This window comes from Phodopus roborovskii, unplaced genomic scaffold, assembly GCF_943737965.1.
Source record: "Phodopus roborovskii unplaced genomic scaffold, PHOROB, whole genome shotgun sequence".
NCBI lineage: Eukaryota > Metazoa > Chordata > Mammalia > Rodentia > Cricetidae > Phodopus > Phodopus roborovskii.
In genome coordinates, this window is record NW_026126578.1 from 5,927,963 (window position 1) to 5,995,770 (window position 67,808).

Here is a 67,808-nt window from a genome sequence, read left to right on the forward strand (position 1 = left end):
GGAGGTAATGGTGGTGCACGCCTATCATTCCAGCTTGGGGGGGGGAGGGGCAGGAGAATCAGAGTTTGAGACCAGACTGGGCTCCATGAGACTCTGCCTTAAAAGAAGACAAACATGGATGGAGAGATGGCTCAGCAGTTAAGAGCACTTGCTGTTCTTCCAGAGAACATGAGTTCAGTTCCCAGGATCCATGTCAGGCCACCCTTGACTGGTGACTTTAGCTCCATAGCATCTGATGCCTTCTTCCAGCCTCTGAGGCCACAGATTCATGGGCACAAACACATATTGACAAATAATTAAAAAAATTAAATATTAAAAACATAACAAAAGAACTGTACGCAGGTGGTACTTCCTGGAAACAGTAACTAACTGCCTGTACTGAGGGCTAAGACACTACATGCTGTCACATCTCTGTGAGCCTCAGTGTCCTCTGTAGCCCAACATAGTACTACTTACCTTAGAGTAGGCAGTATGCAAGGAACAGTGTCTTATGGTAGCTGCTCCAGCCCCCTACCTGGCCTCTTCGATAGAGAATAATAAACTCTCACAGCTGCTCCTTCAAAGTGAAGGAGCCAGGTCCTGTCAGTCTTCAGACATGCTGCCTTCTATGCAGTGTCTACCATTTTCCTCGCATGCTTTGGAGACCTTGGATCTCACCTCCTCCACAGAACTCTGTCTGTTCCTGGAACTCTCTACCCATGCCTCCCACCATACTTATGGACAGGCCTAACGAACATGGAATGAGTGGTTTGTAAGCAAGGCTGCCATGTTTGCACAAAAGGGAAGGAAACACTATTCACACAGACTGTACTGGGAATGGGGGTGCGGGTGGCAAAACCCGTGTCCCATTGAATTATGTAACCAAGAAGCATTGCTTCCAAGTCATGTGGCCAAGTTTGTGTCCTAGCTCAACCACTTGGACCAAGCAAGCTGGGTAACATTCTTCGCCTCAGTTTTCTCATCTGTGAAGAATGGGATATTGTTGATACCCTACCGTATGCTCAAAAACGGTGAAAACAGCAGCTGGTACCTGGCTGATATTTACCAAGTGCTTAATGTCATTATCATTGTTAGAGTTACTGTCTTTGTTTCATGTGTGGGTGTTTGTTTGTTTGCTTTTCTCTCTGAGAAGATATGAGCAGCCTGGGGAAAATGAGTCATTACTTGTCCCTGTATCTAGCAGCGGAGAGCCTGACATCATTCCCTCAGGCCTTCCTCCATCTTTCTATTTGTCCAAAACTACTCTTACAGACCTTTTTTTTTTTTTTTTTTTTAATGACAGAACTTCAGAACAACCTAGCTTAAGGTAACTGAAGCCTTTATAGGCTGACTGTTAACTCTAGCCTTTGTAGGGGAGGACATGTGGCCCCAGGTGTGGCTGGAGGTGGGACTGTCTGCTTTGCCATCTCCCACACTGCTGCTGAGCCGGCCTCATTCTCAGGGGATTGGTCCAGACGGCAGGGAAGCAGGCCACTGGCTGCCTTTGTTCCCTCTGTTGCTCTTCCTCCTTCCCTTCTTTCCTTTCTTCTCTACACTCTCTTCCTTCTTCTTTCCTTTCTGTTGTGTCAGACAGGGCCTCATGTAGCTGATGCTATCCTCAGATTTGGTACCCAGCCAAGGATGACCCTGATTTTGCTGCCTCCACCCCCAGCACCATCGATCTCAACTCCAGTTGTTTTGTTTTTATAACAAGGTCTCAAGTAAATCAGGCTGTCCTTGAACTCCTGACCTGACCTTATTGCCTCTACTTCCCAAGGGCTGGGAATGTGGGCTCATACGACAATGCCAGACCCCATAGAGCAATTTTAAGGAAGGCCTGAATGACCCAGGTTAAGAGTCACATGGTCATTTTTTTGAACCAATCTTTTTTTGTTTTTGTTTTTGTTTTTTTTTTTTTGTTTTGTTTTGTTGTTGTTGTTGTTGTTTTCTGAGGCAGGGTTTCTCTGTGTAACAGTTATGGCTGTCCTGAAACTCACTTGGTAGACCCAGCTGGCCTTTGAACTTACTGAGATCCACCTGCCTCTGCCTCCCAAGTATGCTTGGCCCAATCATTATAATTGGCCAAGCTGGGATAATGTGTCCACCCTAGTTTGACAGTGGCATTCCCACAACAAAAACAGAGGTGCTATCCTTCTACCTTTGTTTTTTTGTTTGTTTTGTTTTGTTTTTGTTTTTCGAGACAGGGTTTCTCTGTATAGCTTTGTAGACCAGGCGGGCCTTGAACTCACAAAGATCCTCCTCCTCCTCCTGCCTCTGCCTCCCAAGTGCTAGGATTAAAGGTGTGTGCCACTATATAGCTCAGGCAAGCCTTGAACCTGCAGCCCTCCTTCCTACCTCAGCCTTCTGAGTGCTGAGGTTACAGGTTCTTGCCACTATGAACAGTTCACCTCTCTTTGTGGCTCAGTGGGGGAGGAAACTGTCTCCTCCCCTCTCCCATAGCTCTAACCCTAGCTCAGGGAGAATGCACAAGGAGGAGAGCACAGCCTGCATTTCTCAGGCAGGCTCCAACCCAGGCTGTGGCAGTGTTGGTAGCGCACCCTGCGTTTGCTTTGTCATCTGCCCAGAGCCTGATGGGCTGTCTCATTGTGGATAGAACTTTGTGGGGCTGCATGGTTGGAACTCTGAGTAGGCCAGGCATCACTGGGCATCACCATGGTTCAGGCCTGTGATCCCAGTAGATGAGGCAGAAGCAAGAGGCAGAAGCAAGTTTAGAGCAAGCCAGGATGTCTGTCTCCAGACAAAACAAGATTCCAGTAGGGTGAGCTTCTCACCCTTCCTAACACTGCCACCCTTTCAGTAGAACAGTGTTTCTCAGCCTTCCTAATGCTGTGACTCTTTAATACAGTTCATGTTGTTGTGACCCCCAATCATAAAGTTATTCTCATTGCTGCTTCATAACTGGAATTTTGCTGCTATTATCAATCACAATGTAAATATCAGTGTTTTCCAACGGTCTTAGGTGACCTCTGTGAAAGGGGTTGTTCGACCCTCAAAGGGGTCACAACCCACAGGTTGAGAACCACCTCAGTAGTTACCTTAATCCTAGAGGATGTATTGGAAATGGATATGAGAACTCAGTTTGGGCTTAGATAAGACCCAGGGACATCTGGAACAAGGCTTGCTACTTCTCTTCAGTAATAGACACAAATGAACCATCTGGCTGCTTCTACCTGACACCCACACCTGAGAAGACACCTCAGTGATAGCTGGCACTGTGGAAAGACCCAAAGGTCCTTGGTGGCCCTGTGTAGTAGCTCTGAAGGTAGTCCTGCCCTAGGAATCCCAGCACCCACCCTCCCGCCACCAGCACCACAAAAAAAGTGCTCAAAAATAAATGTCATGGGTGGGTAGCCCCAAGCCCATGGCAAGTTCCCCCGAATGTCCCACAACAATTGCCACCAAGCATGCCTTCCTGAATGCTTTCCACCTTTGCAAGCCTTTCCAACACCACAAATAACAGTTACTCAAAAATTATAGGTGTTTTTGTAATTTTTTAAAAAAGACAGCAGTTACTTTATTCTTAAGTTTGTACTTTACAAAACCACAAGGAAGAAATCCTTGAGGGAAAGGTGTTGAGGAGATGGTAGGAAGGAAAGGGGACAGCCAGGAATACACCTGCTCATCTGGGGCACCAGGCAGATGCTAGGTCCAGTCAGCACAGGAAGGCCTTGCCTGCTGGCTGCACAAAGCTCAGCTGGGTGGCCTGAGATTGTTGTCATTTGATGGGCAGCCCCCAGCCAAAGCTTCAAAGGAAGTGGGCTTCTGACAGGCCAGGGAGGTGGCCAGCAGCAGGTGAAGCTACCCGTCCAGGAGTTTCAGGATGCTCTCCCGCTCTTTCAGGGTCTTCCAGGCCTGGTCCTTTTCCTTTTTTGTAGGGGTGCGCTTCTTCTGCCGGGCAGCCATGATCTTGCGAAAGGCATCCATAACCTCATTGTCTGCCATGCGGACCCGCTGCCTCAGCTCCTGCCGGCTCACCTCCTCCTTTGCCAACCTATGGGGGCCAAGTATCACAGTTATCCAAACTCCAGAGTTTGTTCCCTCCCTCTTCCAGACTGAGCCTCCTCACAATCTCAGCTCTCACTCCCTTCTGCTGGTTAGAATTACAGATGCACACTGCCACACTGAGCTTCAACCCTGTGTGGACCTGACACTAGTAAGTGCAGGGGGACTAGCCAGTCAAAAGCACAGGCAAAACCAAGAGAACATTAACAACTCGTGTGTATGTTATATGTGTACATGTTCATGTTGTACGTGTGTGTGCATGCACGTGGAGGCCAGAGGTTGATACTGGATATCTCTCTTTATCATGCTTTGCCTTATTTATTTTTACTGTAATTTACGTATTTATGTATTCATTGGAGGGTTATATGCCATGGAGGTCAGAGAACAACTTGCAGGAGTTGGTTTTCTTTCTCTATCATCTGGGTTTTAGGAATTAAAATCAAGTGGCCAGGCTTGGTGGCAAGTGCCTTTACCCACTGAGCCATCTTGCTGGCCCTTGGCCTTCTTTTTTTGAGACTGGATCACTTAGTGGGATCTTAGACAGGCCTATTCAGCTAGGCTTGCCTCTGCCCATCCAAGCCCTGGGGTTACAGATGTGTTCTGCTGTGGCCACCTTTCACGTGGGTGCTGAAGACTGAACACAAGAGGTCAGGCTTGGTGGCAAGCATTTTCCCCATGAATATCTTCCCAGTGCTTCTGTGGTATTTTGATTAAATAATACCAGAAATTAAATACCAGAAAGAAAAAGAAAACACAGCCAGGTGGTGGTGGCACATGCCATTAATCCCAGCACTTGGGAGGCAAAGGTAGGTAGGTGAGTTTGAGGCCACCCTGGTCTACAGAGTAAACTCCTGGACAGCCATGGCTACACAGAGAAACCCTGTCTTGAAAAAGAAAGAAAGAAAACACACATTAAAAAAACAAAAGCAACACTAAATATTACCAAACTATACTTATCAATGGAGCCAGGGCTGGAGAGATGGCCAGTGGTTAAAAGTGTGTTCTACTCTTGCACCTACACACTGGGCATCTAGCAAACACCAGCAACTCCAGCTGCAGGGCAGCTGACACCTGCACTCATATTCACAAACTCACATACACATAATTAAAATGAAAAAAAAAAATCTAAAAACAGAATCAAACCCACCCATATGTCAGCCGCAGGAGCCCTGCCCCTGAGCTTCGCATCTAACTGAGACCCAACTTGGGGGAGCAGGGCTTGTCCCGGGCACAGTGCTCACTCACCTCAGCAGGTCATGCTTCTTGGTGCGGTTGTGTGCACTGAGTGCCTTCAGCTCAGCCTGCCGTTTGCGCAGCTCAGCGAGGACTTCATCCTCTGAGTCCTCAGCAGGCCGATCCTCGGACTCCAGGAGGCCCTGGGCAATCAGCTCCTCCTTGATGCGGCTCTCCAGGGACTTGGTGTGGGGCACACTGTAGGCACGGCCAGCACCTGAGCTCTGAGGGCCTGCTGGAGGGTCCCCTCAGAGAGCCTGGCACCTCCTTTCACCTTGTGAACCCACTATAGCCACACATATGTGTTACATGTTTCAGGCCTTGTTATGTGTGAGTTGCAATCTTTTATGATATACATTTCTAAGACTTTTTTTTTTTTTTAACTACATGTAACTCTTAAATATATTTTAAGTACAAATAGAATCACTCTTTTCCCTCCATTGGGTACTCTGTTTTAATTCTTTCATGTCAAATATATTTCTGTTATGATTAGCAGTTCCAAGTTATTTCTTATGTAGTTTTGGCACTCAGCTAGCCATTCCCTTCAGCTGGGCACCTGGGTCATCTCTAGAAAAAGTGAAGTATAGTGATCAAGTCTGTCCAGAAACAAGGCCAGCATTTCCATGTGAGATGTCTGTGCATGGTTAAATGGCCTCGGCCTGTTTAACAAAGCATGTCCCCCTAAGAAGACAGAGAGAAGCTGACAGGCAGGCCCAGAGTGCAAATGGGATGTCACTCACCTGAAGGGCTTGTTCTGATTTCGGGGAGAGGTGCTTGCTCCATCGGCCCCTGATTCTTTTCCAGACATGTCAGGAATAGGAGAGTCCTCCATAGGGGAAATAATATTCTCCTGAAGACCAGAGATAGGTTAGAAGGAGGAAGCCATTGAATCCCGTTTTTGTGCTCCTCTCGGACATATACAGTCTTCACAAGCTGGATAGAAATAGTCTGTCGTCTTTTTCATGTTAAAAAGTTTCCTCCAGTCCCAACACTCAGGAGGCAGAGACAGGCGTATCTCTTGAGTTCAAGGCCAGTCTGTCTCTAGAGCGAGTTCCAAGACAGGCTCCATAAATACAGAGAAACCCTGTCTCAAAAAACAAAAAACGAAAACAAAGCTTCCTCCAAAGCTTTGATCATTCTAGAATTTCTTTTCTTGAGGGGAGGGGAATATGGATAGCAAAAGAAGGGGTACAAGAGTAGCCGTGGCAGGGGAGTATCTAACACTGACTGTTCTTTCCTCCACTCATTTCCCAGGCTCCCCTGCAGTCAGATGGACTCAAGGGACAAATCCTCCAGTGGAAAGTGATCTAAAAAGGTAAGAATCCCAGTCACACCCAGAGTGTTTCCTTCACACACATCTCCTTACTCAATTTCTGAGGGCCGGGTGTGGTAACCACACCCAGAGTGACCAACCAAGGTCAGGATGAAAAGCCACAATAAACTGGAGTCCCTGCTGGGCTAAGCCACACTCCCACTTCCCGCTGTCTCAGTCTACCTGGAATGCAAGCCTCAGACCATCCCTGAGAGGAGAACTATCGTGTTAGAGCCAAAAGAGGAAACTGAGGCTCAAGGACACGAAAGGGCGTTTTCATGGCCAGACAGGGACATAAAGATGGAAACTTCAAGTGAGGGCTTAAATCTTACCTTTACTTATTAGCTGACAGTCTTAAGGAAAGTTCCCTTTTCTAAACCTGTTTCCTCACCTGCAACATGGAGTTAGCACAGCACATGCCTCCACTGAGAGGGTGCATGGAACCCCCCTTAACCAATGCTCCACAAAGGCCTACATCTGTTATCCCAGCCCTTGGGAGGCTGAGGCAGGAGAATGACTGTAAGTTCTAGCCCTTAGTTTGACTCTATCTCAAAAAGCAAAACAAAACAGGGTATGGGTGTGGGTGTGTACACCTACATGTGTTGTTTTTCTGAGATGGTTGCATGTAGCACTTGAGCTCAAGAGGCCCCTGCCTCTGTCTCCCGAGTGCTGCAGGGATCACAAGCATACGCCGCCACACCTAGCTTGTAATTCCCAGTCTGAGTGCTCACCTCCACCAGGGCCTGCAGCAAGCGCTGTGTCAGGGCACCAAAGGGACACCCGTCTTCTGGCTGCTCATGCTGGGCCTCAGACTTCTTCAGCAGGGCATCCACATCTACAGTGGACAGGGAGAGAGAGGACAGCAGGAGGCTGAAGCTCTGGAAACTCAGATCCCAGTCTGAGGTGGACAGGAAGCTGGGGACTTACCTTTTGTGTCCAGTTCAGTCAGTGGTCCCATGAGGCCTTTCTTCTTGTCAGCCACAGCTGCTGCCCGAGCCCCATCCTTCTGCTCCTCTAGCAGATCCTCCTGGGCCCAGCGCTGGGAGTAGTGTTTTCCCAGTGGGGGAATCTGCAGCAAAGAGGCCATTCACTTCTAAGAGGTAAACCCCATTGGACACCTGAGCCTAGAGTGTGGGAGACTCTCCTGATACGGGACACTGTCAGTGAGCTCTCCATTCATTTCTTTCTTCCTTCACATATTTGTTGCCCAAGCCTCAAGCCCAAGGCCAAGGGTAGTACCACAAAAGGCAAAGAAGATAAACTCTACACTCACACTCTAGTAGGAGAAAAAGGTATATAAAGAATGAAAGCAGCTGGGCATGGTGGCACACACCTGTTGTCCCAGCACTCAGGAGGCTGAAGTAGGATGGTCGTGAGTCTGAGCCCAGTCTGAGACCCTATCTTGTCTCCAACAAACAAAACAAAAATAAAAATACATCTAGAAGCTGATATGAAGTATTGAAGATAAAAATATAAGCCCAGTGTGGTGGTGCACGCCCTTCATCCCAGCACTCAGGAGGCAGAGGCAGGCAGATCTCTTGAGTCCAAAGACCAGCTGTTACACAGAGAAACCCTGTCTTGAAAGAAGAAAAAAACAAAAACAAAAAAACCCCCCAAAAAGTATAAAATGCTGTGTCTATGGATCCTCTTTGTCACAAGTAATTCTCCTAAAAAGAACTAGGAGTTGGGTGTTGGTGGCGCCCGCCTTTAGTCCCAGCACTTGGGAGGCAGAGACAGGCACAGGCCAGCCTGGTCTACAGAGATAGTTCCAGGACAGGCTCCAAAGCAATACAGAGAAACCCTGTCTTGAAAAACAAACAAACAAAAAGCAAAACAAACACACACACACACACACACACACACACACACAGAACTAGAGCCCAAGGCAGCAAGAAGGGATTATTTTTTTTGTATTGCTTAAACTTACTACTGCTGAAATGGATTGCCTTTCCCCTGCTTTTCTTTCTTTGAGACAAGAAGAAACTCACAGTGAGATTACAGGTTGCTATAGTTCTTTAGGTCATGATGCTAAACAGTTCCTCTACCACTGACTTCTATCATTTACTGCATCTCTGGCCTCAGGTAAATGTTTTGTTTGTTTGTTTTTTAAACTCAGGTAAGTGTAATTAAAGCAGACAAGGGACCATGGAGCCACCAAGTGAGACCACTTCCTTTAATCTTCTTGGAGAAAGGGCCTCACACTTGTTAAGTCCAGGCTAGCCTCTAACTTGCCTCAGCCTCCCCAGTGCAACAGGTGTGAGCCACTGGGCCCAGCGTCTTCTTTCTGCTAAGGAGTCTAGAAAGGCACCTTTGGAGGCAGTAGCATGAGCTCAGGCCTTTAAGAGTGAGGCAGTATGTCAAGCTGAGAAGAGCTTGGACACAGATCCTGGTGAGCCCAGTGGGAGGGAGACATGTCTGGTAGAGCTGATAAATACAGCAGGAAAGAGGGGTGTAGCCAAGGAAAACTGGAGGGGAGCTAGGGTGTCACCAAGCACTGAGACACTCTCCATCCTGCGGCTAACAGGCTTAGGGAAGGTCTAGACATAGTACATCTGAGATGGCAGTTGTCCTGTGGTAGAGTCCCCTCCTCAAGAGTTTGTCCACTTTCTTTTATGGAACATGTTTTATTTTCATGAGAAAGAAAACTAACTTGCTGGGAATGTATCTCGGCTGGTAGAGAGCTTGCCTGGAATGCATGCATAAAGCCCTGGGTTCTGTCTCAGGACTGCAAAACCAGGCATGGTGGTACATACCTGTAATCCCAGCATGAGGGAGTCAAGAGAAAGGAAGATCAGAAGTTCGGGGTCATCATTAGCTACACAAAGTTCAAGGCTAGACTGGGATAAGTAAAATTCAGTTTCAAAAAACCAAAAACCTTTAAGCCAGGTGTAGTGATTTTATGTTTGTGGTCATAGACACCTGGGGACCTAAGAGAGGGAGATGGTGAGTCCAAGAGTTTAAGCTCTGTCTGGGCACCATAGCAAGTTCTAGTGTCTTAGAAAACAGGAACTTAGCTTTTATATTAAATAAAGAAAGAAAGTGTTTGCTGAAGTCTAAAAGCAGGGAGTATGTGCAGAGGCTCTTAGGATAAAGGAAGCGGACAGAATGGACTTTACTGATAGATGCACCACTTGGCTGAGGTGGGGTAGCAAGGGAAAGCTGAGCCTCAGTGTCTGCAAGGGTAATGCAGCAGGCAGGTGGCTGGGAAGGAAGGAAGTAGATGATGCAGACTTTGCTGCCTGGGATTCTGAGTCACCTCCGAGCCCTCCTGTCCTCTGACTGTAAGGCTCAGGGTTTCTACCTTATAATGCTCTGCTTCATCTTCAGGAGGCTTCAGGAGCTCCTCTAGTGTTCGTACCTCCTCACTGGTTATATCGGCACAGTAGGGCTCCACTGAGGCCCAGAACCTGCAGGGAGAAGTAGACCCTGAGTGGGCACCTCTGGGCTCCTTTAGCCTTAGCCCTAGGCCTTCTAAGACCACACTGCCAGTCATTAGGCCCCCTCTAGCTCTGTTCTATGTGCTCAGGCTCAGAAACCTGTTGGGAGCGTCATTCTTGGGGATCCGAGGCACATCGATTGGGTCATCTGTGAATTCATATTCCTGGATCTTGGGCTGAACGTTTTTGGATTTGGGTCGTCCTGGGCCAGGGCCTGGTCCATGCCCTGCCTTCCCTTCCAGCTTCTGCTTCTTGGGCTTCCCATGTTTTGGGGGAGCACCAAGCTCATGGTCTCGACCCAGCTTCAGGAATCGTCGGTCACCTTTCTTATCCTGCCAGTCAGTAAGGATCTGAAACACACAAAGACAGTCACTGAGGAGAGAAGAGACAGCTCTTCTTTTCCACTTGAGATCTCCAATTTGAGACTATTAAGTAAACTACTTATCCTTCAAAGCCCAGTTCTTTCTCACATGAATTTAACCTGAGGTCAACATTTTCATTCCCCTCTATCATCCAAGCTAGCCACAGACTGTTTGGTAGAAAGGTTAAAAAATAAATTAAAGCTGGGTAGTGGTGGTGCACACCTTTAAACCTTTAATCTCAGCACTCAGGAGGCAGAAGCAAGTGAATCTTTATGAGTTCAAGGCCAGCCTGGTCTACAGAGAAGTTCCAGAACAGGCTCCAAAGCTACACAGAGAAACCCTGTCTTGAAAAACAAAACAAATATTAAAAAAGGTTATGCCCCAGAGCATAGCAGTCCTAGGGATGTATGCTGGTGGTGGGGTTTTTTGGTGATGGAATAAAAAAGACTTCATTTCAATCATCAACCCTCCTGGGAGCCCTGTCTACACAAACTGTGACTGTGTCACAGAGTGTCTCACAAAGCTCCTAAGGAATTCCAGGGACCACAAGGAGTCTATCTTCTGAGGTCCAGCTGGATGGCATCCCTTGCCTTGGGCCCTAACTCTGCTGTCACAATTTCCATTTGGGCCTCTCTTCCCATCCATTCCTTAGCCTCAACAGATAACCTCAACATTAGGTCATTAACCTAATGACCCATCCCATAACTTGACACAATCTGTCTCTAGTGATGTCCCCTTCTGATGGAGAATCACCTGGGTTTCAGCTTCCAGTACACGCAGCCGTCGGCTTGCAGAGGACAACAAGGTCTCAAGCTCCAGCTGCAGAGTGTCTAGCTCCTCAATACCAATGCCATCGTCCTCGGAGCGAGCCAGCACTGCCGTGTACCGGGGACAGACCTTCAGGTGATCCACAGACTTGAAATCATGGAATTGCAATGGGCAGTCCTTCAGCTCACTCATGGCCCAGAAGATGGGATCCTGTAAAACTAGAGAGAAGGCCATTGGGTGGGAGACAGAGTAGCTCGGAGAGGCCCAACAAAGAAACCAGGCTTCAATACCCTTATAGATAAGGACGGTGGCAAAGCTCCTGTTCAGAGAGCCCTGACAGCACACCCAACGAGGACTTACTTCACTGAATTATACAACCTTGGGGAATCAGCCTTATTCACGCTTTTCTTTCTTCATTTCACTTTTTTTTTTTTTTTTTTTTTTTTTTTTTTGATAAAAAAGGAAACTGACTCTGAAAGGGTATGTCTCAACTCCTAAGTACAAGTCATTGCCCTTTTTGTTTTGGTGGCACTTAAACCTGAACCCTGAGTCTTGCACATGCTGTATCTCACTTTTTTTTTTTTTAAAGACAAAGTCTCACTATGTGGTCTTGGTTGGCCTGGTACTCATTATACCTGCCTCTACTTCCCAGAGTGCTGGGATAGAGGCACATACCACACCTGGCTTCCAGTCCTTTTTATTTATTTACTTTTTTTTTTTTTTGAGACTTTTGATCCAGCCTGGTCTCAAACTAGCTAAGTAACCAAAGATTTGTTTTCAACTCCCAAGTGATGGAATTCCAGGCATGTACCACCTGGCTTATTCAGTGCGCTTAGGCACATAGTCTCCAAACTGAGCTGCATTCAGCCCCCTTTCGTGAATTTTTATTGAGACAGGCTCTCACTCAGTTGTCCAGACAGGCCCTGCCTGAACTTATGATCCACCAGCTTCAGTCTCCCAAGTAGCTAGGTTTACAAACCTGCTTGATTAGGTCTAGCTTCCTAGCTGCACACCAAGAGAGATACCAGTATGCCCTGTCTTCTTATGTCCTCTGTTGGGCTCTTTCAAGCATTCTATCTTACAGGGTTCACCCAGCCTCATTCCACTTTTGCACCTCTCTGTGTCCCTAGCTAGTTTGGAACATGAGCTGGTGAAGCAGACATAATTAAGTTCCAGCCCATTTTCTTATGTGCCCTTCTAAGCATGTTATTTCACCTGAATCGTAGTTTCTTTTTGTCCAGGACAAGAGATGATGCCTCAGTCCGTTTCCCCATTAAAAAGTATAAATCTGTAAAATGGGGGCATCAAGAGTACCTACCTCCCTGGAATGTTCTGAGGATTAAGAGGTGATGCTCTCCAAGTGCCCAGTTCAGTGCCTGGCACAGAAGTGGGACTGCTTAATGGCTGGCTCCACCTGTGTGTCGCCTCAAGTCCCGCCTCCAGGGTCCTCGTCCTCTAGGGAGCCCCTAACACAGCCCCCGCCTCTCCTACCTCCTCTCTACGGCCTCCTACAGGCCCCGGGCCGCAGGAGGGGGCGGGGAGTTCAGTGCTCTCAGAGCAACCGCCCCGGAACTGGCTATGGGCGGGCCCCCTGCAGTTGACGCGAGGGCGGGGACACCGCCAGCCCACAGTGGCCTGCGGGGGGTGGGGGTCTAAAGCCACCTACGAACCTCCAACAGGTGGAATGCTAGGCCTGAGGTGTCCCCTAGGAAGCAGCCCGGGGCTAGGGCGGGGCTCAGAGCCGAGATCTCCAGGGACCCACTGCCCAGCCGAGACCCAGGGCTTCTGGTAGGAGGAGCCCGGACGGAGAGGATAGGGGAGCACCACCGGAAGAAGCGTCCGGCTTCTCTGGCTCTGCCTGTCCTAATTTGGTGCTCAACCTGAGGTCGGGCTGTACTATTGTTACACGGGGGGGGGAAGGTACAACAAAGGCGACAAGAACCAAAGGCTCTGGGAAGAGATGTAAGGAGACCCAAGGGGCTTCGAGTGCTACTGTTTCACTCCAGGCCCTCTACAGGTCCCTGCGGTCCCTGTGTGAAATCGTTCAGGACATCCGAATGTCGCTCAGCTTTTCCTCCCCGGTCCTGCTCGAGATGGTCCTCCCCGGAAGTGCTGGCGGAGACTGCGGCTGCGCCTCTCTCGACAGGGCAGGCGTCGCGGGGCCGGGCACTTCCGTACTTCCGCTTTCCGGCCCAGACAGCACCCGCGATGGTGAGAGACCCCGGGCTGGGGGACTACTTGTGTCTTGTTTGGAGAGGCTGTGGGTCTGGGGGAGATGCTGTTTGCCGCCAGGGCTTGCTGTCGGAGGTTGCCCTAGGATGAGGGGGGCACGATGAGGATGGGGAGGCAGAGGGTGGGGCAAGGACCGAGGGGAGGAGGAAGGGGCGAGCTGAGAGTGAGCTGGGCAGGAGCAGGCCCAGAGGCTTCCAAGTTGGGTGTCCCCGGAAGGAATGCTCTCTCGTCAAAGTTCGGAGGAGGCGGGAAGTGGGGCTACTAGACCTGTGGTGGCGGCTGCGAGGTAGGACCGCTGACGAATGAAGCAGGCCTCTCCATCCACGGTAGAAATTCGCTAAGTACACCCCCTTACTGTCTTCTTGATCTCACTGTACCCCGAAGCAAGTGCCCACTCCACTTCTCCTTATTAATACTCTCTCGATCCCGGCAGCCCCCTGCTTCCAGGCCTCACTGAAGGAAGGTTCTGTGCTGTTGCTTCCATTCAGACTCCTTCCTAGTAGTGCGGTACCGTGTTGACCTTAATGTGTGTAAACGCTGATGACTGCTGGCCCTTCCCTTCCAGGGGATGCTCGGGTTTGGTATCTGTGGGTGTTCTTTCTGTAGGTTCTTTCCCGGATCATGCTGGCTTTGATGACTTCAGTTCTGAAGACTGGACTGCTTGCCATGTTCCTGTGACTCGACTGTCTGGGGAGACACCTTGAAATTAGATCCTCTTGTTCAAAAGTCACTTGCTTTTCTAAACTTGTTTATTGTCCTATGTTCCATGTCCTAACTGGTTTCAGTCCTCAGCCTACAAGCCCTTTAACTAAGGATCTAGCTTTTCATTTTTAAGCATTTATGGTTTTTGTACTTGAAATGGTCTATTCACTAAAGGGAAGACATCACAGGACTAGCTACCTAAAACTCAATTTTAATTTTCTTTCTTGACTATTGACAAAATAATCAGATAGCCACTACTCCAATGAAGGTGGAGAACATTGTCATTCTTCCAATGGTACCCACTACCCCAGACAACTACTAATTTCATCCTTCTTGTTTTGCGTTTTCTTGGTTGACATTTAAATAAGAATTCTCTAGTGTGTAGACCAAACATGGCTGAGATACGCGCTAAGTTACTTGTGTTTTTAGCTTCCCCCTCTGTCTGATATCTGGCTGAATCCTGTGATGCTGTGCTTGTCTCCACTACTCCAGTCTGTACTCGTTGCCGTCTCTGCTCGAGTCTCATTTCCCTCCATTCCTTTCTCCAGAGAGCCTCTACTGAAGTCATGTGACTTCCTCCTCAGAAAGTCCCACTGCTTCCTGCCACATTGAGAGAAAAGCTAATTCGGTGAATGGGCATTCTAGATTATCTACAGTTTTATCCTAGCCTGCCATTGCGGCCTGATATATGCAGTTTAAAACGCTTCTCATAGTTCGTTTGTTCGCTCTATAGAAATTTTGTAAAACACTGTGTATAGAAGGTACTGAGCTAGTTGCTACCAGCATAACTGAAGTTAATGTCTGTTGACTGAGGATTACAAGCCAGTGAAGGAAAACCCATTTAACAAAATACATGAAAAATACATATCTTGTTGTGAATTATGGTAAAGTGTCCCTACCAAAAACTCTGGTAAATGCATTGAGAAGGAAGTCAAGAAGACCACTTTGAGGAAGTAAGAGGCCTTTTCAGTGAGCTGAGCCCTGAAGGACTGACCTAAGCAATGAGGACGAAAAAATGCAGGTGATGGGTCAGCATGTGATAAGCCCTGAGGGAAGTGAGAACTTGACTGAGATATAATGTAACTGACCATTATAGCTGACCTTGTCTACTGAGAAAGTCCACGGTCTACTTTTTCTCATTGTAAAACCTTCCTGATCTTATGTCTAGTCAAAACTAATTTCCTTAGTATGGATTATTTATAAACCTAGTTATTTTACATTTTGCCTTCCATTAGCCCTTGTGATCCTCATTCAGTTATTTGAGAGCACTAAATTCCCAGTGTTCTTAGGGCGTGGATCAATAAATTTGTCTGTGTAGGGAGCAGGTGGAGGACACGTGGACTCCTCTAGATCAATATTACACACAGCCTCATCATTGCTGGCTTTTGGGGCTGGGTAATTCTATTATGCACCCCAGATGTTGGGCGGCATGGCTTGCCTGTATCTACTAATGTCCATAGTCCCTGCCCCATCCCTAAGTCATAGTAAGTCAGTTTTTTTCTCCACAGTTTGCTTAATGCCAAGCAGAATTGTTTGCTGCTGGGAACTATTGCTGCAGACTCCTGACTGGGCTGTATTTTGAAGGCTGGGTGTGTTGTGTTCTGTGTGATGACCATGCCTGAAGCCATCAGTACCATGTGTTCCATAGGAGCTGTGGGGAGGCAGGGGTACTGGCTTTGGTGAGGCAGACTCTGGTCCTTCCTAATCTTGGGTTTATTCCTGCAGACTGCCACTCTCCGCCCCTACCTTAGTGCCGTGCGGGCCACACTGCAGGCTGCCCTCTGCCTGGAGAACTTCTCCTCCCAGGTCGTGGAACGACACAACAAGCCAGAGGTCGAAGTCAGGTAGGGAAGAAGGTCAGAGCGGGGCTGAGAAGAACTCACAAGAGTGGACCCTGTCTAAGGGGGCCACGTTGACAGGCCAAATCCCATGAGAGACCCACCCCAAAGTGTGGCCTCTTAGAGCAGCGCTGCGGGAAGTCTCCAGTAGTGTTACTGAGCCCACTGGCAGCTCCAGGGGAAGGCACAGGATTTAGTTCCAAGACATGACATCTCTGTATTAATGATTTAAGGGCTTTTTTACTTTCTGTTATTAATACCGCCAGATAGTTTAGACTCTCTTAAACACAAATACTCCATGTTTTGAATAAAATTTTCTCTTGTCTGGTTTTCATTTCATAAGTAAATATTCTTCCTCTTTGAAATTTCACCTGGCAAGGATATGACATAGACTGCTAATCCCAGCACATGGCGGCTGAGGCAATAGCAATAGAACCACAGGGTCAGGGCTAGCCTCAGCTACAGAACAGGTCTTTTCTCAAGAAAGCAAAAGGGGAAAAATCTGGGATGAACATAGTTGAAATAATTTGTGTTTCCAAATAGGTGATGAACTTAGTTTTGTTGTTGGGGATTGAATCCAGGCCCTTGGGCATGTTAAAAACAGTCCCCAAAATGATTGCTATGACTCAGACACTTCTAGTGTTAGGATAGACTGTTGTTACTTGATATATAAGGTTTTCACTAGGCATTTTCAAATGGTGACAGTTCATAGACCACAGGTACCTTTACAAATACCTAGAGAGTCAATGGCTTCAGCTTGGTCCTCTGATTTTGTGTTTTTAGGAGTAGCAAAGAACTCCTATTGCAACCTGTTACCATCAGCAGGAATGAGAAGGAAAAGGTTCTGATTGAAGGCTCCATCAATTCTGTTCGGGTCAGCATTGCTGTGAAACAGGTGAGTCACCACGGAGGGCACACAGTTAGGAGTGCTCTTCACAGCCAGGCATCCCATCTGAAGGGTCGGCCAGCTAGATTCAGAGCCTGCTTTCAGGAATCTACTTGGCATGGTTGGCCAGAGCAGGTGTGGTGGCACATGCCTGTAATCCTAGCACTTGGAAATCTGAGACTGGGGATGGAAAACCCAAGGCCAGCCTGGGCTACTTGGTGAGTCCCTAGCTGAAAAAAACAAAACAAAAAGTGAGTCAGTAGGATAAAACGATAGCAACCGTATCCCACAGGCCTTGCTCTGGATTACAAACAAGGAAATGTAGCAGGCAAGGACATGGGTGATGGTTCTGTGCACTTAGTGCAGTACCAGCCAGCACTGGTTTGATAGCCATAGTTTCTGAAACTGCCACTTAAAAACAGATGGTATAACACACAGGCACATTCGGAATTCTCAACAATAGCAAAAAAAGCAGTGGGTGGAATGATACACCAGAAAAGAAAAATGCCAACAAGAACACTGGCAAAACTATCAGAACTGAAGATCTGTTAACATTAATTGCCCAGACATATGACATCGGTGTTTTCTTTGTGCATTTTCTCTAGTAGTTTTATAGTTGGAGGACCTACTTCTAGGTCTTTTATCCATCTTCAATTAATTTTTGTATGGTATTAGATAAGGGTCTACTTTCATTCTCCCACATATGACCAGTTGTCAGCGCAATTTGTTGAAGAAATTCCCGCCATTGTGTGTGTGTGTGTGACCTTGGTGCTTTTGTTAGAAATCAGTTGACTATAAATATTTTAGTTTCTTTCTGAGCTTTCTGTTCTCTTCCAATTCATATATGTATAAAATAGAATTTTCATTTCTTACACGTTTTATTAGGCGATGTCTACCATATAGGTCTGGGCCTTGCTGTCTCAGTATCACTTCAGTGGTTATTTAATGTTTGTTTAGATTTGACCTAGACTCTTTTGTTTGTTTGTTTGTTTGTTTTTCGAGATAGGGTTTTTCTGTGTAACAGCTGTGGCTGTCCTGGAACTCACTTTTTAGATCAGGCTGGCCTGGAACTCACTGACATTGCCTGCCTCTGCCTCCCTTGTGCTGGGATTACAGGCCTACGCCAGCACGACTAGGTTTTTGACCCAGATTCTATTTCCTGTTTGAAAAGAAACTTTGTATCCTAAGTGGGAAAACAGTATCATTTGCCCCTTCCCCAGCAGACTTCTCTAAAAATAACAATTAAAACAATACAATGTTACAAATTTCAGATTGGTGACTTGTTACGGTTTGAAAGCTTTCAGGGTTAGAAGGACGGTAAGGAAGCACTGGCAGGCTGGGTGGCTCTATTGGGCTGAACGCATGGATGCAGGAGTAATTGGAAGAGTTGAAAAAGGAGAGACTTTGGGTTCGTTGGATTTTAGTAATGTTAAGGCAGATACTCCTTGAGGAAGTCTCTGATACCCAGGTGGTGGGTGCCACCAATGCTGAGAAAGGCCCCATGAGGGAGGTCAGGCAGCTTCACAGGTGTGGGACTCCATTAGAGCTGATGAAAGACTAGTTTACCAGAGTTCGCTCACCAGTATGAGATGAGATCTCAGTAATGCCTTTTATGGTAGAGTGGCCCTGGCTGGGTCCTCCCTTCAGTTAGCTGCAGGTGCTGCAATTCAAAGATCAGCCGCCTTTGTTCCCAGCAAGCCTCTCTGCAGCAGGGAAGTACTGCGGCCAGATAACCAGGCTTGGGGTGGATTGGGCTTTGCATGTCTACTGGAGCGCCATCTTTCTTTCTATCCCCAGGCTGATGAGATTGAGAAGATTTTATGCCATAAGTTCATGCGCTTCATGATGATGCGAGCAGAGAACTTCTTTATCCTTCGAAGGAAACCTGTGGAGGTGAGACCTATCTTCTGGTATTTCAGATTCCTAGGATTCTGTCTCTAGGTGGCTTGGGATTATTTGGTTTTTGCAGTATGGGAGATAGAACCCAAGGCCTTGCATTGCTGGGCAAGTTACTGGGCTTTTCCCTGGGTCTGTGGGATTGAAAGCCAAGGACGACTGCTTTTCTAGCTATAGGGTATCACTGCATGAATTGAGTCAGCCCATTCGTGGTAGCAGGAAGGCAGAACCCCAGGAAGAGGTAGGCCTGTGCAGTGCCCTTCTTCACAGAATCTTGGGACTAGTCACAGACAAAACAGTGACTTCAAAATCCTTCCTGAGCTGGTGTGGTGGGCATGCTTGTACTCCCAGTATGCAGGAGACAAAGGCAGGAGAATCATGGATTTGAGGCAAGACAGAGGAAGGAGAAAGACAAGAAAAATGGAACAAAAACCTTCCTAAGCTCCCAACCAGCCAGCCTCTCAGAGCCCTAGTAGACAGTGAGATGCTTGCTGCCTGCCTTTGTGTTTAAAGGTACTTGAGTCACTCCACAGGCTCCCTGCCAAGTCTCCCTGGTAACCTAGCGGCCACCATGTGTCGGTCAGTTCTTCACCTTGAGCCACCTTCTCTCAGTGTTCTCACTTTGACCCTGGGGCCACTAGAGTAACTGAGCTCACGCTTCCTCACACATCTGGTAGCAAACAGCTCCAGCGTCTTCCATGCCCGTTCTCCTTTGTCTCTTAACATTGAGTTGGAGTCTTTGAAATAGGACTGGTGGTCCCTTCATTTCCTTAGCCTATTTTGAATACAAGACTGTTTGTGCCATAGTCTTTCAGGGACATCTGACCTAGCACACAATTTTGAACTGGGTTCAGTTGCTTGGATCTAGCAGACACACAAAACACAAACTCAACCATACACCGCCCCCCTCCCCAAGCAGGTGGATTGCTAACTAGAGGACAAATATATAGTTTGGGAGAAGATGGTAGCCAGTTGGAAGCCTGTGTCTCGGTGTAGAGAGGATATGACAACTAAGTGCCCCTGGGGTCTAATTTAGTCTTGTCTCTTCTTCCCTGCTGGCTTTCCTCCCTAGGGATATGACATCAGCTTTCTTATCACCAACTTCCACACGGAGCAGATGTACAAACACAAATTGGTGGACTTTGTAATCCACTTCATGGAGGAGATTGACAAGGAGATCAGTGAGATGAAGCTGTCTGTCAATGCCCGGGCCCGTATTGTGGCTGAGGAGTTCCTCAAGAATGTGAGTAGGACCTCCCCGCTCCATACCACAGGTGGGAGAAGCCATGGCTTCTGGGAATGTGGCACCTATGAGGTAGTCCTGAGGCCAAAGATTTCATCCTTGAGAGCCCCAAGGGTTTTTGTGTTGTTGATTATTTCTGTAAGTCTGGGAGACAAGTCTCTGGTGGAAATGTAGGCATGAATTCTATTTTCCAGTTCTACATAGTATCTGCCTGTCCTAATTCAAACCTCAGAGTGAGGAAGATAAAGTGCCTGTGACTCCTCTGAGACCACAGGACAGTTAATCATGTGTAAGTCCACTTCTCGAACAGACATAAATGTTTTTCTTCAGTGTCTGTTTCTTAGGCTTACTACTATAGTTTCTTCAACATATTTCCCATTCCTGAAGGATTTTAGTGCTCTAAAGAGGGGAGGTTGTTTACATGAGGAGCTGGCAGCCTCATTTTGTCTAGAGATTCGGGACATGCCACTGCCTTCCAAACAATCTCTGGCTTGTTGATACATTCCATTCAGAACTCTGATCTGAGATTCCCTCCTTGGTAGAGTTAATGTTTGTTCTTACTGGTGCATACAGACCCAGCCCAGGGGAGTGCAGAATTCTAAAAATGGAAATGATACCTACTTCCCCTGGGGTTTAATTATCCTGTGGGTGGCCAGTGCACCAGGCAGTGTTGTTTATACTCAACAAATCAGACTAAGTGTGGGCCAGTCTCCTCTGCCTCCCCCAGGCACATCTCAGGAACTGAGGAGAGGAGAGAGTTAGGGGAGGGGAGAGAGAAAGGCAGAGAGAGAGGGAGAAAGAGAGAGAGATGGAAGGGGGGAGATTATGCCCACAGATTCTAGAAACAGGGTATACAATCACCTGTAGCTATAGAAGCTGACTCTTGTGGGTGCTGGTAACAGACCTTGGCAGGCCTGGAACTCACTATATAGAACAAGCTAGAATCAGAGACCTGCCTGCCTCTGCCATGAGTGCTAGGATTAAAAGTGTGTGTCACCACAGTCAGCTGCACTTAAATTTTTAAACAGCATATTGTCAGTTCTCATAACACTCAAAAATAGTGGTCTAACACTTGCACTCCTGGAACATGTAATAAGTGTGTGGGGTTCTTGTTTCATTGTCCTTATGTTTGTGTGCTTCCCTTTAAATTGGGAGTTTGGTGTCTGACCAGTCAGATACACAAGGACCTTATGCATATGTTTAGAAAATGACTAAGAACTTCCCAGTTGTATTTATAAGTTTCACAGGTGGGAAAACTAAAGAACAGGGTAGGGACTGTACTGGGACAATCTCTCTCTCTCTCTCTCTCTCTCTCTCTCTCTCTCTCTCTCTCTCTCTCTCTCTCTCCTTCCCTTCCTCCCTCCCTCCCCCCCTCCCCTCTCCTCAGTTCCTGAGATGTGCCTGGGGGGAGGCATGTTTGTTTGCCTGCCAGAAGAGGATACTAGATCTCATTACCGATGGTTGTGAGCCACCATATGGTTGCTGGGAATTGAACTCAGGACATCTGGAAGAGCCATCAGTGCTCTTAATCTCTGAGCTATCTCTTCAGCCCCTGGGACCATCTCTATTAAGCTGAATCTGAAGTGAAACAGGAGCAGTAGCCAGCTCTGTTCTCCTGGCCAAGAGAAGCTCAGAACTTGGGACAACAAACCGAAGAGCCCATCCTGCAGGTTTAATGGTAGTTTTGTCCAGGCTGTACCATCCTCTGCCAGACCATCTGTGAGGGTGTGGTCAAAGACAAAAATACCTGAAACTGATTAAGGGGCTAAGGGTGGGGCCAGGTGCTGGACTTACAGGACCTGAAGCTCTCTCTCTGTGTGTGTGTCTGTGAGAAAAAGAGAGAGGGGGGAGACTAGGAACAAATGATACCTTCCCAGAGTATCCTGTCCCTTTGATGAACTTGCTGCATCCCAGCCCATGGAGTAGAGCATATAGAATAAATACAAGACCAGTGAGAGACAGAATGCTGAAAAGCAAACCCTGACCCCGTGTAATAAATATATGTTCTTTTTTGTTTTGTTTATAATGTTTTTATTTTAAATTGTGTTTTGTGTGTGTGTGTGTGTGTGTGTGTACATGCACATGAATGCAGCTGCCCAAGGAGGCAGGACCTGAAGCCTCTGTGTGTGTGTATGAGTGTAGGTACCCAAGGAAGCCAGGAGCTAGAGTTATAGGCACTTGCAAGCCACCCAACATGAGTACTGGGAATTGAACCCAGATCCTCTGGAAAAGCTACAACTCTTCTTAGCCATAATGCTATCTCTTCAGTCCATTTTAGTTTTAAATTTATTTGTATATGTACACATGTAGTACGTGCATGGTGTACATGCCTGCAGGTGCCACCCAGACATGGGCATTGGATGTCTTCTCTGTTGCCTTCTACCTGATTTTTGGTCTTTTGTTGAACTTGGAGCCTGTCATTTCAGGCTGGCTAGCCAGTGAGTCCCTAGGGTCTGCTTGTTCCATCCTGCACTCCCCCCCCCCCAGCACTGGGATCACAGGCACACACGTGCATGGTGCTGGAGAGTCAAACTGGACAGGTTCTCATGCTTCCCCAGGAAGTCCTGCAGTCCAGGTCATCTCCCCCGGTGCCTCACACTTTCTCTTTGTTTGGGTTTTGTTTTTTGTTTACTTTTTCCCCCCTCTATTTTTAAAAAAGAAAAACTGAAAAACAGTCTGAAGGGTGGAGAGTTTGCCCAGCTGTTAAGAGCACTCGCTGAAAGTGCCAGTGTGGAAACTCACAACCATCTGTAACTTCAGTTTCTGGGGGTCTAAAACCCTCTTCTGATGGCTGGCCATGAGGCCCACAAACAGTGCACAGACATTGCTGCAGGAGAGACACATATACATGAAATAAAACCTACGAACATAGTCTTAGAGATGTGTGTTAGCATCTTGCTGAGAGTAAGCTGAGACTCTCGAAGTAACATTGCCTGCCCAGAGTCTAGCTGATAACTAGAAGAAGGGGAATGCAGGGTGGGTTCTCTGATTTGAGTGATAACCCATTGCATGTGACATACCGCAGTTACTCAAGCAGGTAGTGCATGTGGCTGAGGTGGGCTGTGGGGGACATGGTAGCACTTGTCTGAAAAGGATGCCACCAGGCAGCTGCAGCCTATGATGGCCTCATTGTCCCATCTTTTCTTCTGAAGCTTGGAGTTGAACCAGACCAAGGGCTTTGCTTGTGCTGCTCAAGCCCCACAGCTGGCCTCTGTCCCCAGCCTGCTTTTTTCTTTTAGTCCCAGGAGTCCTCAGATTTGCAGTCATCCCACCTCAGCCTTTCTTTATAGTAGCTGGGATTGTAGGCTTGCACAGCAGGGCCTGAACAAATTGTTAAAATAAGTCCTCAAATATGAATTTGTTAGTGGCACCTTTTGTCTTCAAAGTTGTCAGCTGATTCAAAGCTTTGGACATCAGGTGGCCCAGTCTTGGGCTGTGTCCAGTCATTGAGCAGACTCTGGTTTATAAGTGTCCAGGGTTGTTCTTGGCACTATGGGCATACCTGAGGGCAAAAAGCATTTTCCTCCTGTCCTGTCCCTTCCCTTCCTTCTCTTCACCTCTCCCCCCACCTTTCTTTTGATTTTTCCGGGAGGAAGGCGGGGGAAACAGCCCAGGCTGCCCCTGGGCTCACTTTGTGCCTGAGGATGGCCTTGACCTCCTGACGCTTGTGCCTCCTCTTTCCTACACGCCATATTGTGACTGTGCTACCACAGGGAGCAGGGAGCTCTTCTAAGACCTGTTTAACATAAAGTAGCAGAGCCTATCCCTCTCTCCTGGGCTCATCGAGTCCTCCAGCCCTTCACATGTGGGTCTCCATATCTAAAACTGCTTCAGTTACCGAGCAAGCTGTGGGGCAGCCCTCAGCACTTAATTTATTCTGCTTTGTCTAGTTTTGTGTTTTAGGCCAGACTGCTGAAGTCTGGCCAGATTAAGAGTGTGCTCTGGGGCTGTAGGGACGACTTGGTGGTTAAGAGCACTTGCTGCTCTTACCAAGGACGGAGTTTGGTTCCTACTGATCACATGGAGTTTCTCAAAGAAAGTATGCTCAGGAAGTGTGGAAAGCTGATCCTGTCCTCAGACCTGAACAGCAGCAGCTCAGCCGGCTTACCTGGGACAGGCTCATCAGGCAGGATACAGTGACCCATTCATTGCCTGTCATTCTCTTTGACAGTTTTAAACCATCTGGCTGGATCTCGCGGCCTTCCCCCTTGGCCTTCCCTGTGTCTCTGCGTGTCTGCGAAGGTGTCCTGGAGTCACTCCCTGGAGCAGCGGTGCAGCAGCAGCAGCAGGAAGCTGGGTTGGGCGGGCATTGGATGCGGGAGGCGGATGTGGTGTGCTTGCTAGCTGTGCAGAAGGGCAGCAGTGGACCTGCCCGAAGGCCGAACGTGTCTGGTCAGGCCAGCTTCTGATGTTCAGTCCCCTGGGCTGGGACAAACTTTTTTTTTTTTTTAAACGTCTTGAAACCTAAACTCTGTGCTTGTTAGAAGACTGTAACCTTTTTGTCTTTTTTTTTTTTTTTTTTTTTTTTTAAACAACCTCCAGTGGCTGTGACTGGCCCCAGTGATTGTATCTTATTGGTCGCTGTGGTCTGGGCGGGCCTGGAGCCAGAAGGCGACTATTTTTCCTGGGCCACCCCAGGTGGGGAGAGAGGGACATTTCAGACTCCAGCTTCTCCTCCTTGCTGTCTTACTCACAAGCCTCCTTGGCCCAGTAGAGGTGGTAAGGACTCTCTACTAGCCTCCTGACTTCTGCCTGAAGATGGCCACCACACTGGTTGGGAACAAGGGCTGAATCTATGAATGCCAGGCAGACTTAGGAGCTGGGGTCCAAAAGCCAGGCAACTTCTAGCTGCAAGGGCCACCTGGAGTCATCCTCCCCCCAATACCTCCCCAGCTGAGAGGCCCCAAGGCTTGCCTGTCTGGGTACAGTGCCTGTGCTGGAGGTGCAGAGGTGAGTCCTTGAATGCCCAGCTGGGCCTCACCTACTCTGGCTCCTCTGCTGCCGCTCGCTGTCTCTGATTCTGATGAATTCTTCCTTCTCCTGATTAAAGTCTCTTCCTGCCCCTTTGGGGCTGCATGAGGTCTGTGCTGTGTCTGTGTGGAAGGACAGGTAATTTTATTCTTTGGAGCCACGAATGGCTGGCACTTGGGTCTGGAGCAATCCACCAGACCATTTTGTCATTGATCCCTACCAAGGGCACCAACTCGGAGATCTTCACTGCAGTCAGCACCATTATTCTGAAGATGGTCCCTGCCTGGACAGAGAGAGGTAGCAATGGTTTCCACATCATGCTTCTGTTCTCTCTTCAGGGACCCTCAGAAACTGGATTCCACTTTGAGGATAAGAAAATAGGTGCCATATCCAAAATAGCTTGCTCCAAGACTCCCACATCCTTTGCGCTAGAGGGGGACTTCTGCCTGTGCTGACAGGAATCACTCTCCACGCTATCTCAAAGTCTTAGTTCCCTTGGTGACTCTGGACAGCTACAGGGAACTCAGAACTGAAAGTGCGAGCATCATCAGATAGTTACTGCCTGTGACTTCTTGCTGGCTCCCGAAGCAAGCAGTCCTTTCTCTGTCTCCTACTTGTAGAGACAATGGGAGCTATATAGCACTGCCCCTGCCACACAGATGCTGGGTGGACAGCAGTTGACCCCTCTGCTTATTGTATGTGCTGGACATCAACCCTGACACCCAGTCAGACTTTGACAAAACTCAGGTCCGGGGAAAGTGAAGTCTGTAATAGTGGCCATGGTTAGGAGTGGGTGTGTGTGTGGGCGGAGGGGGTATGCTCCCAGGAGAGGATTATCAGGGAAAACTTCAAGAACAGTTGACCTTGAGCCAGGTGTGTTGGCTCACACTTGGAAATAAGAAACAGGACCTGTGTGAGTTCTAGGCCATCCTTGAACTACCGAAAGATATTTTCTCAAATAAAATAAAAAGGTGTATATGTGAGAAGAGCTGAACTTTCTGGATAGCCAAAGAAATGTTGGGTGGGAATTGTTTCTCAGGACCTTGAGCATAATATGCAAGCCTGTCACCAGCCCCCAAAGGGGTCTTTTGAAAAGAACAAGTGTTAAAGAAAGGAGGGGTGTGGGGACAGCTTGATTGGCTACCATCCCTTTGTGACACTACCTCTGTGACCTCCTTATTGAATTAGTTGGACCCTGTGTGGTGTATGGCTTTGTTCTAGCTTTGCAGTGACTGTTAAAGGTGAAGCTGAATGATCAGAAGGGAATGGCAGCTAGTCACTCAACCCTCAAAGAACATCCTTGCTCTGGTGAGCCAGCCAAAACACTCTGATGTCATAGATTATCTTCCAAGGTCCAAAGTCCCTAAAACCAGATTTGCAGGCTGAGAGCAAATCAGATTGCTGCCAACCAACCAGTCCCCCCTCTCTTCTGGGAAGTCTGGTTCCCAGTCACTTGTGAGGTGGGGAAGAGTAATCTCTGGTTGGGTTTAGCTAGACAGGTAGCTGGGAGACCTACACTGCAAAGGCAGACCTGCCTGGTGACTTGACGGCTGGATTCTTTTAGACTACTTGAATAGACTGCTCGTGTTGGGCTCTATAACTTCATTTGGTGCTTCTCCCACTGGAAGCCCAAGTGGCTGGGCATGTAGTTCAGTTGCCTGTTCTGCCTAGCATGTGTGAAGCTGTGAGTTCCATTCCAGCAACAGGTGTTTGGGAGGGGGTACGAGACCCTGTTTCAAAAGTGTTGGAATCAGACCATATTAGGGTTGGTTATGCTATGTGATTTTGAGAAAAGTTATATACTGTTTTGGAGTCTTATTTTTCCCTGGGTTCTGAAGATAGTGCCTTACTTACAGATTTGGCCAGAATGAAGTACTGCTTCTTTTCATTTTTTTGATAAAAAAAAAAATGATTGCACTTTTCCAAGTTAGTGGGAGAGGCAGTGTGCGCTCTGAACCTTTTATGTCACCCTATACACAGCCTTGACTTTGTTACTCCCAAAGACCTCCAGCCATCTCCACCCAGGTGCCACGGGACTTACCCCGCCCCACCAACTGCCTTAACCGCCCCGCCCCCCCCCAGGTTCCCATCCTCACCCGTGGCAATTGCTGAGACTTCTCAGTGCTAGAATGTGATTTCATCTCTCCCCATGGTTCCTGGCTCCTTTGCTTGTACACCTTAAGCTTAACTGGTCACCTGAGAGGACCTCCGTAACTGCCTTATCTTAAGGAAGTCCCTTCCCAGTTTCAGCTCACTGCCTTTTCCCTGCCCTTAAACTAGCACCTTTTTGTTTCTTTTGCTAATTTTTGGTTTTCCACACACTAAACTCCATGAGGTCAGGGACTCGACAACCCTTATCCCAGGGCCTTAGAGTATGGGCCAAGGCACAAAATATGAACATTAATGGTTGCCCCAGCGCTCGGTTCTTCCATCCTTAGTGCCTGGTTCATCAAGGGTGTGTGGCAAGTGAGGCCCAGAGCCAAACCACCACGGAAAACGTCCTCCAACTCCGCTTCCCACAGCAGCCCTCCAGCCTTCTATAACTGAGTGTGATTGTGCCTGGACTACGATCTCCTAGGAGACTGGAAACAGAGGGCGGGGCCTGAGAGGGCGCCTGGGCGGAGGCGCGCACTGGGGCGCTGGGAGCGATCCTGGCGAGAGGCGCATGCAGGGCCTCAGCGCAGCGCTTCTCCTGAGCGCGGGGCAGCTGGTGCCTGCAGCCGCCTGGTACCGCCAGGAGGGCGGCTCGGAGTGCAGCTGGCACCGGAGGCCGCAGCCGCCCGAGCTCCGCTCCAATTACCCTCCCCGGTGGCCCTGGGCATGCAACTCCGAGTTTGACGCTCCCGGGAGGCAGCCATGGCCTGGGCCCGCCTCCGCCAGGCCCGACGGGGTGCGCTGCTGTGGCAGCCGTGGGGATTGCAACTCATTGTCTACGCGCCACCTAAGCAGCGCCCACGAGTTCGTGCTGGGTGCTCAGGACACTGCGAACCCCTACCCCGTCTGCTCCCTGCTCCCCCCGACCCTGGCTGAGCCCCTGCCTGATGCCCCGCCACCGCCTGATGGTGAGGCGCAGCGAGGGCAGCCAGCCCCGACACCCTGGCAGCTGCAGGGAGAGGTGGGGAGGGTGGAAGCAATGGGGAATCCGAAGAGCTCTGGAAATTGGGCGTTCAGATACAGGGTAGGGGCACGGAAGTGCGGGCATCCGGAGTCAAGAGAAGTCCCTGGACCAAGCTCCCAATTTTCTGTGTTCCTGCTCCGCTTCTCTCTACAGATTCCCTTGTCCTCTGGCGAGGATTCTCCAAGGGACCTCACCACATGGGCCGACTCAGAAACGCCAAAATCCACGTAGAGAGAGCCGTCAAGGTCGGAGGGGATGGGGTGGTGGCGGCTTCACTAAGTAGTTTCTCATATCCTTAAAAAATAAATGTCAAAGACAATACACACACATCCTCATCTGTAAGTGCCCCTCCTCCCCCCCCCCCCCCGCCTCCCTCCTCAATCCCTCTTCAGGCCCATAGTCTTGGCTGAACGGTCTCTACCTAGAGATGCATTCTTCAGCTCACTCGCCCCTGATTCCTAACCCTTCTATCCCATTCCCATTAGAAATTACTCTCATCTAGGGCCCTAGTGTCCAGTAAGGAGTCACACCCTGCAGCCCTTAACTGCCTTCCTTCCGCTGGGGCACTGTGTGTCACAAAGGAATCTCACCTCCAGCCTGGGCTGAATGGCTGGCTGGCCGGCCACACACTCCTAGTTTCCCTTACTTATATTCCTTGGCCTCTGGCTGCAGATTCCCCAGATGTTTGTGATTCCTTGGGTCCCTCTCCATGCACCTCTTTCCTTGAGCTTTGGAGTCCGGGATCACACTGTGCCCTGCACTAACTTTTCCCTAAGCCCCAACCCTGGAGACCCAGCCCTCTGGATCTTACCAGAGAGCTCACCAGCATCTCACAATTGTTTCCCAAACCTTATTCCTGTTCAATCGTCCACACCTGCCATCCTCCCCAGTATCCAGTTTTCCCCATCATTTATTTCAGAAACCAGAAATCCATCTTCCAGTTCATCTATCCATCAGCAAACTCATCCACCCCTTCAAAATGAGTCTCAAGCTAGCACCTCCTTCCCAGTTTCCACCTTATCATCCTCATTCTAACTATTGCATTTGTTTAGACCATGGCATCCACCTAAGGATCTGCCTCTGTGCCCCCTCCCCATTGATTCTCTGTGTAGTTGCATGCAAACTTACAGAGCCAGCCACCTTTAGTTCCTTACACTCTTGACTCATAACTCTCCTTATAAAATGTAAGGCTACATTTTAAGGTTCACGGGGCTCTCCACAGTTCTGTCACACTCTGTGCATTCTTGGAAGCTCTCATTTTTCAGACTTCACTCTCCCTGACCTCTCAGTTCCTTCTGACTTCTAGCTGGGCTCTGGACCTTTGCACTTGCCACCTTACTCTGCTTGAACTGCCATTTGTTCAGCTCTGCATTCACAGCTCCTTCCCAGTTTGCCTTGACCATGTATTACTCTTGAGACTGTGGGAATACCAGTGATAAAATGTGTGCTTAGCATATACAACACCCTGGGCTCAATCACCAAACAGAAAGGAAGAAATCCTTACTCTGTCACTTAATTACCATCTAACATTGGAGAAACTGTTTAGCCTCTATGTGCCTTTAGTATGTAGTTAAAATGCAAATTGTTCTTAGTGGTGCATGTAAGTGCTTACCACTTAACAGGGACATAGTAACTAGCAGTTATTTGTGTTTATTTTTCTCCTTGTTTATAAGCTGCCTCCTACTGGGATATAAAATTCCCTGAAGACAGATATGCTGTCTGGTTCACCATTGCCTCCTATATCCTATATGTCTGATGCTGAAGACAGTCCCTGCCTCTCACCTTACAGCAGAAGAAGATCTTTATGATTCATGGCCGATACCCAGTGATCCGGTGTCTATTACGCCAGAGGGGCTGGGTAGAAAAGAAGATGGTCCAACCACAAGGCACCATCCTGCCGGCGCCCCAGAAGGATCTAGACAGTTCAGTGATGGGTGATAGTGATACCACGGAAGATGGTGAGTAGGTCCTTCCTTGTGCACAAGATGTCCTTCCTGAGTCCTTTTCTGTTCTTCCCACTGGTTCAGGGTTGAAACCTTAAAGGGCTATGGGGTGTAGAAACAGATCCATGGAGTCACCCTCCACATCCACAGAGGATGAAGAAGAGAATGAGGAGTTTCGGGAGCCACAGCTGTTGGACTTCGATGGTTTTTTGGAATTTGACGACCTGGATGGGGTACATGCTTTGATGGTGAGGATTCTGGGGGTCACTACAAAACAGGGGGCTGGCAAGAGGCTTCTATTCAGTTGGATGTCCTTCCTTCTCTGAACCCCAGCTTTCAGTCTGGGAAACGAGATTGCTTCTCTAACGATTGACTAGATCTGCAGAATGCTGAGGGGCTTGGTAGGGCTGATAGGTGACCACATCTTTAACTCATGCTGCCTCTGATGGCTCTCCCTGCCAAGTACTGACTGCTTCACCCATCTCTTTCCTTTGCCCTTGGTAAGAAGGCTGTATGAAACGGCTTTAAAAGTCAAGAGACAGCCGCCTAAGGAGTTAGTTTATATTAAAAGACCTGTAGGGCCCTGTTATGGACCCCTGAGGCACCTTGAGCAAGCCTGAAGCTGTTGGCTGGAACTTTTTGCCCCAAAGCTGCTATTGGTACTCTTCCTGACCCCCAGAGTTGTCATTGGTACTCTTCCTGTCTTGCTAGTAAGGAGGAGCTAAGCCTGAAAATCCTGTCATTTTCCACTGTGTCAGTATATAAGCCCACTCCATCCCCTCAATAAATGGCATTTGGCATTCTGACATTGCCATTGAACAGAAAGAAAGAAAAAAAAACTCAAGAGACAAGCAAAGATGATTCGTCCTTCAATAAAGTGAGGACCTGAGTTCAATCCCCAGAACCCAGGTGTATCAACACAGAGAAACCCTGTCTCAAAAAGAAAAGGAAAGGAAAGAAAAGAAGCCAGGTGTGGTGGAAAGCTCGTAGTCTCCTTGGCATGGAGGCAGAGACTGGTGCAGCCCTAAGGCTTGTGGGCCAGCCAACATAGTGTACTGTACAAGCTCCAGTCTAGTGAGAGACCTTTTGGCAAAAACAAGTTTTGGGTACTGGGAAACGGTTCAGTGGTTAAGAGTACTGGCTGCTCTTCCAGAGGTTCAATTCCTAGCACCCACATGATAGCTCATAACAGTCTGTAATTCCAGTTCCAAGGGATCTGACACCCTCCTGGCTTCCCTGGGTACTGCATGAATTTGGTACACAGACATACTCGCAGGCAAAACACCCATAATGCATAAAATAAAAACAAATACATTCCTCAAAAAACAAAACAAAACAACAACAACAAAAAAATCAAGATGGATGGCTCCTGATGGGCCCTCCTGTAGAGGGCATGTGTGGTAAAGAGAGGACACGAGTTCAGAGCTCGACTCCACCCAGACTGAGTGAGCTATATGAAACTGCTATTACTTTTCTTTATTTTAAGCCCCATCCCATTTCTCTGTGTGTGGGATACATATGTATGTGGGTATGGTCCTGCACATACCACATACACATGTGAAAGTCAGAGGACAACTTTCTAATCTTGATTCTCTCATTCCATCATGTGTTCTAGGGATCAGCTCAGGTATTAGGTCTTGTCCACAGGCACCATTGTGTGCTGAGTCTGGCTGGCTTCAACAATTTTATTTCTGTTTCTATAATAAAATACCCTGAAAGAAAGCTACTGGGCATAGAAAGTTTAACTCCTAGTCCCGGGTCACAGTCAGTCATAGCAGAGAAGTCAAGGTGACTTCAGACATCTGGTCACATCACCTCCACAGTGGAGCAGAGAAGTGAATGCATGCTTTGCTCTCCACTCAGCTCACCTCCTCTCCTTGCATACAGTCCAGGGCCCAAGCCCAAGGGAAAGCACCACACATTGAGATCTGGGTTAGTGTTGTAAAGACAGTGCCCCCAGACCAACCTGATCTAAACAATCCCTCCTTCAGATTCTCTTTCCAGCCAGGCAGTGGTGCACATCTTTAATCCCAGCACTCAGGAGGCAGAGGCAGGTGGATCTTTGTGAGTTCAAGGTCAATATGGTCTACAGAGTGAGTTCCAGGACAGCCAAGGCTACACAGAGGGAAAAAAAGAAAACAGCGTTCCACTACGCAGCTGAGTTCTGGTTGATTTTGAACTCAAGTTCCTCAGCCTCCTGAGTGCTAGAGTTATAGGCAAACACTCTGCCAGGCAGTAATGGTATACTCTTTTAATCCCAGCACTCAGGAAGCAGAGGCAGATGGGCCCCTGGGATTCTGAGGCTAGCCTGGACTACAGAGAGAATTCTAGGACAGCCAGGGCTACACAGAGTAACCATATCTAGAAAGACCAAACAATAATAAACAAAAACCCCAAGACAGGGTTTCCCTGTGTAACCCTGACTACTGGGACTCAGAGATCCACCAGCCTTTGACTCCAAGTGCTGAGTGGCCACCACGCCTGAACCAGTACTCAGAGGTGGCAGTTTCAAGCCCAGCAAAGTGTACACATCTGCAATCCAGCACTTGGGAGGCTGAAGCAGGAGGACCATGAGCTAGAAGGTAGCTTGGGTTACCTAGTGAGTTTGAGGCTTCTGTGGACTACATAGCAGAAGTCTCTAAAAATAAAGAATATCCTGTGTCCCAGAGCTGTAGGAGGAATGAAAAGGTTGGCTCCATGGAGAGCCTCTGTCCATGCTGTGTGCTCATTGATTGGAGTCACTGTCCTTCCACTGGGACAATCACTGATGGTCACAGAGTAAGGTGTGGCATTGTGGTGTACAGCTTAGTCACTGCCTTGGGACACAAGGCTAAGTGGGGGCTGGAAATCCCACCTGCTGCCTGCTTACCCAGCATACCCTTTGGAGCAGCTGTCTTCTCATGCCTTATGCAGAGATGGGGGCGTCCAGAGGGCACCTTGAATAACCCTTCCCCTCTGTGCAGCAGGGCAGGGAGACGCTGTTCCCACTGCCCTCCCTGTCTCCATCTCATCCCCTTTCCTCCAGTCCCGCATGGTTCGGAATGAGACCCCCTACCTCATCTGGACCACTCGTCGAGATGTGCTGGATTGTCGCTTCCTCTCCAAGGATCAGATGATAAACCATTATGCCCGTGCAGGCTCCTTCACTACAAAGGTAGGCATCCTGGGGGATCCAACCCCAGCCTGTGGGTTGGGAGCCATGCTTCCTGCTGTACTTATCAGAGAAGGATCTGCAGAGAATACAAGATGTTCCTAGGTTCATATCTAGTCCCCAAACCATATCTGACCTATGTTGACATGACAATTGTGGGCTCAGTTCCCATGAAGTCTAAAAACAGAAAAACAAATCAATAATGGTGAACAAAGGGGCCCTGGCCTGAACAGAGCATGTCCAACTTTAGATGAGAATATCAGCACAGCTGTTGTCTAAGGTTGTATAAAGGATAAAAGGTTTACCAGCATCTACTATGCCAGTGGTTCTTAAACTGTGAGGCATAAACCCTTTGGGGTCACCTGTCAGATATCCTGCATATCAGACTCATATTACAATTTATAACAGTAGCAAAATTACAGTTAGGAAGTAGCAATGAAATAAAGAGGGTTGAGAACCACTGTACTATGTCAACCTTCACACTGTGGTATGAACTATAAAGGCTTCCTGGGTGGAATAGGCTTTTATGGGTGGGAAAGGGTGGGTGAAGAGACATGGGGCCTTCTCAGCTGGGCAAATCTGGAGATGGAGATCAAGTCAGGCCTCCTAACAAGTGGGCTGGAGGTTCCAGGCAGGGTCTTCCTGGGTATCTGAACATACATGCTTTATGCAGGGGAGCGCCTTGACACTCTCTGGTCTTAGCCATCCCCTTCAGCAGCTATCTCTGTAGGTGGGCCTGTGTCTCAACCTCCGGAATCTTCCATGGTTTGATGAGGCTGATGCTGACTCCTTCTTCCCACGATGCTATCGCCTTGGAGCAGAGGATGACAAGAAAGCCTTCATAGGTAAGCGGACTCAAACCCCATGCCTGGCCCCCTCATGCTGTCTTCCCCACAATAGAAAACAACAGGTCTCCCCTCTTGCCCTCTGTACATTTTTCTCTGTAACCCCAATCCTTACCTCCCACAAATGGGTTTTCCATTCCTGAGCCTCCTAGCTTGGCCAACCTTGGCCCTGAAAAGCCCAGGGAGCCAGTCTGGAATTCCATTTGGAATCCAGATAAGTTGCAGGCTGGATCAGGTTCCATAAAAGGCTATGGGTCTCTAAGGCAAAGTAGGTTCCCTTTCTAATATGGGTTCTGAGTTCAAAATTTGGATCTGGAACAGATGACAGCTATTAAATTATGTTCTAAACCTGAGATAGAATTTAGTGCAGAGTGTGATTCTCAGGTTAGAGCAAGTATCAAAATGGACAAGGAGGGCCGTCAGTGGTGGGTCACACCTATAATCCTTAGGCAGGATTGCCACAAATTTGAGATCACCTTTGTCTACATAGTTGGCTCCAAACCAGTCAGCTTGAAACCAAAAGAACCTGTGTAAAAAGAGAGAGGGGGAGGGAGGGAGGGAGGGGGGAGGGAGGGAGGGAAGGAGGGAGGGAGGGAAACAGACACAGGCCACTATCTAGAGACAGTCTGCGCCAAGTGTGGACACACTGTGGGTATGATATTCTATAGCTGGGGTAGTAGCCAGGAGCTAGAGTGAGACAGGTCAATGAGGTTCTGGATCCAAAATGGGGCAAGCCATGGTGAGGTTCCAGAACCAGGAGAGGCCTGAAGCCTGGGGGCTGAGCAGGGTATCCCTGCCTGGGAGCAGAGGACTTCTGGCTGACAGCTGCCCGCAACGTTCTCAAGCTGGTGGTGAGGTCGGAAGGGAAGCCACACTCCATTTCCATCAAGTCAAGAGAGAAAGAGGTCCTCGGTGAGTGCTGTGGTTACCTCCACTCCCACCATTATGTGCCTGGCCATCCCCATGTTTAAGTCATATGACCAGACAGCCTTTGCCACCAACCTTTCTGTCCAGCTTCTATCTATGAAGATTGTTCACTTCTTTCCATCCAGCCATCACCTACCTACCCAGCCACCATCCATTTTCTCCACCACCGTCCCACCTGGCCACCTCTTGCCAATCACTTCAGTCACCTACCACTGCCATCCTTTCCATGTTATATCCATCTGTCCACTCCCTTCCTTTCTGCCCTTGCACAATCCCAGACACTTGTCCGTCCTCTGCTTACCGCTTGTCACCCTGCACCTGTCTACCTGTCAATTTGTTAATTGTTCAGCCTTGAATAGGCCTGATTGGCCACTTTAGAGAGGTAGGCTGAGACCACATGGCCCATCCCTACCTGTGATAACCACTTTAAATTCTCTGGGGAGACACAGAGGAACATAGCTATGTACAGATGTCCCCAAGAAACCCTGTGCCTGTACATAAGGAATATCTGGGAAGGGAGTGGGCATAGAAACACTCTGCATGCTGGTCCAACAGAATGTTTTTCCTCCCTGTTCTGCAATACTGGGGCTGCATGGCTAAGGGACTCTGGGAAGGAATGGGCAGTATTACTGGAAGGAGAAAAGTCCCTGGCCCTTCCAGAGGGACCCCTACATGCACACCTTTGATTGCTGTCATTTGACCTAGGTGGATCAAGTACCAAAGAGACTGTTATGTGCCAGGATCTGGGCCATAGGGGACCCTCTATGGCCAGAGACCCTGCACTTAAACTTCTGTGTATTGAGCTCAGGTATTGGTCAAGTTCCAGGTACATTGTAAGGTCAAGTTGTGTCAGGGGGCCCAGGAATAGAGAGCTGCTGGTAGGTACTATGGAAGGCATGCTCTTTGGGACATTTAGGCTGGAGGCTTAGTTAAGTAAGGGGTGCAGGGATAGTGGTGGCCAGGGACGAAATGCTAGAGTTGCAAGTGAATTAAGAGCAGTTTCAAGTCAGTGAGTGAGTAGCTTGTCCCAGGGTGGCTGGGGATCGAGTTCCTGCTGGGCCTCAGGTGTCTTTAGGGCAAGGTCTCAGGTAAGTGATGGGTTTCAGGTCAGCAAAGGACAATGACATGTATAACATTACCTGCTTCAAAATAGGCTGTTTACAGGTCCCTTCCATCCTTACAGAAAGCATACTGCCCAAGAAACAGGAAAAAAAGACTGTGACTGTGTCCCCAGAGTTTGTGGATGAGGCTCTAAGTGTATGCGAGGAGCATCTTAGCAGCATGGCCCACAAGGACATAGACAAGGACCCAGATGCCCCATTGTACTTCAGCCCTGAGGGTTGGTCCACCTTCCTACAGCGCTACTACCAAATAGTCCAGTAAGTGCAGAACATGGCTATGGGCATATGGGCCGGGGTTGCATATAGCACAGCCCAATCCCCCATCTTCTTTTATCCTGGATACTCCTGCTCAGGGACCCTCAGAGGTTCCCATTGGTTCCATGAGAGAATCCAATCCACTGATTTCCCACCTTAGCATAACATGGGCTCAAGGTTGTTGTCAGTAGACTTAAATTCCAGTCCTTTCTTCCCATCTCCTAAGCTCTGTGACCCTGAGGACATCACTGAGCTTTCTGAACAACTTTTTCTTAAATGCAAAATAGATTTAAAAATAGCATCCACCTTGGAGAATGGTATGCCACAGGTTAATTTGTATTGTGGGGTCAGCACGGGCTTGAGGTGTCCACTCAAAATAGGAATCTAAGGCATTTAGATTACATCCTAGAGGCCATTGGTCATTGTGTGACAGGATGCTAATTCCCATAGGAAGGAAATAGACATCCCTATTAATACTGAGTTAAACACATTGAATTGAACAAGTTTTCTTGATGTAGAATTCAGAACCTTTTAGTGTGAGCAAGAGAGTTGGGGAGGGAGAGAACAGAGGTGTTTTGGGAGCTTGCTTTGGGCAGGAGGTGCAGGCTCTGGCATGGCAGCAGGAGAATGTGGCAAGTACTTGGTGAGCACCATCAGTGTGGCTAGCATAATGCCAGGCTCCAGAGCCGAAGCTCTGCAGGGCACAGCACTTCTCACATTTACAGTAATGGGCTAGAATTCGGGACCCCAGGAATTCTAGGCAAGGACTTTACCATGTGAGCTCTACCCTAGCCCCAAAGTCCCTAGCTTTCTTTCCTTTCCTGTCCTTTTTCCTTTCCTTTCTTTTTGTTTGTTCAAGACAGGGTTTCTCTGTATAGCTCTGGCTGTCCTGGAACTTGATTTGCAGATCAGACTGATGTGAACTCAGAGATCCACCTACCTCTGCCTCCCAAGTGCTGGGATTAAAGGTGTGTGCCACAACTGCCTGTTTGTATTTTGTTTTGTGTTTTTTGTTTGTTTGTTTGTTGGAGACAGGGTTTCTCTGTGTAGCCCTGGCTGTCCTGTCCTGGAACTTGCTCTGTAGACCAGGTTGGCCTTGAACTCAGTGATTCACCTCCCTCTGCCTTTCCAAGTGCCTAGGATTAATACCACAACCACCTGGCTAGAAAGATCTTTTTATTTCCAATGTGGAGGCTATTGAGAACCCACCAAATGTAAGAATCACATAAACCTTTCAGAAAACAGATATGGCAGGTGTGGAGGCTGAGGCAGGAGGATCACTGTAAATTCCAGGCCAGCGTAATAGCAAGACAAGCAAACACACACACACACACACACACACACACACACACACACACACGTATATAAGTAGTGAGTGGCTCACTTTATCACTGCTTTATGACTTTCTCCACTGTTTTTAAACAAGCCTGAATAAAACCAGGTGGTGATGCACGCCTTTAATCCCAGTAACTCAGGAGGCAGAGGCAGGTGGATCTCTGAGATCTGGGCTAGCCTGGTCTACAGAGCAAGTTGCAGGACTATCAGGACTATACAGAGAAACCTATCTTTAAAAAAAAAAACAAAAAAAAACAGCACTCGGGAGGCAGAGATAGGATCTCTGTGAGTTCAAAACCAGCTTGGTCTACTGATTGAGTTCTAGGACAGCCAAGGAAGAAAGACAAGCCCATATGAGGGCTCAGTAGTTAAAGACTACTGTTTCAGAGATTCTGATTTAGTTCCCAGAACCCATGTCAGGCAGCTCACAACCACCTGTAACTCCAGCATTAAGGGACATATTCTAGCGCATGCATACATACTCGAGTGTACACACACACACACACACACAATTTAAAATAATAAAAATAAACAAAACCATGCCTCATCAGTATAAAGGTTAACTTCCATCAAAAACAGGTCTTATATATAAAATCATACTGAATGGACATTTTCAAATTTCCTGTACCCTTGCCACTCCCAGGTGACATTTCCCCGGGCCTCACTCTAGATTTGACTAGGCATTTACTATCTGACACAGACCACAGGAAAGCTCGTTTGGAGCCAGTGGGACCATCCCTTGGAGACTTTTGAGCCCCTCTGTCCGGCCATCCTTGTTCTTGATGCTGCTCATAAAAACAAAGCTGTCTATGGTGGGAGGTCAAGTTGTTAAAGTTAGGCCAGCACCCAGGGGAGTCTTTGTGGTCCAGGAGTCTAAATGAAGCAGCCATCTGGGACAGCGTATGATTATAGTTGAGGATACGGTCCATCCTATAGGGAACAGCCCCTCCCCCTTCCCGTGAACCCACCTGTCTAGGCCAACTCCTACCCAAGCATGCACACAGCCAACCATTCAGTCAACAGACTTGGAGAGCGCGTACCAGGTGGCAGCAGGGGTTGTGTTAGAGCCAGATACAACAGAGCAAACCGCAGGTTAAACAGCCCTGCAGGCTCCATCTGTAGCTCAGAGGAGTGTGTACTCAGCCTAGTTGGCCCTGGGTTCAACCCTCTATACCACACATCAGAAAGGCCATGGGAGAGGGCAGACAGTAACTTTATAAATTGATTTGTAGCATGGGAGGGGTGTCTGATGGGAGAAACAAGCTTTAGGCTGAGAAAGTTAAGTCCAGACGAAGAGGGGTGGGCTCAGAAAGCACCTTCGGGTGGAGCAGCCGGGCTTTTGTACACTGGCTCAGTCACTCCAACTGGTGTGAAGCCTTGGGCAGGTCCCCTAACTCTCCCAGCTTCAGTCTGCATTTCCCTAAAATTGATTGAGTAATAAATACTTCCCTAGAGGGCTGTGTGGGGGTGGGGGTGGGGGCCTGGCAGAGCACCTGGCTTAGTGAGCGCCCCCTCAGGATCTTAGGGAAGAAGGTGTGAGAAGGTAGAGTGTGGAACTGTAGTCTGCATAGCTTAGCGGTTGTTGGTGATTTGGGAATGGGCAGGCATGGCCAAAGCAGGTTGGAGATGGGAGGCTGTGTCTCCGATTGTCCTATCCTGTCATCTGGCCCAGGCCCCACCCTCCCCAAGTCCTACTGTCTCCACACAGTGAAGGAGCAGAACTGAAACACCTAGAGGCCCAGGTCCAGCGCTGTGAAGACATCCTACAGCAGCTTCAGGCAGTGGTACCCCAGATCGACATGGAGGGGGATCGAAACATCTGGATTGTGAAGCCAGGAGCCAAGTCCCGTGGCCGAGGTGGGGGAGCAAACTCTTCTCCGTTGTAAAATGGGGGTGGTGCTAGGTCCACCTGTCAGGTAAATGCAGGACGCTCCTACCACCCACATGGTGCTGCTTTGCCTCTCGCTCCCCGTTAGAGCGTTTCTGGGCCTCACTTCACTGAATTCACTGTGTGCACGAGGGCCCAGCAGCAGCCGGGCGTTTAAAGACTGCAGAAGGCCTCCCGAGAAATAGACAGAAAACTTGTGATGATGCCATTCTTTATTGAAAAAGACCTATACGTTAAAGTACAGGTTGGGTGAAGTGTCACAAAGCGAACACACTGTGTACCTCGGGTTCCAGTGCATCCAATCCCTCTGCTGGCCTCCATGGCCCCCAGGCATGCATGTGGCATACAGACATGTAAGACACATAATATAAAAACAAATAACTTAAAAAAAAACAGAAAAAAGAAAAATGCATTTGTGCCTAGGTGGAAACAAAAGCAGCATTCAAGGCCAACCCTGGCTACACGGTATGTATGAGGCCAGCCTGAACTGCCAGAGACCCTGTCATAAAATCAATAACAGGAAGAAAAGAGAGGGAGAACAAATTAGGCACAGTGGCGCAAGTCTTTAATCCCAGCACTCAGGAGGCAGAGGCAGACAAGTCTTTGTGAGTTCAAGGCCAGCCTGATGTACTGAGTGAGTTCCAGGCCAGTCAGTGCTACATGGTGAGATCCTGGAGAGAGAGAGAGAGAGAAAGAGAGGGGGAGGGGGAGAAGAAGGAGGGGGAGGAAGGAGGGAGGGGGGAAGGAGAGAGAAATGAGAAAAACAAAAAGAAGGAAAGAAAACACATATGTGAGACCCTGTAGCCAGAGTTTGTTGTAACAGAGTGAAGTGGCATTTGCTCAGCCTCACCAAAGTCCCACCACAGTCTCAGCTTCATCTCTCAGCCTTACCACACTCCATAGGAGCCTAGGAAAGCAAGGCGCAGTAGTTGTGCAACCAGGGAGCTCTGCACATGATCTGGGCACAGCAGCTGACTCCACCCTGGGCAGAGAGGGAGGTTTCAGTGTACCTTTCAGATTCCTAGTCTCTTAATTATTGGAGGAAATGATGTATGTTCATGGTCAGTGTGCACAAGAATGGTTAAAGGACAACTTACAAGGGGTCTGTTCTGGCTTTCCTGTGTAGGTTCTAAGAACTAAACGTGGTGATAAGTGCCTTTATCTACTGAGCCGTCTTGCCCTTACTTAATTTTTTCCTACTGTTTATTATGTTGTGTATATGTGCACTGTGTGTGTGCCTGCTTCCCAGGGAGGGCAGAAGAGGAAGTCAGGTCCCCGGGACTGGAGTTGTGCCATATGAATGCTGAGGTCCTCTGCAAGAACAGCAAATGCTCTTAATGTTAGGCCATCTCTCTAGCCTCCCACCCCTCAGTTACAATTGTGCCTGTACATAGCAAAACAAGGTTCATTAAACTACTAATTAGAAAAATATCTAAAGTCTTAGCTTTGCTAGAAGGAAAATGGTTCTGAGTGGAGGGCCGCCTGAAGGATTCAGCTGGACTCGTGGGGACCAGAGCTGATGATGGCATTGGTTCTCTGGCTCTTCTCCAAGCCTTGTGGTCCCTGACTACCTAGGTTCCCCCTCAGGTATTGTGTGCATGGACCACCTGGAAGAGATGCTGAAGCTGGTGGACTGCAACCCCATGCTGATGAAGGATGGCAAGTGGATCGTGCAGAAGTACATTGAGCGGCCCCTGCTCATCTTCGGCACCAAGTTTGACCTGAGACAGTGGTTCCTGGTGACTGACTGGAACCCACTCACTGTGTGGTTCTACCGAGACAGCTACATCCGCTTCTCCACACAGCCCTTCTCCCTGAAGAACCTGGACAAGTGAGCCCTCCCTCCACCTCCCCAGACTGCTTGGTCTAGTGAGGAGACAAACACAACCCTGGGCTCTGCAGGCAGGGAGGCGGGCTTTTCACCACTGCTCACCCTCAGCCCTGTGGGAGTTTGCCAAGAGGGTGGCCTTGGGATACAGAAATGAGCAAGACAAGAACTCATGCTAATCAAGGGCTTACAGCCCTACAATGAGCTTAAGTAATCATGGCTAGAAGGTGATAAGTGTTATGAAGAAAATCTAGATCTGGGTAATGGCAGACTGAGAAACTTAAAGGGGAAAGGCAACTTGTGCTTTGCTCTTGGGATGAGAGGAAACCTTGATGAGGCCTGGGTTCAAATTCTGTCTCTGCACCATCCAGGTTGTGTTCCTTTAGAGACATGAAGAGACTTAAGCCCCAGTTTCTGTAGGGGCCCAGTGGTCCCATCTGTAATCCCAGCACTTAGGAGGCTGAGTCTGAAGGATTTTGAGGACACCCTGGGCCATATAATGAAATCCCCTCTTAAGACAAAACAAGCCATGTGTGGTAGCTCCTAGCTGTAACCCTGAACTTGGGAGGCTAAGGCAGGAGCCAAAATCAAGCCAGGTACAGGAATGGATGCCTGTGACCCCAGTGCTTAGACGGTAGGGGCAGGACAGCCGGTTCACTGTTATCCTCAGCTACATAGCAAGTTTTAGTCTAGCCTGGGCAACATGAGACCATTTCAAAGAAAAAGTCCAGCCTTAGTTTCCACATCTGAAGACGGGCAGCAATACATTGCAGCTATCATCAGGCACTTCACATGCAATCAGTGCTTCTCTGTTGTGCCACAGCCATTTCTCAAACACAGTGAAGCGGCGTATTGCCATTTTAAAGAGAGCTGAGAGGGGCAAGCAGGTTAAATGATTTGCCTGAGATCTCACAGCTGGTCATTGGTGAAGCTGGGATTTGACCATCCAGCGTCATCGTCCTGTCTTATTCCTGGGTGAGCTGGGACTAGGCCCAAAGCAAGATGACTCGCCCTGGTCTTTGGTGAATAGGGATGGGGGTGCAGGGCGGGGACAGCTGCTGTGCTTCTGTCCTTCTGTCCTGTTGATCTTCCAGCAGAGGCTCATCTCAGTTGAGCTCCACCAGGTCGGCTGACCGCAGGGCTCTGCCTGCAGCCCTGAGGTTGGGCTCCAGGGCTGAGCCTGTGTCTCTGATCCACTCTAGCTCGGTGCACCTATGTAACAATTCCATCCAGAGACACCTGGAGGCCTCTTGTCACCGGCACCCGATGCTGCCCCCAGACAACATGTGGTCCAGCCAGAGGTTTCAGGCCCACCTGCAGGAGGTGGGCGCCCCAAATGCCTGGTCTAGTGTCATTGTACCCGGCATGAAGGCTGCTGTGATCCACGCCCTGCAGACCTCCCAAGACACTGTGCAGTGCCGGAAGGCCAGTTTTGAGCTCTATGGGGCCGACTTTGTGTTTGGGGAAGACTTCCGGCCCTGGTTGATTGAGATCAATGCCAGCCCCACCATGGCACCTTCCACAGCTGTCACTGCCCGCCTGTGTGCCGGTGTGCAAGCAGATACGCTGCGTGTGGTCATTGACCGGCGACTGGACCGTACCTGTGACACGGGAGCCTTTGAGCTCATCTATAAGCAGGTGAGATGTCCCAGCACGTCACACAGGCAACCCCACAGCAAAGCCCTGGCTGGGGTCTGCTGTGAAACACAGTTCAAGACCTGGGTTCCTGACCCGATGCCACACACGGTGTCTTAACACAGACACATCCCACTGGCCTGTCTTATCTGTGGAGGGTACTTTCCTCTGAGAGCCTAATTCCAAGCCTCTAGATAGTAGCCTCATTCTCTCATCTGTAAAGTAAGACTGTACCTGGTTCCTCCTTTCTGTGCTGTGAGAATGAGTGGTTTAATCTTCACGCAGAGGTTTGCTAGAGTGCCAAGCTGGAGGACACAGGACAGCTTTAGCTACTATCCTTGCCCAGTGAAGTTGATGGGAGCTCCATGAACCACAAGGCCTGCCTATCAAGAGTCAGTTAGTATTGTCTGCCATTGTTATGATTATTATTCATCTTCTTTCAAAAACAAATTTGATCTTGCTTATTTATAATTATAGAATTGTATGGTTTTTGTTTTTTGTGGGGGTTTTTTGTTTGGTTGGTTTTGGTTTTTTTGAGACAGGGTTTCTCTGGGTAGCTTTGGATCCTGTCCTGGAACTTGCTCTGTACACCAGGCTGGCCCTGAACTCACAGAGATCTGCCTGCCTCTGTCTCCCAAGTACTGGGACTAAAGGTGTGCCTGACATAGAATTGTTTTTTATTCTGCCAAAAACATTACCTTGTTTCATTGTTTTGTTTTGTTTTTTAAACAGGGTCTTGCTCTGTATAGCCTAAGCTGGCCTAGAACTTAGGCTGTTGCCCAGGCGAGCCTGAAACTCATGGCATTCCTCCTGCTTCAAGCCTTCTAAGTGCTTGGAAATACAATATCTAACCAATCCCCACTTTCCCCAGTGCTGTGGTCCCCCAGCAGTTTATGAGGATTCTGAATCCACCAATGGATGAAGTCATCCATGGGGCAAAGCCCTCATGGTCTAATTCTCTCTAGAAAGCCTAGGTTTTCTCAGTCCAGTCTAGTTGATAACTGAGATTAGCCACCACAGCTGGACATGGGCCTCCACCTTCCACCTCCCAGTATTTGGAAGGCTGAGACAGAGGATCACTTTTAGTTCAAGGGAAACTTGGGTTACACAGTGAGTTACAGGTTAGCCTGGGCTTCAGAGTAAGACCCTATTTAAAAACAACAACCATACAAACAAACCTTTAAAATAATGTTTTTAAAGGATTTCTGAATTCTGAGGAACAAACAAACCTTTAAAATAATGTTTTTAAGGGTTTCTGAATTCTGAGGACAATTTTTAAGGACTTTCAGCTAGGATTCACTGAGGTCTAGGTTTGCTGTAGGAAGGGAAAACCCTGACCACAAGGCCTGGGTAGCCTCTTGTTTCCTACAGTTCCTGGTCATCTTAGAATAATCTTTGTTAGTAATGTCATCACTAGGTGTCCGGGGTGGAATCCAGGCCTGCATGTTCAGCATGTGCAGTCCTACTGAGCTGCCCCTCCAGCCTAAAAAATGTAAAGGAGATACAGGCAGGTGTACACATACTCATGTAATCCCAGCACTGGGCTACATGGGCAGGATTGTCACAGGTTCACCGCCCGCCTGGTTTACAGAGCAAATGTCAGTTCAGCCAGGGATTTATAATGAAATCCTGTCACAAACAGTGTAGTCTTGGAAGACAGAAGAAATGGGGAAGAGGAAGTAATTTGCAGTTTAGAATAGAGAAAAATTTGTATGGACATGACAACACATGCCTGTAACCCCAACATTTAGAAGGCTGAGGTTGGAGGATCAGGAGTCCAAAGTTACCCTTGGCTGTATGTGAGCTTGAGGCCAACCTGGGCCTGCAGCTCTGCCCCACACTCTGAGTTTATCTGTTCGTCTCCTTGTGCTGTTCAGCTCGGTCTGTTCTCTGAAGGTCTGTCTCAGAACAAACAAAATTGAATAGGGCTGAGCACACACATTTTTCAAAAGTCCTTTGTCCCCCAGATATCTTTCATTGCTGATCCGGTTTTGAGTTTGAGGGCCAGTGTACAACCACAGTGGCTACAATGGTGGCTTTGACTCTCTGATCCCCTTTATCTCGGACAGCATCACTGCTTTCTTCCTGGCACTGTGACCCTTTGAAGGCCAGCCAGGCCAGCCTGCAGCACTGTCCCACATCGGCTGATCTGTTTGTCTCCTCGTGTTGTTCAGCTCCGTCTGTTTTCTGAATGCCCTGGAAACTATAAGATAGGTTAACAAGCTGATGGGGTTCAGGGTAGAGATTTTTGGCAAAAAACACTTAAGTGATACTAGGCACCTCATGTGACTGTCACAAGGCAAACCAGGAACCTCTAATTCCCCGATGCCAAATTTGACCTTGGACTAAGGTGGCTGCCACCAGAGCCACATCCTCCACTTTGCAGCTTTTTTTATTTTTCTTTATATTATTTATTGTGTTTGAGTTTGTGTATGTGTGTGGTCACGTGTGCCACAGCACACATGGAGAAGTCAAAGGATAACTTATGGGAGTTGGTTCTCGCCTCCCACCCCATGGGTCTTGGGGCTTGAACTCTGCAAATACCTTTACTCACTAAGCCGACTCAACACTGTCTCCTCCCCCCAAATTTATTACTTTGTGTATCTGTCCATTTTCCATTGGTAATAACAGAATACCATAGACACTGTAAGTTACAAAGAAAATAGTCTCAATCTATCCCATGTCTGGCTGCCCATGGCATGAAAACACTTGCATTCCAACACAGGCCAGAGGTCCCGTTAGTGTGCAGTGGGATTGAGTGCTTTTCTGCATGGTTAAGATTCTCTGCTTCTCTGGTTTCCTGATCCCTGGGCTCCTCCAGACCCCTTGATAATAGAGGGAGCCTCTTGACCAGACACCCCAGGAACTGATGCCATCCACCTCTGCCGTGTGTCAGTAGATGGTCACTGCCATCTCCCACTAGTGTCTGAGATGGCCTTGTTTTCTCTCCTGTCCACAGCCTGCTGTGGAGGTGCCCCAGTATGTGGGGATCCGGCTCCTGGTGGAGGGCTCTACCATCAAGAAGCCCATGGCAGCGGGTCATCGGCGGACAGGGGTCCGCTCATCACTCCCTCATCTGCTGGCCCAGCAAGGCTCTGGGGAAGGCAAGGACTCGGGGTCCCCTACCCACAGGTCAGCTTCTAGGAAAGATGCTGGGGCCAGGAGCCTGGGACACACTGAGAAGCCAGACTCTACGGCCACCACCTCAGTCCCCGGAAAGGGGAAGAAAGGCAAGGCAAAGAGTGCCACAGCCCTGGTCTGCCTCACCCTCCAGAACTGGGAGTCCCCCAACACCAGGGCGGGCCATGTTTTCAACAGGTCACTGTGTCTGAAACAGCCTGAGGCCTGGGGTAATACAGTGTTCCCCAAATACCCCAGTGCTCCCAAGACCATTTCTGCCCACTCTCCAAGCCCTTCCCAAGCATCTGGGCTTACCTTCCTGCCAAAAGGCCACCAGTGATAGCAAGTATGAGCACTGCTCACCAAATATCCTTAACTATACAACCATGAGTATTCCAAAGTAGTCACCCTGCCAGGCAGTTAAACCCCAGCTGGGTCCTTGAGTGTGTATCCCCAGAGCCCAGACTACTGCTGCTGCTCTAGCCAGCCTTTGCCCTCACCCTTCTCTGGGGAAAGGTGCTGCCACCGTGCCCTTCCCAATCCCTAACCAACCCCCTTAGCCCTCACAACACCCTAGTGAGGTAGGTGCTATTGTCCCCATTTTCCAGCCGAGGTAGCAGGAAGTTTAAGGACGTTGCCCGAGGTTGCACAGCTCAGAAGGGGCAGAGCTGGGATGCAGACCCAGGTCTGTTGGTCCCCCAACCCTGTGTTCTCCCACTGCCTCTGGAGGAGGAGCTGGGAGGGGCTCCATCTGCCCTCACCTCCTATCCCCCACCTCTGCATATACCCTGTGGAAAACTGGTCAGGCTGGGGCCTTACCCAGATCCTCACAGCTTCCCTTCTCCCACAGCCCCTGCCCACTTCCCTAGTCTCCATTCCAAGGCCTGGCTGCCTTCTTCCCGTGTGCTCCGACCCCAGGGCCGGGTCCTCAGACTACAGCATGGCCAACTGGTGGGCTCTAAGGCTCTGTCAGCCACAGGCAAGGCCTTGATGACTCTACCTACTGCCAAGGTTCTGATGACCTTCCCACCTCACCCTGATCTCAAGCTGGCACCCAGCATGCTGAAGCCAGGAAAGGTGGGCCTCGAGCTGTGCCTCACACCCTGGCGGGCAGTGCTGAGCAGTGGGATCGGGGCTGAAGGGCACAGACTGAGGGCAGCACCCAGACCATGCAGCGCCCCAGGGAAGGGCTTGTCTTCCCCAGAACCCTGTTCTAAGACAGAGGCCTGATCATATCTCTCTCCCTCCCCTCCTTACACCGAGGCTGCTATTTCCCTGCACCTTCGAGGCCCCCCCTTTGGAAGTGCCTCGTGGCCTCTGCCCTTTGAAGTTGGACCTCTTCCTAGCACCCACAGGAAAGTCAAGGCCAAAGGCAAGTTCAAGGCCAGACTCTGCGACAAAACCAGGGCTGAGGCATACCCCGAGAAGAGGCAGAGCCTCCCTAAACCCTTGACCCTTATTTTGACATCCCGGACACTGAGAACCATGGGGGCTAGGAGGCTAGAGAAACCCCTGCTCTGATCTCCACTGCCCCATCCTGGATTCAGCATCAAATTAAAAAAAAAGCAAGTAAAGTTATCTGGGCTTGGCTTTTGAATAATGTGAGGCAAGGCTCATAAAGAGCTGACCAGCAGGGCCTCCAGCACAGGCCACAGTCCCCACCCAGTGGTAGATATTAGCTTTCTCTGCAGGAAGACGAGTGAGTGGGGACAGAGCCTTCACTATACAGATGAGGACACTGAGTCTGAACAAGGAGACATAGCTTGCCTAAGACCATAGCAGCTGGAAGGTCAGCCATCAGGAGTGCCCTTTCCCAAAGCTAGGCTGGCAGGATAGCTTCTGATGGGCACAGAACATTATGACAAGCAATGAGCTTTCTCTAAACCTCAGCCCTTCTCCAGAGAGTATGTCTATTCCTTCCCTCAGTGAGGGCTTGGTCAAGACACCTAAAAATTGCAAGACCCAAGAAACAAGGGAAGTGTGGTATTTCCTACCTGTAGAGTTTTAGTTGCTGGTCCTCCAAAAGTGGTATCTATTTGTAGCCTGTGGACGTGTCCTGGGTGGGGCAGCATAAAGTGGAGAGTCGGGTGTTGAAATTCAATGACCCGTGTCCTCCAAAGTCAGAAGAGCTCATGCCTGCACAATGCTGTGTGCCTGTTCTCCCAGTACTCAGGAGGCAAAGGCAGGCGCATCTCTGGGTTCCAGTCAAAGCCCAGCCTCAAAAGCAAACAAACCTCCTCCTGGCCAGGAGTGCGGCAGATGCCACCTTCAGACCTGGTCACTGTTCACCTAAGCGGAGAGCACAGCCCCTGGTGAACATTTGCTTTCTCAGCAGATCTCAAAAGCAGACTTGTGAGGTAGGACTTTTATTATTTTAAATCCAGAGAGCGGCCACCTGTCCACGCCACACAGCAAGCAATCGGCCTAGCCGGGATTTATCTTAGGTTTGTAGGACTAAGGAGCCAAGGACCTTGACTGCTCAGCACCAAGTCCACTGTCCTTGAGCTGGGTCACAGCCTTCCTCTTTCCATGTTCCAATTGGGGGTCAAGCACTGTCTAGTGGTGGGAGAGCCGCAGGCACTGCAGAGTCCTTGAGAAGTAGGAGGGCAGCGGTGCCAGAAGTTCACTGGGGGGGTCCCTGGGTCTGGTGCCTGGGAGGAGGAGGCGGTGCAGGTGCAGGTGTAGGGGCATCTGGGCCACCTGGGAAGGACTCAGGCGGAGGCGTCTGAGGAGGGCTTCGTCCAGGACCTGTGGTGGGAAAGACAGCAGCCCATCTGAGTTCCAGCCACAGAGCCCCCAGCTCTGATGGACCTCCCTGGTCTGCAACTGCATTAATTCTCTCCACAGGCAGGCAGGGTTTTCTTTCCGCACAGAGCTAAATTACATTTCAGCTTCATTTGTGTTTAATGAAGCCATGTGATTAAGCCTCTGGCCAGTGGGATGTGAGTAGAAGTACACAGACCTGGCCCTCAAAGCCCCGATTCACAAAAACTTCCCTTCTGGCCAGAAAGCAATCGCCCTGGTCTCCAAGTGGCTACCTAGAACCAGGCCCACTCCTACTGTATGCCCATTTGCCGGACTTAACCCAAGAAGAAACGATGGACTTCAGGGCCTGTTAGAGGTCAGCTACCCCGCTCCTTGAGCTAATGGACAGAAGGAAGCCAAGGAAGTATGGCATTTGCATGAACCACATAGTACCACAGGGGTACAGGTGGCCCCAGAGGCCAAAACAGTCCTCCCAGTCCCCCAAATACAGAGCAGGCATGTGGGCCTGAAACCTACCTGTCTTTGGGGCTTGGTGGTCTCAGCTGGCCACAGAAAGCGCTGGCCCAGAACGGTGCCCACTCGAGAAGCATAGGTGTGGTCCCCAAGCACTGGGCAGAGCTGGAGAGCCATGTGCACCTGCAGCTGACTGGGGAATACTGAAAGATGATGGGGAGACAGTTGCTCTTCCTGACCATAAGTACTATTCCCATTCCCAGAGCCTGTGAATCTGTGGGGTGACCTCTGCCTTCATAGAGAGCATCGTGAGATCAGGACAATGACAGCTGGCAACCTACCCAGCCTGGGGATTCAACCCTATAGAACTGAAGCCCCTGCAAATAAGGATGTGTGCTGGGTGCTAGACTATGGATATGTACCTAAAGCTCTGCTTCCCTCTGAGCTCACTCTCACACCCTTGGAGTCCATCAGATGCTCTTTGGATGTTGCTAAACAACATCTTCCTCACAGGCTTCATCTCCCCTGCAGAGTACTGTTCAGACCTACCTGTCAGTGGCTGCAGCTGGACCAGAGCACAGCCACAGCCTGTGGCCATCACATGAAAATGGCTGAGGGTCCTCTTGACACCTTCTAGGATATCCTTTCGAGATGGGGATGTCACTGGGACTGCCTAGGGTACCAGTCAAGAATGACTTAGCACACACCTAGGAGCCCCATTGATCCACCCCTGCTGCCAGCTGACAGGACAGGGCCTCAGAACAGGCAGCAGCCACTTGCCTGTTAGGGGACAGAGGAACTAGCCACCCCATGTACACAGTACAGACTCCTCTGAAAGGCAAAACCTGAAAGGACTCCTCTTCTGACTCACAAGATCAATGCCGTCCATGTGTTCCAGCTTCAGAGCCACGTGGATAGTCCCCTCAGAAGGCTCAGGGATGCCATTAGTGATGGCACTGAGAAAGAGAAAGGAAGTCTCAGAGCAGCCAGCTGGGACCTTCCTTGGCCCTGACAGTCACCCCGCACCTCTCACCAGTAGGTGGCTGTGGGCCTCTGTGTTCTCCTTGAGTGAATGAAGAATTTCTGCAGGCGGCTTGCGGTCTGGGGGCAGCTGGAGAAGAGCACAAGTCCAGAGGCCTCCCTGGAAGAAGGGGACAAGTCACATAATGCCTCTTGGTCACAAAAATGAGGGTCAAATGGCTGCTCTTGCAGAGGACCAGCACTCAGCACCCACATGTGGTTCACAACTGTCCATAATTCCAGTTCCAGGAGATCTGATGCCCTCTTCTGGCCTCTTCTGGCTAAATACACATACATTAAATAAAAACAAATCTTTGGTCTTTTTAAAGGAGACTCTCAAGGTACTGGAGAGGTGAATGAGCGGTTAAGAGCACTGGTTGCTCTTCCAGAGGACCTGGGTTCAATTCCCAGCACCCACATGACAGCTCACAATTGTAACTCCAGTTCCAGCGGACATGAGATCCTCACACAGACATACATGCAGGTAAAACAATGCACATAAAAGTATGTAAGCTGGGTGGTGGTGGCACTCGTCTTTAATCCCAATGCTCAGGAGGCAGAGGCAGGTGGATCTGAGTTCAAGGCCAGACTGGTCTACAAGAGCTAGTTCCAGGACAGCTTCCAAAGCCACAAAGAAACCCTGTCTTGAAAAAAAAAAAACAAAAGGAGACCCCCCCCACCTCCCCAAAGGAACACCAGGACTACAGTCCAGACCCCCTGAGAAACAAATCTAAAACCTTTTCTCTGGCCCCCAGAGAACTCAGAGCCAAATGACCTACGAGTTACTATCACATGCCAGGCACCTGAATAGGACTCATACACAGTGAGTGTAAAATAAGTGCCTGCCACACTCCTCACCTTCCAGGTGCTCGTACAACCTGCAGCTCCCGGTGTCTGAGCCCCAGGGCCTGGCTCAGCTGTGGCAGCACTGAAAGCAAGGTCAGCTCCCCAGGTCTCCCTGAGAAGTAAGAGAAGGGGACAAGCTGACAGCACCATCCAACCAACTCCTCCCCACCAGCCTCTCCCTCCTTGCCCTACCCATACCTGTCACAGGCAGCCCCTGTGGCTTGTTCAGTGTCACCAGAGGCCCTGAAACATTCAGTAGATGTCAGCAAAAGCAGGACAGCCCATGTGCGAGCAGCCTCAGCGGTTATAAACTCCCAAGTGGACTCCAAACTGCTTCCTCCACCCCAGGGCCTTTGCACCTACTGCTCTGGGCTTTCATGCACCACGTTCGCTCCAACATATCTCCCTATAATGTGAGCCCCTCCTACAGCCCATGACTGTTTTGTTTGAGACGGGCTCAAACAGGCTGGCCTCAAACTCGTTATATAGCTGTCTGATCTTGAACGTCTGATCCTCCTTGCCTCTGTCTCCCAAGTTCTGGGATTACAGATGTGGTCACCACTCCCGGAAACAGCAGGGATTCATTATTTCTTACATCAGAATGCTGATCTCTCAAGGCAAGAGCCATATTTATCCCAGTACTGTGTAGCCTCCTTGTTGCTACATGAACTTAAGTTCAGAGAAGCTGTTAGTTCCTAAAGGCACACAGCATGCTGCTTACAGACCCGTTTGTTCTGACAGGAAAGTTCTGCTTCTGCGGGGCTCAGAATGCGGGGTGGTGGGAAGGTTTCCTATGCCTGTCTTCATGATGCTGAGGCTAGCAGTGGAAATGTAACTGCTGGCCGGGCTCCTGCAGCTACAGGGGTCTGACTCCAGGGGGTCAGAGGTTCGGGAGCCCCAGGCTCCCCTCACCTTTCTGATCCACCACAGCTGCCCTCAGCACGTCAGCCAGCTCCTCTGGGCCAAGGTTCTCTGTCCGCAGAAGCCCAGGGAAGGGCTGGTCCTCCACTGGGTCCTTGCTCTTGCTGCAACCTCGAGGTTGAGGCCGGCGCCTGAGGAAAATGACAGAAACCGGTACCTCCTCCGCCCTCCCTGCCCAGTGCAGCCTTTTCGTACAAAACCCTTAGACCTCCCGGCTCAGCTGACAGTTGAGGTCCATATGCCCACAAGACTACAGAAGGGGCAGGAGAAGCTCAGCGCGCCAACGATCTCGAGTCGGGTCACACAACACAGTTGGGATTAGAACCCATGTCCTGATCTGAATGCCTGACATGCGCCCCCCCCCCTTGTCCTAGTCTCCCTCCTACACGGAAGTGTTGTGTTATAATCACCGGGCCTCGGTGCCGAAGCCTGCAACTCTCGACCGTGCGCCAGCCCCCAGCCCGGGTCGCCAGGTGCCAGACACCCAACGCCAAACACGGAAGGCCCCCATCACCCGAGCAAGCACAGACGCATGCGTCCACCACGTGCATCCTCCGTGCGCAGATTGGTCAGGAGGACTGTCAATCAGAGCACCAAGTAGGCGGAGCTCCAAGGAAGGAAGATCCAAACTTTCCTTTGGCTGGGGAAGTAAAAGTACGGTTTCGGGCTCTGCTTTGGGAGAAATGGAGGCGCGAGGCGGGGTTATTTACTTGCGATAGATAAAGTCTCTTAGAATAGAAAGAGGCGAGCTTGCAGATTGTCGATTCAATTGTCGGGACCCTTAATCCGAAACCCATCCTTATAAAGCAGAGGGAGGTGAAGCCCCACAGCCTTCCGGCCAGGACACCCACTTGGAAACGGTCTGCAACACAAAACGTTCCAAGACTGTAGTTCAGATGGTAGAGAGATTTTCTAGAATGCACGAGTTCCTGGGTTCGATCCCCAGCACCACACGAAGACCAAGATCACAGATACAGAGGTACAGACTTGAGTTGGAGACCATCCTGGGATACGTAAGGCTCTTCCATTAAAAAAAAAAAAAAAAAAAAAAAAAATAGGCCGAGCGTGGTGGTGCTCACCTTCAGCAGAGGCCAGCCTGGTCGAGAGAGTTTCAGGACAGCCAGGACTACACAGAGAAACCCTGTCTCAAAAAAAAAAAAAAAAAAAAAAAAAAAAAGGTACGTTGTTAGTTAATTACAAAGATGGGAGGAGAGAGACCGCCGACCCAAATCATCATGGCCAAATTAATTTTAAGCTTTTTAATTCATGTACGTGGCTGCCTCCCCCTAAGGCCTGATTTGAGAGGTCAGCATTGGATGTGAGGAAGACAAGGTATTTGTTGTTGTTGTTTTGATTTTAAGAGACAGGGTTTCTCTGTGTAGCTTTGGAGCCTGCCCTGGAACTCACTCAGAAGACCAGGCTGGTCTCGAATTCACAGAGATCCTCCTGCCTCTGCCTCCCCAGTGCTGGGATTAAAGGCATGAGCCACTGGCCAAGATTTACTCATTTTATGTTTATGAGTGCTCTGTGTGCATGTATGCCTTTTTGCCAGAAGAGGGCATCAGATCTCACTATATATGCTTGTGTGCCAGCATGTGGTTGCTGAGAATTGAACTAAGGACATCTGGAATAGCAGCCAGTGCTCTTAACCGCTGTGCCATATCTACAACCTAAAAATCATTGATCTTTTTTTTCTTAAAACCAATTTTTTAAAAATATATCTGGGCATGGTGGCACACAGCATTAATCCTAGCGCTTGAGAGATAGAGGCAGGCAGATCTCTTATGAATTTAAGGCCATCCTGTTCTACCAATTCCAAGATATGCACAACACAGGAAGGACTGGTGACAAATTTGGCAAAAGAAAGAAAAAAGCAAGTGGTTCCACCTTGTCTGGCTTCACCTGGGTACTCCCGCAGCCTCCTGGGAGCTCTCCTGTGCATCTCAGAAGTGGCCTGAGCAAGGACTTGGGACAGGCCGGGCAAAGTGCACGACTATATTCCCAGCACTGCAGAGGTGGAGGCCGATGGGTCAGGAGTTCAGTCATCCTTGACTACATAAAGTCTGAGGCTAGCCTGAGCTATGTGAGATTGTCTTAAATACACATGAGTCAGTGAGATGGCTCAGCCAGAAAGGATGGCTAATACATACCTCCCAAAATTCAGAATGTGTGTTAGTGGTTTTTGATGGTTTTTATTTTTATTTACTTATTTATAGAAGGAGAGAGAGAACTAGCCAAAGGCTGGTTCCTGGCCCACTCAGCTAAGCCATTTCCCCACTTGGACCAGCGTCTGGCCCTCTGGAGGATATAGTTCCTTTACTCTTTGGAGGTCTCCCTCCCTGCCCCAAAGCAGGCTGCCCTCTCTTGCTCCCTTCCCACAGACAGCTACCTTTCATTCCAGTGGGCTCTGAGCTCCTGGAAGAACAGGAGGAGGCAAACTTTGCCTGGACTAAGGGCTCAGTGCCAGGTGGCAGCCACAGTCAGCCTCTGAACTTGTGAAACTCGACCCCAGGAGAAGAGGCCTGGGACAAACACCAGCTTACATCAGCCCCCTCTGGCTCCCTTACAGCTTTGCAGCAGGTGTGGACTGGCTGGCCCTTCAGCAATGGGAAACAGGCAAACCAGGCCTCCAGAAGGCTGAGCCCTGGAGCCAGCCTGCACTGAGCCAGCCTCCAGCCACATCCACAACTGTGTGAGGGCCCAGAATAGAAAGTGTACTTGACCTGTCCTTGGCTTCTCTTCTTCTCTCACACTTGGCTCCAGGCATGGGGCAGCCGCCAGCAGTGGCTTTCCAGACAAGCTTGAGTAACTTGGCCCTCTGTCTTAGCGTTTTCTAAATCCAAATAGGCTTTACAGGGAGGATTGTGAAATTATGTTAGCTTTGTATCTGAGAGCCAGACTGAAGCCTGGTTTCCTACAGGCCTAGTCTTTCCTGCTTAGGTCAGTTACCTGACACTAAATAATGAGGACTCCTTTCTCCAGCAGCTACCAAGATGGCTGAAGTGGAGCTTCCGCAAATTCACATACTGCAGTGTGGACCTGAACAGCTGTATGGCACCCCAGACGTAGCATCTGAACCGTGGCCTGTGGCAGCAGCAGTACTCATACTCAAACACCTGAGAAAGGCCAAGATGGAGGTGCCACCCATGGAGAAACCCGAGGTGGGGAAGACTCACCTGAGGGACACCATCTTCTTGCCTGAGATGGTGGCAAAGCCTTCAGCCAGGTGGAAATCAAACCAGAGCTGACCAACTACTACCCGGGCGAGCTCTTCATCACCTCCAAGCCTGTGAAGCATGGCCAGCCTGGTATTGGTGCCACCCACCCCTCCAGCTTCATCTCCCTCAAGTAGCTGTGGCCAATAAAGACTCGTGTTTAAAAAGAAAAATGGGGCTCACTCTGAGAAGACCTGACTCCTCCTCCTCAGAGCTCTCTGGTTTCTTTTTGCAATGCTGGGGTCACTCTGCCAGGCTAGAGACTCACCTTGCAGTTCTGAGAGTGGAAGTGCTGGGCATGAACAGGCAACTGTGTGTAAGCTGGCATAGGCATCAATAAATCATAGGCGGACCAGGACCTTTCAACCTGAAAAGTTAGTGTAAAATACAATAGTCGAGAATCAAAAGAATGGTCTGATCCACATTATAGGCAAATTTCATTCAGAAATGATGGCTATTTCATTCAGAAATATGGATATGTGGTCTGCTTAAATATCAAATATGGAAGGCCTCAAAAGTCAACAAGAGTTTTTTGTTTTTTGTTTTTTGACAGGGTTTCTCTGTGTACTTTGGAGCCTGTCCTGGGACTTGCTCCATAGACCAGGCTGGCCTCAAACTGACAGAGATCCTCCTGCCTCTGCCTCCCGAGTGCTGGGGCTAAAGGCATGTGCCACCAACACCCGGCCTCAACTGCAGATTTTTATTTTAACATTTATTTATTTATTGTGTCTCAAAATGTCAGACCTTATATGTTGGAAGGGAGAAGAGCTGGGGCTATAGCTCAGTGGACAGAGCATTTGCTTAGCATGCAGGCAGCCCTGGGTTTTGGGTTCAATCCTCAGAGTCACATAAGCTGGATGTGATGTTTCACGACTGTAATGCTAGCACTTAGAAAGTGGAAGCAAACAGGTCAGAAGTTCAAGGTTACCCTCCACTACATAACAAGTTTGGAGCCAGCCTGGGCTATATGAGATTCTGTATCTAGAAGAACAAACAGGGTGCCACTGATACAGCTCATTGCACAAAAGCAACTGATGTGCAAGCCTGGCAATCCGAGTTCAATCCTTAGAACCCAGAGTGAAACGAAAATTGTCCTCTTACCTCCACACCATAGTAATGGCAGACACACACACGCACACACACAAAGAACACAGGCAAAGATGAGGTATTGGCATAAATAATTTACTTCAGGCTCTAATACCATACATTAGTAGGGAATGAGAACAAGAGGAGGGATTGTGTGACTTCCACGGGGGACACAAATTCTATCTATTCGGCCCAGCAATGGCAAGTGAAGCCACGATTCTATCCAAGTCCAGCTTGGTGAACCGATACATTTGCTAGGTTACTCACAGGAGGGGCCTGGGTGACTCAGAATCATTTGTATTACCCCAAAGTCCCTCCGTTCCCCCGAAATCTGCATCACTGTCATCTTGGCTGTAGTTAACCTTCTACCTGTTATATACTCTAGCATCCCCCCATGTGTGCAGCTGGGGGGCAGGAGGGAGTAATGGCTGCGATTTCAGGTGAGAGGACCCCCCCCCTCCCCATGCTGGCCCTCCTTTTCTTCTAATACAAAGTGTTAACTATTTCCATACCATAACCATAGGCCTTACTGTCGCTGGCATTTTGTTAATTTTGTTGTCTTGATTCAGGTCAAAGTATTCTGGAGGCCACCATAACAATGTCTGTTGCATGATGGGCACATAACAATGTCTGTTGCATGATGAGCATGGTCAAGGCAGGAGGGGACATTAGAGAGGGAATGGCACATAGGGACAGCATGGCATGTGAAGACAAAGTGGCATACTTTGTGCCAAAGCCTGGCAGGGACAGTATTGATCCCCTAAAACTCACTGCAACAGGAAGGGAGGAACTGGGCCAGGCTAAGAAGTTCTCCCTTGACTGGCCCACCCCAGGGCTCCAGCCCTTCCTGCAATTTCCTTGGTGCTGTGCTGTGACAGAGGTGTAGGTAGGCAAGAAGCTCTGTAGCTGCCAGGCTTGTGGGTGCTTCTAGCACAGCGCAGGTCTCCAGTCACATCCTTGGCTGGGGACAGCTCCTGAGGACTTAGGTTTTCATTGCAGCATCTTCAGACAGGCAGGGAGGAAGGAGGAGGTCTTGGCTTTGGATGGCTGTTCTTCCTCCGTGGCATCCAGGAACTGCTGCATGTAATTGGAGGAGCCGAGCAGCATGTGACCTGTGGCCTGCATGCTGAAGAGGGCCCAGCGGAGCATCTCCCTGGGAGACGGCAAGGCACACAGGTTAGACGCTCTCCACGCTCTCCACCCTATCTCCCCAAATATCTTCTCCGTTTTTCTATGCTGGCCTGAAACAGCTGGCTTCAAGTTAGATTTCTTTCTTTGTTTCCCTCTTTCTTTTCTTTCTTTTCTTTTTCAGATAGACTCTTACACTGTAGCTCAGGTTACCTAGAAACTCATTATGTAGCTCAGGCTGGCTTGGAACTCACAGTAATCTCCTGCCTCAGTTTCCTGATGCTGTGGAAGCTATGTGCCACCACATCTCACTGGTTTGGTTTGGTTTTGATTTGGCTCTTTTTGAGACAGAATCTGGAGATACGGTCCATGTAGCCCGAAAGTCTGTGACCCTCCTGCCTTGTCCTCCCAAGTGCTAGGAATACAGACATGCCCCACCCATACTGGGCTCAAGTTAGCTTTCCTTCCTAGGAAGATCTAAGTATTACTAAAGTGAAATGATGAAAATACTTCCAGTACTGACAGGAACTGGGGACCAGGCTCACAGCCAGCCATCCCCATATATATAGTCCTGCCTCTACTCTTGTGACAACTTTTCCGGAACCCCTTGCTTTTTCTCATGTTTACCTTGAGTTCTCAAAACAAAGCTTTTCATTTTCTTATTGATACTTTGTTTTATTCTTTTCTTTTCTATGGTGCTGGGGATGGAACCCAGGGCTTTATTTGTGCATGAGCAGCTGACCTGCCACAGAGAGATGCCCCCATCCCCATATTCTTTAAACTACTCTGGGCCAGCCAGATTAACTTACACAACACATGTCTACCCTTTGTAACACTGTTTCCTAAGCTTTATAGTATTTCCAGGTCAGTTCTCAGAATGCTGGCCACAAGACTCTCATGCCTGATATTATCATATACTAAGCATAGAACTTGGACCAGACAGGGCTGAGCACTGATTCACAGTGGTTTGTGTGTGTTTTTAAAACTATCATATTCTAAGGATGGGGGATGTAGCTAATTTAGTAGAGTGCTTGCCTTTCGTGAACAAAGCCCTGGGTTTGATCCCTAGCACCACAATAACCCAGTGTGGTAACATAGACAATAATATAGGACTGTGAACCTAAGATCCAGCACTATGGAGGTAGAAGCAGGTGGATCAGAAGTTCAAAGTCACCCTTGGCTACATAGAAAGTTTGAGACCAGCCTGAAACACATGAAACTCTGCCTAAGGAAGGAAGGAAGAAAGAAAGGAAGGAAGGAAGGAAGGAAGGAAGGAAGGAAGGAAGGAAAGAAGGAAGAAAGGAAGGAAGGAAGAAAGAAAGAAAGAAAGAAAGAAAGAAAGGAAGGAAGGAAGGAAGGAAGAAAAGAAGGAAGAAAGGAAGGAAGGAAGAAAGAAAGAAAGGAAGGAAGGAAGGAAAGAAGGAAGAAAGGAAGGAAGGAAGAAAGGAAGGAAGGAAGGAAGGAAGAAAGGAAGGAAGGAAGGAAGGAAGAAAGGAAGGAAGGAAGAAAGGAAGGAAGGAAGGAAGGAAGGAAGACCTTAAAAACCTTTAACTGTTCTGGCTCTGAGGTTCTGAGCTCCAGCTTTGTGACACATAAAATGGGTTATGAGTTTGAAACTAATGTAAGCATTTAACATGTGGTCTGATGGACAGAGACATGCAGCCAAGAGCTGCTGGCTGAGTGCAAGTTCTCCCACAGCTATTTACAAGGGCTCGGTGAGGGTCACTAGGAGTTGCTGGTCTTAAGAACAATAAGGAAGAGAAGACACAAGAAAGAGAAATATTGCTGGGCAGTGCTGGCTCATGCCTTTAATCCCAGCAATGGGGAGGCAGAGGCAGGCAGATCTCTGTGAGTTCAAAGACATCCTGGTCTTCAGAGCCAGTACCAGGACAGCCAAAGCTCTTACACAGAGAAACCCTATCTCAAAAAAGGAAAAACAAACAAACAAAAAGAAACACTCCTGCCTAGTGTTAACCTTGTCTTCGGGGCCATTGAGATGACTCAGTAAAGGTACTTGTGGCTGCCAACCCCAATAACCCAAGGTATCTCTCAGGGACCACACTCAGCCCGCACAGAAGCTCAGGGCCAACGAGCTCAGATACACACATAAATATAATAAATGTAATCTTGTACAGAAGGATAACCTGCCTTCTCATGCCATGGCAGGCATGTACTCATACACATACACAATTAAATACATAAATTTTTTTAAAAAATTAACCTTCATTCAATATATGAATTTATGTTTTGGGTGGGTTCAAGGGGAGTAGAAACACACTTAGAATCATAAGAAGTTCACATAAAACCTATCTCAGGATGGAGAGGTGGCCTGGTGGTTAAAAGCATGTACTTCTATTGTAGGGGACTCAATAGGCTCCTAGCATCCATGACAGGAGGCTCTCACAGCCATCTGTGATACCAGCTCCAGGGGATCAGATGCCTGTGGCCTGCGCACAAACTCTCCCTGACACACACATGCTAAATATAAAATATTTAAAAACTGAACTAAAAAAGTTAGATGTGGTAATCATCTTTAAACCTGGCACTTGGGAGACAGAGGCACGGAGATCTCTATGAGTTCAAGACCAGCCTGGTCTACAAAGCTAGTTCCAGGACAGCTACGGTTACAAAGTGATATTCTGTCTCAAAAAAGCATATGTATGTATGTATGTATGCATTTTCTTAATTTAGTGGCCTGAGGTGATGTCATACTGCCATGAGGACCTGAAAACCCTTGTAAAGCTGGGGGTGGTCGTCTGTATCTGTAATCCCAGCTTTCCTCTTGTGGTGGGACACAGAGACAAGAGACTTCCCTGAAGCTTTCAGGCCAGCAAGCCTGGCATATACGACAGAAAAACAACAAAGAGACCCTGCTTCAAACACGGTGGAAGATGAGCCCGGCACTTTAGGTTGTCCTCTGACTTCTAAATGCATGCTGTGGTACATGGGTGCCCTACTCATACACATAATACACACACATAGAGCGATAAACACTGGCCGGGCAGTGGTGGTGCAGGCCTTTAATCCCAGCACTCTGGGGGCAGGGGCAGTTGGATCTCTGAGTTCAAGGCCAGCTTGGTCTATAGAGTGAGTTTCAAGATAGCCAAGCCAACACAGAGGAATAAAAAAAAAAAAAAAGAAAAGAAAGAAAGAAAAGAAAAAGAAAAAGAAAAAAGAAAAGAAAGAAAAAAAGATATAAAGGCTGGAAATATAATATATATATTAGGGCTAGAAGTATAACTTAATGGTGCTTGTCTAGCATGTATGAATGTCCTGGTTCAATCCTCAGCATTGAAAGCATGTGTGTGTGTCTCTTTGTGGTACTAGGGAATTGGATACAGGGCCTTAGGCAAGTGCTCTACCATTGAACTACAGCCTCGGCTTTCTTCTCTTTTTTTAAAGTTTATTTACTTTATGTATATGAGTACTCTATCTGCATGTATGACTTTATGCTAGAAGAGGGCATCAGATCTCACTATAGATGACTGTGAGCCACCATGTGGTTGCTGGGAATTGAACTCAGAACCTCAGGAACAGCAGTCAATGCTCTAAACCGCTGAGCCATCTCTCCAGCCTCCTCAGATTTCTTTTTACTTTTTTACTTTTCAACATCATCTCACTAAGTTGCCCAAGTTAGCCTTGAACTTACCCTGTACCCAGGCAAGCCTCTAACTTGCCATCCTCCTGTGTCAACTTCCTGAGCAGCTGGGATTACAAGGCTTGTGCCACCATGCATGACTTTACATATGTTTCATGCAGTGCCTTCAAAGTTATTTCTCAAATTGGAGAACTGAGGTTTGAGTCTAGCCAGCCAGTCTTAAAAAGGAATGCAAATAAGGCCTATTCTACAAATGAGTGAAACTTGAAAACAGGATTCTTTGGGGAAAGCAGTCATGAACAGACAAACACTGTTTGATCCGATTTCTATCAAGTCTCTAGGCTAGATCAATGCAGGAACAGAAAGTAGAGTAAAGGTTAGCAGGGCCTCAGGAGAGAGCTGAGAACTATTATTTATGGAGTACAACTTTGCTGCCCGGTGGAAATGTTCTGGAAACCAAGGCGATGCTTACACAACATGGTTAGTTACTTCATGCTGCCCAGCAAGTCACTTAAAGTGGCCACAACAAAAAAATGTTAACACAGTCTTTTTGAAGGACTCGTTGTGAGCTCTAGCTAGAATTTGGAACTTGATATGTAGACCAGGTTAGTCTAAAATTCACAGAGATCTACCTGCCTCTGCTTCCTGAATGCTGGCTGAGATTAAGAGAGTGCACTACCACACCTGACCCTTAGTACATTTTTTAAAAGTCACAGCAACACCACAAACACCACTAAGTCACTCAGTTAACCACAGTTTGACATCACCTTTTTTTTTTTTTTTTTTTTTTTTTTTTAGTTTTTCAAGACAGGGTTTCTCTATGTAACAGCTCTAGCTACTCTGGAACTTGCTCAGTAAACCAGGCTGGTCCTGAACTCACAGAGGCTCACCTGCCTCAGCCTCCTGAGTGCTGGGACTAAAGAGGTGACTCCTGGCCTTTTTATTTTTATTTTTTCCATGATAGGTAAGTGTGTGTGTGTGGGGGGGGGGGGGGGTGTATGCACCTGAGTGCAGTGCCCACAGAGATCAGAAGAGGGCGACATATCCTCTAGAGTTGCAACATGTGGTTGTGAGCTAGCTGCAGTTGGGGCTCTTTTTGTCCTTGAACTCCTGATTCTCCACCTCCAAAGTTACATTATAGTTACATTCTCACTTATAAAAAACGTTGGCTGTGGAAATAGCTCAGGCTATGACTCTGTGCTTAGCATGTGTGCAGCACTGGGTTCTATCCCCAGCACACAAAAGAAAGTTCACTGGGCAGTGACTGTGTGAAATTTACTTTGGGGGTGAAATGGACATTGCTATACTAAGAAGTAATCAATTTCTGCACACCCTAATGCAAATCAAGTCACCTAGATAGGCCCCTTCACAGATGTGGCTGTCATTCTTTGTTAGCCCCAGTGCCAACCCAGGCCCCGAGACAGCTTAGCTTTGGGAAGACAGGTAGGACCTCTGGTTAGCTAGTTTCACACCCGGTCCCCAGGTGTCCCAATCCACTCACTTCACGATGCGCTTGGCCCGGTAGCAGTGCAGGTCATAGGAAAGCGAGTATGTGTCATAGAGGGTCGCCTTCACGTTCAGGCAGCCGATAAAGTCCTGAGGGTTCAGCTTGTATAGGTCGAAGGTTACCCTGGCCACATCAATCTTCTTTGTTGGCTTCTGGGAAAGGGATAGCTGTGGTCTCTTCTTGCGCTGCAAGACACACCCATGTTAGCTCGCCTCCGGGACTACTCCCACGCCCTCGACACTTACCCCGGAGGGCAGGGTGGGGGTGGGGGGCTGTCACCTGTTCTGATGGGGGTTTCCACTTCTGCCCCTTCTGCAGGACCATGAACACGATATCTCTTGCTAAGGCTTGGAAGTATTCTTCTGTCTCGACAATCGTGCCGTCTTCCTCCAGCACAAGGGAGAAAGGCTTGTCTTTAAGCTTCAAGATGTCCTGGGCCTGGAAAAGAAGGTTGGTGACATTTCTGCCATCCCGATGTAGACAGAGTTGAGGGACGAAGACCCACGGTAAAGCACCTCAGCTGCCAGAGGGACAGCAAGTGAGCTACCATCCATCCCTGCAATGGACTGACTGTTACTGTGGGGGCCCACTCAAGGCTGTGTCTCAGTACTTCCTAGTCCCAAGAAACAGTGCAGTCTAATAGAACGGGAGTCAAATGTGAGGTCTTTTTTAGTGATATATAAATTACATACCATAAGTTTCTCTTTTTCTGGGGGTCAGGGGCGATATTAGGAGTCAAATCTTAGACCTCAGGCATACTGGGCAAACTGCAACATTGAACTATATCCCCAGCCTCCTTTGTACCTTTGTTTGAAGACAGGGTCTTTGAAGTTGTTTAGGTTGGCCTGGAACTCAGTGTGTAGTACCGGCAGACCTCAGTCTTCTGTTTAGACCTTCTTGCCTCAGCCTCCCAAGTAACTTGGATCACAGGCCTAAACCACCAGACCCAGTCAAACTTTATTTTGGTGGTGGTGGTTTTTTGTTTCTTTTGCTTTAAGACAGGGTCTCACTATGTAGCCATGGCTGGTCTCGAACTCACAGAGATCCACCTGCCTCTGCCTCCCAAGTGCTGGGATTAAAGGCATGTTGTTATGGAATAATCTTTTTGTACACGTAAAGATGTATTTTTGCCAAGATGCCTTCTGATTGTTTAATAAAAGAACTGACTGGCCAGTAGCTAGGCAGGAGGTACAGGCGGGAAAGAAAGACACAGAGGACTCTGGGAAGAAGGGCAGTCTTGGGAGTCACAAGCAGATGCAGAGAGAGGCAAGATGAACATGCTGTGTTGAAAGAAGGTACCACTATGTGGCAGAAGGTAGATAATAAAAGGAAGTTATATGCGCTAGCTAAAAACAACTCTAAGCTTATCAGCCAAGCATTTATAGTTAATAATGAGTCTTTGTGTGGTTATTTAGGAACTGGCTGTCGGGACAGAAGAGTCTGCCTACAGCATGTACCACCATACCTGGCCACGATTTTAAATTTTTGTCTTTAATTATGTGTGTGTGTGTGTGTATGTATGTGGGTGGGATTGTGCATCTTCCTAGTGTCTATCTATGTCATGCTCTGGAGCTACAGTTAGTTACAGGTGATTGTGAGCTACCCAGTGTGGGTTCTGGGAACTGAACCCGGGTTATTTACGTGAGCAACGCATGCTGTTAACATCTGGATGGTGACCAGTCGAGCCCCAAACTAAACTAATTAAAAGAATACAGTTTGGGGACTAGAGAGATGGCTCAGTGGTTAAGACCCAGGTTCAATTCTCAGTACCCACATAGCAGCTCACAACCATCTGTAACTCTAGTCTCAGGGGATCTGACACCTTCACACCAATACACACAAAGTAAGTTTAAATGAAAAAAAAAGTATATATATATATATATATATATATATATATATATATATATACACACACACACACACATATGTACACACACACATATATGTGTATATATAAGATACATTTCAGTCAAGAATGATGGATGGTATACACTGGTAATCCTAATATTTAGAAGGTAGGGACAGAGGGATTTCAGCAAGTTCAAGGCTAGCCTGGTCTGTACATGAAGATGGCAGCCAGCCAGGACTGCATACCAAGACCCTGTCCCCAGAAAATAAAAGGGAGGGGGTGGAGAAAGAAAGAAGAATATCCAATGCTGGGTTGATAACTGTTCTCTTGACTGAGTCTGGGGTAATTTGACCACCAGTAAACAACCTGCTAATATCATTATATCCCATTAAAATATGAATGTCTGGTGCTCCAGGGTAGAGGCACACACCTTTAGTCCCAGCACTTGGGAAACTGAGTTCAAGGCCAGCCTGCTCTACTTAGTGAGTTCCAGGATAGCCAGGGATACAAAGAAACACTGTCTTGAACAACCACCCCCTGCAAATATGAATGTCTGGATGTCTTTTGGTATCAATAAATTAGTAAATTTAAAGTGTGAGGCAGAATTGTGTTGTGCCTGCATGTGTGTCATGCCCAGCACATGCTCTCAGTGCCCTTGGAGGCCACAAGAGCATCAGATGCCCTGAAACTTGGCCATGTGAGGGCTGAGAACTGAACCTCTGTCCTCTGAAAGTACTTTTAACCACTGCCCCAACAACTTATTTGTAATCTTGTTCCTGTCAAACAGGTCATTCAAAACTGAGGGACAGGAAATAAAATTACTGGCTTGTCATCTTAAAAGCCAGCTAGATGCCAGGCAGTGGTGGCGCATGCCTTTGATCCCAGCACTCAGGAGGCAGAGGCAGGTGGATCTCTGTGAGTTCAAGACCAGCCTGTCTATAAGAGCTAGTTCCAGGACAGCCTCCAAAGCCACAGAGAAACCCTGTCTTGATAAAACAAACAAACAAACAAACAAACAAAAACAAAAAACAAAACCAAAAAGACAGTTAAATGGCTCAGCAGGTAAGGGTATATGCAGGGCAAACTCTAACATTTGAGTTCAACACTTGGAGCCCACAGTAGAAGGAGAAAACTGACTCCCGAAAGTTGCCCCGTGACCTCCACATGTACCCTGTGGCATGGGCAATGCCAGTACTCACACACACTTCATACATGTACAGCAATAATTTTAAACTATAAAATGGAACTGTCCAGGTCTGCAGGACACTCAGCAGTGCTCCAACAGAGCCTCAAGATGAGCGTTGCTGGGGGTCTTGTTATGTAGCCCTAGTTGAGCAGGAACTCCCTATGTAGAGACCAGGCTGACCTCAAACGGTGGTCCTCCTGCTTCTTCGTGCCCCACCATACTCAGCCTTAGTTTTAATTTCTTTTGAGACATACTCGAGTATCCTGGGACTCAACTATGTATCCCAGGCTGGCCTCAAATCTGAGATCTTCCTATCCCAGTCTCCGAAGTCCTGGGCTCCCAGGTACGAGCCACCATGCCTGGCTCATTTCTCAAGCGTAAGAGATACTGGGGAAAGGGAATGCAGTGCAAGAGAATAACCACCCACCCACTGTTAGTGTGTGAGATGGCAAGGTACTGCCCTTCTGTCCCTTGACCAAGTCACTTATCATATACACAGCTCTCCAGGCAGGAATGCCAACCCTCCAACACTGACACCAAAACCTTCCAGTGCTGACACCAAAAAGAACCTTTCACCGCTTAAGAACATGCTGCGTGCCCATGTGCACAGACTTCAGGCCCATCCAGAGACTGAAGCCGCTGGCAGAGTAAACTCTCAGCCAAGGCCTGAGCCTATGCAGGGTACAAGCAGATCCTTACCTTGCACAGGAGGTCCTCCAGGCTGTGAGCCATGATGCCTTTGCGAACCTTCCGATCTGCCGTGCTAACTCGACAGGGCCTTGCCCTGGGGACCTCCCGGCTGGGCTTAGACACCAGCTGTTGGGTCACCACTGCTGTGCTCACTGCTATATGCCTGGGGACAACAGTTTGAATATCAGATGACCTGCCTACTGCTATCAGGTCTGCCCACACCTGCCTGCTGAGTTAAGGTGTGACTCTTCCTTCCAACCAATCATGGCTGCTCCCACGCCTTTCACAAGGTCCATCAGAAGATACAGCTCCAATTTGGATGGACAGGGAAATCAGCGGGAATCTTGCTTAAGTCAGACTCATTTCAGTGCCTCTGAGTGGAGCCTAGGGGACTGCTAACAAGTCCCCAAGCCATGTCAGTGTGGCTGGCTCTTGGACCAGCCACAGTTCCCCCAAGGATGGCTCTAATTTTATGGCCTTGTTCACCTTGCCTGAAGAGCGGAGAAATGGAGCTGGTGTGTTTGTGTGTGTGTGTATGTGTGTTGTGTGTGTACCTCTGTGTGCGTGCCTCTGTGTGTGTGTGTATATAAAGCAGCCTGTAGAATATGTGGGGATTCTGAGGTACACAGGTTAGAAAGAAAGGAATGGAGAGAGTCTGGGTCTCAGTTCAAATTCTAAGTTTATCTCTGCTACGGATGTGCTGGGTGAAAGCATACCCAGCCTGTGACTCAGTTTCCTCATCTGTTGCCTGGGTTTAGTAGTGCCCAGAGAAGGAATGGGGCTCCTGGGAGATCAGGAATGAAGGCACCCAGTGCTGAGCCTGGCCCTTTCTATTCCAGATGTGACAGGAACTGTGGTGGTGGCAGAGAGAGCATAGGATGGGACCTCCTGAGTCATCTGAGAGGGCTTATTGTAGGATTTGTTTGTTTTGTTTTAATGGGGGTCTTGCTTATTTGCTTGTTTTTGAGACAGCTTCTTGATGTGTAGACCTGGTTGACTGGAACTAATTTCCTCTTCTTTCTCTCTCTGTCTCTTTCTGTGTCTCTGTATTGTTTTGTGTCCGTCTCTCTCTGTGTGTGGACCTGGAACTTTCTATGTCCTCAAACTCACCAAGATCCTCATGCCTCTGCTCCCCAAAGCATATATGTACCACCATGCCTGGCCATATCTGTTCCAGCTAGACACCCACATGACTTTTTTCTTTTAAGATAGGATGGCCTATGTAGCCCTGACTGACCTGGAACTTGCCGTGCCCACTACAGGCTGGCCTTGCACTCAAAAAGATCTGCCCGTGTCTGCCTCCTGAGTGCTGAGATTCAAAGCATATGCCATCACATCCAGCTCCTACATGGTTTTTATACCCATTAAAGTTTCCAAAGTTCTAACAGAAGGCTCCCCAGGTCCCCCCTTCCTTCCTGTCCCCAGCTCTCCTTACCTGGACAGTGACTTGGGGTACAGAAGGCTGAGAGACTTCATAGCATAGTCCATCCTTGTC

General features: G+C 48.6%; 5 protein-coding genes across 13 annotated transcripts in view; 2 read left to right on the forward strand and 3 right to left on the reverse strand.

Moving 5' to 3' along the window:
• Positions 1-3,486: 3,486 nt before the first annotated feature.
• Positions 3,487-13,003, reverse strand: Tada3 (transcriptional adaptor 3). Of its 3 annotated transcripts, none has more exons than XM_051203568.1 (9): positions 12,433-13,000; positions 11,100-11,324; positions 10,084-10,334; positions 9,849-9,954; positions 7,475-7,616; positions 7,279-7,382; positions 5,976-6,085; positions 5,248-5,433; positions 3,487-3,991 (listed from the first exon to the last, which is right to left on the reverse strand). In XM_051203568.1, exons 2-9 carry the CDS (start codon positions 11,304-11,306, stop codon positions 3,799-3,801), a joined length of 1,299 nt encoding a protein of 432 aa, XP_051059525.1. In that variant the 5' UTR covers positions 11,307-11,324; positions 12,433-13,000; the 3' UTR covers positions 3,487-3,798. The 3 variants fall into 3 exon arrangements, with proteins under 3 accessions (XP_051059525.1, XP_051059524.1, XP_051059526.1); XM_051203567.1 differs by having other exon boundaries at positions 11,100-11,332; positions 12,433-12,999; XM_051203569.1 differs by lacking the exon at positions 3,487-3,991 and having other exon boundaries at positions 5,244-5,433; positions 11,100-11,332; positions 12,433-13,003.
• Positions 13,004-13,165: 162 nt separating this feature from the next.
• Arpc4 (actin related protein 2/3 complex subunit 4) lies at positions 13,166-24,990 on the forward strand. 2 transcript variants are annotated; one of them, XM_051203786.1, is made up of 6 exons: positions 13,166-13,325; positions 15,774-15,892; positions 16,670-16,781; positions 18,570-18,665; positions 19,741-19,911; positions 24,083-24,990. In XM_051203786.1, the coding sequence occupies exons 1-6, from the start codon at positions 13,323-13,325 to the stop codon at positions 24,086-24,088; spliced, it is 507 nt and encodes a 168-aa protein (XP_051059743.1). In that variant the 5' UTR covers positions 13,166-13,322; the 3' UTR covers positions 24,089-24,990. The 2 variants fall into 2 exon arrangements, with proteins under 2 accessions (XP_051059743.1, XP_051059741.1); XM_051203784.1 differs by lacking the exon at positions 13,166-13,325 and adding an exon at positions 15,048-15,069.
• A 2,474-nt stretch (positions 24,991-27,464) lies between these two features.
• Ttll3 (tubulin tyrosine ligase like 3) lies at positions 27,465-47,455 on the forward strand. Of its 4 annotated transcripts, none has more exons than XM_051203782.1 (13): positions 27,465-27,944; positions 28,154-28,245; positions 29,790-29,958; positions 30,094-30,191; positions 32,969-33,097; positions 33,825-33,939; positions 34,747-34,851; positions 36,050-36,245; positions 39,286-39,434; positions 41,053-41,296; positions 42,496-42,931; positions 45,888-46,158; positions 46,899-47,455. In XM_051203782.1, exons 1-13 carry the CDS (start codon positions 27,548-27,550, stop codon positions 47,276-47,278), a joined length of 2,781 nt encoding a protein of 926 aa, XP_051059739.1. In that variant the 5' UTR covers positions 27,465-27,547; the 3' UTR covers positions 47,279-47,455. The 4 variants fall into 4 exon arrangements, with proteins under 4 accessions (XP_051059739.1, XP_051059738.1, XP_051059737.1 ...); XM_051203781.1 differs by lacking the exon at positions 27,465-27,944 and adding an exon at positions 46,657-46,733 and having other exon boundaries at positions 28,100-28,245; positions 46,899-47,181; XM_051203780.1 differs by lacking the exon at positions 27,465-27,944 and having other exon boundaries at positions 28,100-28,245; positions 46,657-47,181.
• Positions 47,456-48,393: 938 nt separating this feature from the next.
• Positions 48,394-52,632, reverse strand: Rpusd3 (RNA pseudouridine synthase D3). Of its 2 annotated transcripts, XM_051203697.1 has the most exons (9): positions 52,465-52,632; positions 52,046-52,185; positions 51,332-51,376; positions 51,146-51,245; positions 50,301-50,408; positions 50,139-50,223; positions 49,817-49,940; positions 49,331-49,470; positions 48,394-48,796 (listed from the first exon to the last, which is right to left on the reverse strand). In XM_051203697.1, exons 1-9 carry the CDS (start codon positions 52,563-52,565, stop codon positions 48,605-48,607), a joined length of 1,035 nt encoding a protein of 344 aa, XP_051059654.1. In that variant the 5' UTR covers positions 52,566-52,632; the 3' UTR covers positions 48,394-48,604. The 2 variants fall into 2 exon arrangements, with proteins under 2 accessions (XP_051059654.1, XP_051059655.1); XM_051203698.1 differs by lacking the exon at positions 49,331-49,470.
• Positions 52,633-57,133: 4,501 nt separating this feature from the next.
• The window catches only part of Cidec (cell death inducing DFFA like effector c), an 11,989-nt gene continuing 1,314 nt past the window's right edge, over positions 57,134-67,808 (reverse strand). For both annotated transcript variants that reach the window (XM_051203704.1, XM_051203703.1), the window contains exons 2-6: positions 67,749-67,808; positions 66,323-66,476; positions 62,868-63,026; positions 62,583-62,773; positions 57,134-57,508 (exon numbers count right to left, since the gene is read on the reverse strand). The exon at positions 67,749-67,808 is cut by the window's right edge and continues 18 nt beyond it. In XM_051203704.1, the coding sequence (XP_051059661.1) occupies positions 57,346-57,508; positions 62,583-62,773; positions 62,868-63,026; positions 66,323-66,476; positions 67,749-67,801 (720 nt within the window). In that variant the 5' untranslated portion in view covers positions 67,802-67,808 and the 3' untranslated portion in view covers positions 57,134-57,345. The remainder of the gene's footprint in view (positions 57,509-62,582; positions 62,774-62,867; positions 63,027-66,322; positions 66,477-67,748) is intronic.

Excerpts from the sequence above, each read along its gene's own strand:
- Arpc4 (XM_051203784.1), top strand. Across the intron at positions 15,893-16,669 it reads AAGCCAGAGGTCGAAGTCAG|GAGTAGCAAAGAACTCCTAT; the intron begins GTAGGGAAGAAG and ends TTGTGTTTTTAG. Across the intron at positions 18,666-19,740 it reads TTCGAAGGAAACCTGTGGAG|GGATATGACATCAGCTTTCT; the intron begins GTGAGACCTATC and ends TTTCCTCCCTAG.
- Rpusd3 (XM_051203697.1), bottom strand. The coding sequence starts at position 52,565 with ATGGGGGCCTTCCGTGTTTGGCGTTGGGTGTCTGGCACCTGGCGACCC. Across the intron at positions 49,941-50,138 it reads ACATGGACGGCATTGATCTT|GCAGTCCCAGTGACATCCCC; the intron begins GTGAGTCAGAAG and ends CTGGTACCCTAG. Across the intron at positions 49,471-49,816 it reads CCAGCTGCAGCCACTGACAG|TATTCCCCAGTCAGCTGCAG; the intron begins GTAGGTCTGAAC and ends ATCATCTTTCAG.
- Ttll3 (XM_051203782.1), top strand. The coding sequence starts at position 27,548 with ATGCAGGGCCTCAGCGCAGCGCTTCTCCTGAGCGCGGGGCAGCTGGTG. Across the intron at positions 34,852-36,049 it reads AAGAGAGAAAGAGGTCCTCG|AAAGCATACTGCCCAAGAAA; the intron begins GTGAGTGCTGTG and ends CCATCCTTACAG. Across the intron at positions 46,159-46,898 it reads CCCCGGAAAGGGGAAGAAAG|CCCCTGCCCACTTCCCTAGT; the intron begins GCAAGGCAAAGA and ends CTTCTCCCACAG.
- Tada3 (XM_051203568.1), bottom strand. The coding sequence starts at position 11,306 with ATGAGTGAGCTGAAGGACTGCCCATTGCAATTCCATGATTTCAAGTCT. Across the intron at positions 7,383-7,474 it reads GACTGAACTGGACACAAAAG|ATGTGGATGCCCTGCTGAAG; the intron begins GTAAGTCCCCAG and ends TGTCCACTGTAG. Across the intron at positions 6,086-7,278 it reads TGCTGCAGGCCCTGGTGGAG|GAGAATATTATTTCCCCTAT; the intron begins GTGAGCACTCAG and ends TCTGGTCTTCAG.